At 37.8% G+C, this 59,195-nt stretch overlaps 2 protein-coding genes across 9 annotated transcripts; one reads left to right on the top strand and one right to left on the bottom strand.

Annotated features, from left to right (window-relative positions):
• Nucleotides 1–12,023: 12,023 nt before the first annotated feature.
• KDM4D (lysine demethylase 4D) lies at nucleotides 12,024–46,823 on the bottom strand. Of its 4 annotated transcripts, XM_077867478.1 has the most exons (4): nucleotides 46,379–46,771; nucleotides 45,027–45,086; nucleotides 44,679–44,772; nucleotides 12,024–14,515 (listed from the first exon to the last, which is right to left on the bottom strand). In XM_077867478.1, exon 4 carries the CDS (start codon nucleotides 14,169–14,171, stop codon nucleotides 12,597–12,599), a length of 1,575 nt encoding a protein of 524 aa, XP_077723604.1. In that variant the 5' UTR covers nucleotides 14,172–14,515; nucleotides 44,679–44,772; nucleotides 45,027–45,086; nucleotides 46,379–46,771; the 3' UTR covers nucleotides 12,024–12,596. The 4 variants fall into 4 exon arrangements, with proteins under 4 accessions (XP_077723604.1, XP_077723605.1, XP_077723603.1 ...); XM_077867479.1 differs by lacking the exons at nucleotides 45,027–45,086; nucleotides 46,379–46,771 and adding an exon at nucleotides 46,778–46,823; XM_077867477.1 differs by lacking the exon at nucleotides 45,027–45,086.
• CWC15 (CWC15 spliceosome associated protein) lies at nucleotides 46,768–58,611 on the top strand. 5 transcript variants are annotated; one of them, XR_013362476.1, is made up of 8 exons: nucleotides 46,846–46,981; nucleotides 48,352–48,490; nucleotides 49,035–49,147; nucleotides 49,968–50,056; nucleotides 52,423–52,536; nucleotides 52,794–52,926; nucleotides 56,633–56,751; nucleotides 57,722–57,897. XR_013362476.1 is itself a non-coding variant. In XM_077867483.1 (7 exons), the coding sequence occupies exons 2-7, from the start codon at nucleotides 48,360–48,362 to the stop codon at nucleotides 57,849–57,851; spliced, it is 696 nt and encodes a 231-aa protein (XP_077723609.1). In that variant the 5' UTR covers nucleotides 46,768–46,898; nucleotides 48,352–48,359; the 3' UTR covers nucleotides 57,852–58,611. The 5 variants fall into 5 exon arrangements, 4 of the variants coding, with proteins under 4 accessions (XP_077723609.1, XP_077723608.1, XP_077723610.1 ...); XM_077867483.1 differs by lacking the exon at nucleotides 52,794–52,926 and having other exon boundaries at nucleotides 46,768–46,898; nucleotides 57,722–58,611; XM_077867482.1 differs by lacking the exon at nucleotides 52,794–52,926 and having other exon boundaries at nucleotides 46,847–46,981; nucleotides 57,722–58,611.
• The last annotated feature ends 584 nt before the right edge of the window (nucleotides 58,612–59,195 follow it).

Here is a 59,195-nt window from a genome sequence, read left to right as displayed (position 1 = left end):
CTTAAAAAACAAATACATAAAACTGGATTTACTATCATCCCCCTTCCCCACTTCCAAAAAAAAAAAAAAAAGTGATACACACACACACACACAATCGGGAATATCATTTACTCATGAGAAAGATGAAAATCTATGGAAATCCTATTATTTGGGACCACAGAGACCTTGAGAGCATCATGATAAGTGAGATAAGCCAGATAGAGAAAGACAAATACTACATGGTATCACTTATATATTAATCTTAATTTTTTTTTTTTTTTAAGTCGAGACTTACAGAAACAGTGGAAAAAGTGGTTGGGAGGGCCTGGGGACTGAGGGTCATAGGGAATGGTTGGTAAAAGGCTACAAAATTTCAGCTATAAGATGAATAAGTTCTGAGAGGATCTATGGTAAAAAATGGTGACTATCCTTGATAAAACTGTGCTAATTGAAGTTTTATGAGAGTAGAACTCAAATGTTCTCACTGAAATATAAAAAATAAAAAGTTAATACATGAGATGATTGTTGTATTAATTACCTAGATGGGGGAATCATTTTACAATGTGTACATCCAACAAATCACCACAATGTTCACTTTCAAAATTTTACAATTCTTTAATGTCAGTGATACCTTAGTAAAGTTAAAATTTTTAAAAAAAGAATTTTAGGGCAAATCATAAGACAGAAAAGGAACAACATCTAACTGAACTAAGAGAAAAATTAAGCAAGTTTGTAAATCATTGAGTGAAGCACTCAACTCAATAAACTGGATGAATTAACCTCAAAGGTAAATTAAGGAAAGGAAAACAAAGATATAAACTAAAATAATTGCAAACGAAATATAACACCCAACAGAAATGATTACTGAAACCAAAACTTAATCCCTTTTTAAAAAAGATTTGATTTATTTATTTGACAGAGAGAGCACATTCAGGTAGAGGGAGAAGCAGGCTTCCCGCTGAGTAGGGAACCCAAGGCAGGGCTCGATCCCAGGACTCTGGAATCACTGATCTGAGCCAAAGGCAGAAGACACCCAACTGACAGGCCCCCCAGGGGCCCTGCAAAACCTGATTCTTATAAAAGACCATTAGAAGTGAAAAGACAGGGGTGCCTGGGTGGCACAGTCAGTTAAGTGTCAGACTCTTGGTTTCAGCTCAGGTCATGATCTCAAGATTCTGAAATTGAGCCCTGCCTCCCGCCTCCCACTCAGCATCCAGCTTCCCACTCAGCACCAAGTCTGATTGAGATTCTCTCTCCCTCCCCTTCCACCCTTCCCAACCCCACACTCAGTCTCTCTCCCAAAAAATATAGAAATAAAATCTTAAAAAAAAAATGAGAAGACTTAGGCATGAAAAACACAAATAGACCACATTATGATCAAATAGGAGATATAGCTAAACATCTAGCAGAGAATTTTTTAAATTATAATTGAATTTTATAAATAACTTGGTGTTACTAATTTTGAAAACTAAAGTGGACAATTTTCTCAAAGTACAAATATCCCAAAGTGGTCCAAGAAAAAAAGGAGAATACTTATATATACTAATAAACTTAATAGAATATAATATCTGTTTAAGTATGACCCATAAAAACCTAAAATATCATTTTATAAGTGGACTCTATACAAACTTTTCTAGGGTATGATATTCAGTTTCTTTTCTTTAAGATTTTTTTTTCACTTATTTATTTGACAGAGAGAGAGAGCACAAGCAAGGGGAGCAGCAGAGGGAGGAGAAGCAGGCCCCTCAACCAGCAGGGACCCCAAGTCCGGGCTCGATCCCAGGACCCCGGGATCATGACCCAAGCTGAAGCCAGACACTTAACTGACTGAGCCACCCAGGTGCCCCTCAGTCTGTTTTCTGAGGCTACAAGCATAACCTTGAAACTAAACCCAGAAGGGCCAGTACTGAATAAAAACTCTATAGGGTCAACGTTAGCTACGGGAAAAGTTGCACAAACCTAAGATAAAATTTTATCAAATTTTTACCACAACAGGGCATTGAAAGAATAACATGTCATGATAAATTATTGCAAGGACGGTTTGAAAACTAGCATTGTTGGGACACCTGAGTGGCTCAGTCGGTTAAGCAACAGACTCTTGATTTCGGCTCAGGTCATGATCTCAGGGTCCTGGGATTGAACCCTGCTTCAGTCTCACTCCTTGCTCAGTTGCAGAGTCTGCTAATCCTTCTCCCTCCCTGGATTGTGCTCTCTCTCTCTCTCAAATAAATAAAATAAAATCTTAAAAAAAAAAAAAAGAAACTTCTAGAAGTTCTAGAGGTTCATAACCTCTAGAATGAAATGGAAAATTCATCATCTTAAGCTATGCAGAAAAATACTTGAAATAACTCAACATCTATTTAATTATTTTAATACATGTTTTTTAAAAAAGAGGAAAGAAGTCTCAGAAAAAAGTGTTATGTAAACAAAAAGGAGGCAAAAATACAGAATATAAATGTCCATATTAATTATGCACTTAATGTACACACCCGTTATTCTTAATGGGTAAACACTTGAAGCAATCTATTTAAAACCTAACCATATCACATTAAAAGACAAGTTATTAGACATAATAGTGTTCAGCAAAGTTTCTGGACACAGATTAGCATCCAGAAATCTGTAGCATTCTGTTTGAATCCAGTTAATAACCACCTGGACAGTAGTCTCCACTGATCTTCCGGGGATACATTCCAAGACTTCCCACGGATGTCTGAGACTAAGGATGGTACTGAACCCTATATGTACTGTGTTTTTCCTATGCATGTGTATCTCTGCTAAAGTTTAATGTAAAAATTAGGCACAGTAAGAGATAAACAACTGTAATTATAAAATAGAACAAGTATAACAATACGGTGAAGTAGAAGTTATGTGAATGTTATCTCTTCTTCTCTCCCAAAAGATCTTATTGTTTGTACACATCTTTCTTATGAGATGATAAAACGCCTATGTGACCAGTGAAGTGAGGGGAGTGACAATGCACTAGGATGTAGCATTAGGCTACTATTGACTTTCTGACCAAGCATCAGAAGGAGGACCCTCTGCTTCTGGACCCTGGTGACCACAAGTCCCTGGAGCTGAGGAAAGCGACACTGTGGATTAAGACTACTATAATGTGGGATCCCTGGGTGGCGCAGCGGTTTGGCGCCTGCCTTTGGCCCAGGGCGCGATCCTGGAGACCCGGGATCGAATCCCACGTCGGGCTCCCGGTGCATGGAGCCTGCTTCTCCCTCTGCCTGTGTCTCTGCCTCTCTCTCTCTCTCTGTGACTATCATAAGTAAATAAAAAAAAAAAAAAAAAAAAAGACTACTATAATGTGAGATAGCAAAAAGATTTCAATCCCTTTCAGCAGCAGAAATACAAGATTTCAGGGAAGAAATCTAAGAATGATATGCACATAATATTTGTACTTTGAAGGCATAAGTAAAGAAGAATTTTGGGGCACCTGGGTGGGTCAGTCGGTTAAGTATCTGCCTTCAGCTCAAGTCATGATCCTGGAGTCCCAGGATCGAGGCCTGCATCGGGCTCCCTGCTCAGCAGGGAGTCTGCTTCTCCCTCTGCTCCTCACCCTGCTCGTGCTCTCTCTCCCCCCTGCTCCCAAATAAATGAATAAAATCTTTTTTAAAAATAGGAATTTTACCAGGAAAAAGTTGCTCCCTGATATAAAATGTCATTGTTTCATTTGTTTTATGCTTTAAAGGAAAAACCCAAAGCAAAACCAAAACAAATGCTTGCTTACTACTAATTTAAGATCTTGATTCCAAATGATGATCCACTAGGACCTAGGAAATGGTCCCCTTTAAGGATTCAGCCTCTAAATGAAACAGGTTTTGCTTAAACTCCAGCTCAGTATGTCCCACTCTAATTCTAATCCAATTAGCACCACCCAATTCTGCTACTCCCATATCCAATCCGGGTCTCTAATTTAGTCTCACAAATTTCCCAGTTCCCTTTCAATTGGCTCACTCCTTGGCCGGTTCTAGAAACCTCTCTTGATTCTGTTGGATACCAGCCTGCTACATGCAGTGCTTTCTCCTGAAAATCTGTGTTCTTTACCAAGAAGATATTAAGAAAAAAGCTAACTCTGCAAGTCTGAAAACAAGTTTAAAAATTAAAAAACTCTTTTAACTCAAGGAAATGATAATCCCAATGCATATTTCTCAATTGTAAATATAGATATAAAACTAGTCACTTACTGAAACTTGTAACAGAAAAATAACTCTTTTGCAAGCAAGCACAAATAAAAGAAAGTGACCTACCTTCCACCAACAAAATCCTGATTCCAGTTGAAGGTACTCCAGGACCCAGAGAGGCAGTTGCCCTCTTGGTAGCCAGACTCCAAATGTAGCCGCCAAGTCCTTATGGCTCTGGTTTTATACCTGAGCTGCAGCCTAGTTTGATTCAATCACTGCCCATATAATGTAATCATGGGGCTAGGGTCTTGAGTAGTCATCCTACTTCCTCTAAGCTCTTTCATTTTTGGAAATTAATCTTTAAACAAAGCAAACTAAGAGATTAAAAATAAAGGAGTGGGAAAGTCAAACCCTGCAAATAGCAAAAGATAGTGATTAACAATAAATGTATGTATAGGATAAAAGAAAGACATTTTATCGTTATCAAGTCGAAAAGCTCACTAGGAATTATTACAGTGATGCACTTCATGTACCTAACCACATAGCACTGAGACATAGAAGGCAAAGATGGGAGAATTCTATGGGAAATGATTTTCAATACATATAAAATATTTATAAAATTGACTGATATAAGACCACAAAATAGGGACACCTGGGTGGCTCAGGGGTTGAGCATCTTCTTTCGGCTCAGATTGTGATCTGGGATTCCAGGATCGAGTCCCACATCGGGCTCCCCACAGGGAGCCTGTTTCTCCTTCTGCCCCTGTCTCTGCCTATTTCTGTGTCTCTCATGAATAAATAAATAAAATCTTATTTTAAAAAAAGACCACAAAATAAATAACAATGAAAATTCCATAGAATCAACCCATTGAGCAAAATCTGGGCCACAATGAAATAAAATTGCAAGTCAACAATAAAAAAAAAAAAGACTGCACACAACTGTATTTATTTGAAAGTTAATATCCACATCATATCTACAATAATATCCATATAAAAATCTATTGATTTTTGTGTTCAACTGCATCAATTGGTTAAAAAAAAAAAAAAAAAAAAAAAACAGTATTATGCAAAAGAAAAGGAAAAAATCAAAATAATGATAATGTGACAAAGAAACAGAAGGGAAAATGAACATTGCAAAAGTAGCATTGATTAATAAAACAGAAAACTGATACTTTTAAAGAAAAATAAAATAAAGAACTGGCACCACCATGAAGGAAAGGAAGTTTCTAGGACTGGGGCAGGAAATAGATAACATGACCCTGGGGCTTCTTGCTATGCTTGAAATTAAGGACACACTAAACATTGATGGGGGCATCACAAAGGAGCAGAGGAGCCAGAAGAGACAACTCCTATTGGCCAGAACTCAAACAATATGGGCAGCAGAATATTAAAGTACTATTGAATTGTAACTCAAATTATAAGATGAAAATCTGAGTCACATTAATATAAATGATTAACAAATTGAGGGAAATAAATCTGTCCTGCAGAAGATTCCAGATAAACTGCACATACCTCGCCCTAAAGGAAGAGAATATGACACCCTGATCCCTGAGTGTGGGCTGGGAATACTGGCTGCCCTCAGGAGTACAGAATGGCCCGTGGGGGTGGGGGCAGTAACTGGACAATGGAGAGCCTTGACAAACTATTTCAGTCAAGTCAACCTCAAGAGCCATAAATTATGCTGATAGTATATGGCCTGATAAGATGTGATAAAAATGGCACTGTACCTCTGTAATCTTCCTCCAAAGAACACATAAACCAGAGGGTAATCATAAGAAAAACAAATTTTTACAGAGGACATCCTATAGTATAGCTGAGCAGTACTTCCCCATGTTGTCAAGTTTCTATATACGCATTTTTGTGAAAAATAAAGACTGAGAATTGGTTACAGTCAAGAGAAACCTAAGGAGATATTTAAAAACTAAATGTAATATGGTAGCTTGGATGGGATCTTGGAACAGAAAAAGAACATTGGGTAAAACCTGAGGAAATCCAAATATACCATGGCCTTCAGTAAATAATAATAACATTGATGTTCATTCATTAATTGTAACAAATGGATCATAAAAATTAAGATGTTAGGGGGAAAGAGGTCATGATCCCGGGGTCCCGGAATTGAGCCCCACATCAGGCTCCCTGCTCAGCAGGAGTCTGCTTCTCCCTTTCCTTCTGATCCTCCCCCCACTGCTCCTGCTCTCACTTGTACTCTCTTTCTCTCTCTCTCTCTCACGAATGAAAAAAATTATTTAAAAAAAATACTAGGGAAAACGGTGTGTGGGAGGGGTTGGGAGATATGGGAACTCTTTGAATTAATTACCTTCTTAATTTTTCATAAATCTAAAACTGTTCTAAAAAATAAAGTATTACTAAATATAGTAAACCACAAATAAGAGAAACCATCCATAAATGATATTAGAATGAAAAATATTAAAAATATAATCTAGATTTTTAACAGTCTACAAAAGAATACAAAACAATATAAATCAAATGATTTTACGAGCCACTGAATGACTTAATTTTTTTAGAGTAGATTTTGTTAAACACTTTAAAATTATGAAATATAGAGTGCTTACAGAAATTTATAAAGTATATATGTACTGTTTAACAAACAACTATAGAGTAAGCAAAAATAGAACTACTGAGCAGGTCAAGAAAAGAAAACGTCACCAGGTACCTGGGAACCTGACTTGTGTTCCTCCTCTGGGATTACGGCCTCCACTGCCTTCTAGACTAATCTTATCCTAACAATAGGCATATTGATTTTGGTAAGCACATACAATTAAAATTCTGTCCATTTTTGAAAACTTTATATAAACATATCAATAGAATCCTACTTTGTGTAGCTAAATGTACTCTTCTACTTTAGGGGTCATTTTTTATGTTACTGCATGTAGCTGGACTTTGTTCTGCTTCAGGGCTGTCAAGTGTTCAGCTATATAAACATTTATGCTGTTGGCGTTCCTGCAAGTTGCCTCCACTTCTGGTCTCTTACAAACATCGTTGCACTGAAAATCCTCCAACAAGTCTGTTGGAGCACACACATGCATTCATACCGAAAAATGGATTTCTTGATCATAGAATGTGAATTCACACTTTATCATGCCCAACTGTTTTTTGGTCGTTTTCACCAATTTATACACTCACTAGCAGCGTATGAGGATGCTAGCTGTTCTTCACTCATGCAAACCTTTGATGATTTATCAGCCTTTTAAGTTTTAGCCAATTGGATAATGGTGTAGGAGTATCCCATTATGCTCTGTATTTCCCTGACCACTAATGAGGGTGAGCGATTTTTTCATATGTTTGTAAGTCACTTGGGTTTGCCCCTTTGTTAAGGACTTAACCAAGTATTTTATCCATGTTTCTGCTGGGTTGCCCATCTTTCTGTGCTGTTCTTTATTCTAGATACTAGCTCTTTATTGTATATGAGTAATGCAATGTCTGTTTCCTCTCCATGATTTGTCTTTCACTTTCTTTTTCATATTTTTTTTGAGAGAGAGAGAGAGAGAGAGAAAGAGAGAGTTCTGGGGGTAGGGGCAGAGGAAGATGGAAAGAGAGAATCTTAAGCAGTCTCCATGCCTGCACAGGGCCTCATCTTACGTCCCTGAGATCATGACCTGAGCCAAAATCAAGTCAGCTGCTTGACAAACTGGGCTACCCAGGTGCCCCTCTTTTCCATATTTTTGATGAACAGAAGTCCCTCTTTACCTCTAATAGTACATATATTATTAAAAGTAGCTAATACATATGGTGACTATCAAATGCTAGACACTGTTCAAAATAGGCTGCATAGATAATTCATTGAGTCTTCATAATGACCCTGTCAGGAAAATTCTATTAATCATCAGCTTTCTCATGTAAGGAAATTGAGTCAAGGTGACACTAAGCAATTTGCTCAAGGTGACAGATCTAGTAAGTGGTGGAGTCAGATATTCAGACAAGAATCTCCAAGATTATTCTTTATAAGGAGGACAGAGAAGGGTTACTTCTCCACTATCAGACTGTGATAGTTGAGTTGCAATGGACAAATACATCTATGTACAAGACAGAGAGACCAGACACAGATACCTTGTAAGCGGAAATCTATATATAATGGAGGTGGTGCACCAAACTGGTTGGGGGGAAATGGACTATTTTTAAGAGGGAAAAAATAGAGCTCTACCTTACACCACTTCCAAAGATTTGAGGTGGATTTCAGACTAAGATTCAAAACAGAGCTTTAAGACTAATAGAGAAAATATTCAAGAATGTCTTTTTGACCTCAGGGTGAAAAAAAATATCTTAAAGAACCAACAGCACCATGATAGAAATATCTGGTATATTCAGCTGATTCCAATGTCATGACTCTGATGGTTAATTTTATATGTCAACTCAATTGGGCTAAGAGATATCCTGGCAGCTGGTAAAGAAATTATTTCTGGTGTGTCTGCATAGGTGTCTCAGGAAGAGATTAGCATTTGTGGTCAGCAAACTGCGTAAAGACCACCTTTACCAACATGGGTGGGATGATCCAAGCCATCAAGAGCCATAATAGAAAAAAAGAGCAGAGAAAAGGTAAATTCAGTCTCTCTGCTTGAGCTGACACATTGTCTTTGCTGGTCCTGGAGCATCAGACATAGGTCCCTCTGGTTCCCAGGCTATTGGACTGTGAAAATTAGCAATGGGAAACCTCAGTAAAATGGAGTTGGTAAGTTTTGGCAGGGGGAGATCTCATGCCCTACCACTCATAGTTAATGGCAGATTCAACAGGAAGAAACAGACTTGACCTTATAGTCTGTCTTGCAGGTGAATACTACTGTACTCTAGCTGGAGGAAGAGACGCTTTCCTCATCTCAGGCCAAACCCAGCCAATGAAAAACCACCACACTTGAAACTTTGTTTACTCCAGTGGACTTAATTTATAACATCTTTCCCAACTTACCTTTCTTCTTAAAAAGCAGGTCTCCTTTGTTCCCTGGACTTGCCTACAGTTTTGCCTTGGCTTGCTTGTCCCAAACTGCAGTCCTCTTTCATTCCCAAATCAACCTATCTTTTGCTAGTAAAATAACTGTTTTTTGTTTTTAAGGTTGATGGGACCCAGACCCAGACTTAGACCACTGGCTCCCACATTCTCAGGTCTATGGACTTATGCTGAATTTCACATTTCTGGTTCTCCAACTTGCAGAACATCAGTCCCGCAGATTATGGGATTTCTTGGCCTCTGTGAATCAATTCCTATAACAAAAGCTCCTCTAATGTGTATCTAGATACCCTATTGGTTCTGTTTCTCTACAGAACCCTAATTCAATTACATAAAAAAATTAAAAGATATTACAGTCTAGAAGTTTTTCATCATATAAAAAACAATGAATTAGTATCCTGAATATCACAAAACTTCTACAGATTAAAAAAAAAAGTCAACTCCCAAAAAGTAGGCAAAGCCTGAGAATAGGCAATATACAAAAGAAAAAAAAATCCAAATGGCCAATAAATATTAAAAGATGTTGCAGGATCAATAACAATGAGACAAATACAATGAAATACTAATTTTTATTCATTTACATTAGGAATAATAAAAGTATGTGATAATTTTTTAAATGGGCCAAGATATGGAGAAACCAGAACTCTCCCACAATGCCAGTGGAGATATAAATTGGAGGCCAATATTGACTGTTCTAAGAAAGTTGAAAATGAACATAAATACAACTCAGTCATCCAATGTCTTTGTACAAAGCTGTTCAGTAAAGCATTGTTTGAATTATGAAATATTTGGAAATAATCTGGCTGTTCATCAGCAGAAGATGAATAAAATAAAAATTGACACCAGATGATTTCTTTTTGGATTAAGATCTATATATAGCAATGTCTTTAGAGCTTGTGAATGTCATATTTTTAAAAAAGGTAATGGGATAAAAGTGATAAAACCACACATGCCATATTACCTTTGGCTGCATATATTTTTGTCTGTAAACTTGAATATACACTGAATATTTCTCAGAACTGAAGAGAGGCCTAGGAAAGAGCATGGCATGAAAACAAAGGTGGCACTCTCCTGGCCTTCGTACAACTGTTATACCTCTTGCTTTTCCAAGATTGAGTATAGGAAAAACTTATTGGACAAAGAGAAACAGCAAGAGATGAGTGTCTTTTACTGAGAAGAGAAGTCCAAACTGAAGGTCCAAATTGAGTGTGTTGACACAAAGTAAAATAGGATTTTGAATAAAATTACTTGAAGAAGCCCCTTCAATACCACCCCACCTCCGGTCATTTCAAGAATACTAGTTTAGAAAACAGTGTATCGATACAGCTAAACTATATTCTTAATATTGTTTGTCCCTACTGAGCCAAAGAAATAGAAAATCACATTCAATACATAGAGGAGGGGACACCTGGGTGGCTCAGTGGTTGAGGGTCTGCCTTCGGCTCAGGGCGTGATCCTTAAGTTCCAGGATCGAGTCCCACATTGGGCTCCCTGCATGGAGTCTGCTTCTCCCTCTGCCTATGTCTCTGCTTCCCTCTTTGTGTCTCTCATGAATAAATAAAACCTTAAAAAAAATAGGAGTGCAATGAGAAAAATATTTTCTGAAAATTGTTTTTTCCCCCTTTAATCCTTCCCTCGACCCTATTTTAATGCCAGACTTTCCAGGGCATCTATCTGCCGGGGAAGAAGAGATTGTGATATTACTGACATATAATGAGAATTTCAATTTCTAAAATGGAAAATAGGAATATGTCTGCTACCAAGTAGACTTCCACCTCCCATTAGGAAAGACAAAGCTGCCTAGCTGCGTAGTGTAGAAATGAGACACAGGTTTTGGCTGCCCCACAATCAGCACTTCAGACCAGCACTACCTTTCATTACTCTTGCCTTCAGGTTTATATGGGGCTTCCAATTCCAGAGCTTTGCTGAATTTCTGTGGGGGAGAGCTGGAGGGAGGGGAGGGGTGGTTTGCTTCTCTGAACTGTTTCCTTCTGTAGCCAAACCATCATTTTCGATTTCCAAGGTTTATTCTGAGTTTTTCCACTTCTGTGCATTTTCAATACTAACATTGAAATAACCATCAATTCTCCCTAGTGTTACTTAGACCTTCTAAGTACTTCTTCTGCCCCCCCAATTGTCACAGAAAAACTGCTTGTTTAAAAATGTAAATCACAGCATGTCGAGGGCTGCTTCAAACTTCCATGCCTTCTCATTTCAAGGTGAAAAAGAGTTCAAATACTTTACATGAGCCACAAGAGCCTGCTCCCTGTACCCTGTCTCTCTCTTCCTCTCCATGCCTCAAATGAGCTTTCTAATTCTTCCTGAGAAAACATAAGTTCCATGTTCAGTCTATTACAATGCTTGTTTCCTCTAAGGGGAAATCAGCTGTAGACCTTCCTGTTAGGTCTTGGAAAGGGTCTCCTGCTCAATGAAACCTCCCCCTGACTACTGGAACCCTGACCAGCCTCTGCCCATTCTGCTCTAGCATCCCATCCCCTTTTAGTTTCTTCACAGCACATATTATCAGGTGAAGTTATCTTGTTCATTTATTTGTGCACATGTTTACTGGGATGAATTGATGAACTTGCTACGTGAAATATGCAGACAGCATTGAAAAGGCAGTGCACACTCGGGGAGATGATATTCAGATGATGGTACGTTAGCCTTCTGCACGCTCACCCCCCAGCAGCTTCAGTGCTTCTGCCCAGCAAAGTACCAGGGGATTCTTGCCAAGTCATCCTTAAGGCAGAGTTGCAAATCAAACCCCCTCACCCCACCAGGCAGCTAGTACCCAATAACCATCCACCAAACTCATTCATCAGTGAATGAATGCAGAGATGATTGCATACACAGTGCAGCCAGCCAATAAAAATCAGTCTTGTTTTGATGAATCAGAAATGTTTTGATACAATTATCCAAAAAAAGTACAGAAAAGAACAACCTTCATCCCTCAATTGGTTGAATGGACAATATTTATTAGAAACAGTCAGATTTGAACATTTTGGTTACCTTTAATATGTTTGTGAACAAATACTGATGAGAACACAGTTTGAATAACATCTAAGACTCAGAAAGATGATGAATTATTTTCCGAGTCTCTACTGACCATTTGGTCAAAAGGCCCTAGTTTTTTCAAGAAAATGGGAAAGGGGAGGGGGGAGTGGACAGGGAAGGAGATTGAGGAGAACCAAACCCAGCAGCATTTATAGTTGACCCAGAGGATAGGAGATGAGGCTCTGGTGACCTTGGCAGGACCCAGTTCACAGAGACACAAGAGTGCCTAGTGGATGAAACCTGCTGGCAACATGGGAAATCAGCATGTCCAAAGACATCCTAGGGTCTGGCAGGAAGAACAACTATGGCAAACTTGGTAAAGAACATGGACTCAAGGTCTCAGTGGCAACATCAAAGGACTCTCAAGCAAGACCTGTGACTTGCAAGCTCACCCAAAGATCTGTTGTTAATGTGGCCAGTCTCCAGCAGCCTCCACACACAAGAGCAGTGGGTTACAAAGGTGCCCCCTGGGTTTAAGGAACAGGGGCACAGGCAGACCAGGAAGCCTCAGCGGGTTGCTGGAGCCCGGGACTCAGCGGTGCAGGGCTGTGCATCCAGCCTCCACCCACAGGCGGGGGCTGAGCCTCCGAGTGCTGAGCCGTGTGCCCGGTTCCCACCGAGAGGCGCCTCTTGGCCCGGGCCTGGGTGCCAGATCCCTGAGCCCCCTGTTCCCGGGGACGACGACCAGGACCACACCTACCGGTCGAGGGCTGCAGATCTGGGGCAGAGGGAGTGAGGGTCGGTGGCCGGGTGGGGCCGGGGCCCCGGGAGGTGCGGCCGGCCACAGCACCAGCCCGGCCGTCAGAGGAGCTCTGGGTGGGCGAGGGGCGCGGAGAGGCCGGGCGCAGAGGGGCGCGGCGGCGGGTGCCCTGACCTGCCGGCACCGGGCGAGGGGCACGCGGGGCGCGGCGCGGTGGGAGGTGCCTCAGGCCCAGCGCGGCCCTCCCCGGGGCTCGCACCCCCCGCCAGGCGCTCAGCTCCCGGCTGTCCGGGGCCGTGGGCTCCGTGTGGTCCACAGCAGCCCGGTCCTGCCCGCGCTTCCACAGCTCATAGCGCTCAGGCTGCAGGATGCGCACGAAGGCGTCCATGGAGAAGGTGACCCTGGCCTCCCCGCAGCTGCACTGAGAGGCCACTTTGCCGTAGTCGATCCAGCGCGCGGTGGCGAAGTTGATGGCCTCTGCGCAGTTGAAGCCGTGGTTGAAGCCAGAGTGGTAGCCGTAGGGAAACGTCACCATGAACTCGCCAGCCTCCTGGGTGACCCGACTGAAGGGGATCCCGCTGTCCCTGAGGACCGTGGGCGAGATGAGAGCCACCTTGTGCCTCAGGAAGGCCTCGCAGGTGCGGGCGCTGCCCGGGAAGAGCTCCCTGGCCAGGCGTTCCAGGCGCTGGCCGTGCTCGGGGGGCACGGCGTACCAAGTCTTGGGCTGCCCGAAGTGCAGGTAGTTGATGCTGTACAGGTCCATGTCCTCCGTGTGCCAGGCGAAGGCGGTCTTCCACATGCCGAAGTACAGGTAGGGGGTGTTGACGCCCTCGATGACCACGCCGCACTCCTGCTCCAGCAGGTCTTGAATGGTTCCCAGGTGCCCAAGGTTCCACTCCTTCGTGTTTTCATCAAACAAGGAGCCGCTGATGTCAGCACCATAGATCGGAGAATCATAGAGACGGGTTTTCCAGTATTTTCGCTCCAGATCCTCAAAATCCAGGTGTGGTGGAGTCCGGTATTTTATGCTGTTTGCCAGTTGGCGATACTCCCCCACTGTCGTGGCTCTCTTCTTCTTATGGTATTGAGTAAACACACCTGCCTGCCCGGAGACCACCTGCTGGAGGGGAGTTGCTATTAAGATGTCACTGATATCATCGTAGTTCTGTCTGGCTTTCCATTCCTTGGGTGGAATCACCTTGGCGAGGCCCGCTCGGTGTGCACCTTGGGACTCCATGTAAGCAATATACTTATCAAAATCATTAAACTCTTCTTTGGTTGGATGAAAAATCATTATGGTACAACTTGCATTCTGAGCACAGTTGGCCTTGGATTTCATAGCTTCCATTATAAGCACCAAACTCCAAAGTTTTCAGGTATGTTCTGGATAGTTGATGATGCTGGAAAATGCTACTTTTTCAAAAATGGATTTGAGTGCCTGAGTCAGCAGGAACCACCAGTGGACTTTTATGCCAAAGAAGTGATAACGTTTATTAGGCTTGCTGATTCATCAGGGAACAACACTCTCAACAGAAGAGTTGCCCAGAATTAATGGTGGCTAAGCCTGTGATGCTCCTCAGTCAGATCCAGCTCTGTTCTCTGAGGTCTGTTGAATCACTGAGTCTGTTGAATCACCCACTGTTGAGTGGGTATCCTTAAGGATATATCTTCGGGGCAGTGTTTAGAGAAAGCCTATAAAGAATACAAAAAGGTTGACAATCAATGTTGGAAAAGTTATTAAAGACTTAAAAATAAAATACCACCATGGAATATTATTGCATATTCAAAGAAAGGCTAAAATGTTATAAGATTGACAAAACAAGAGGTGGTATGGATGTGGAACAATGGGAATTGTCATACTCTGGTAAAGAGACTGGAAATCATTACATGTACCTTGGAGAACTTATTGGATAGTATATACTAACATTGAGCATCTGTACATGTAAAGCTAACATATGCATGTGCTATGATTGAACTGTTACCACATGCCTAGGTAACATACATGGCTCTGCACTGAAAGCCACCTCCAAGAATGTTCATAACATTATTTCTAGTAGCCAAATACTGGAAACAACCTAAATGCCCATCAATGGACAAATACATTCTGGTATATTCATACAATGGTATATAATGCAGCAATGAGAATAAACAAAAACACACAGAAATATAAAAATAATTGTATAAACATTATACTGAGCAAAATCATCCAGACTCAAAAGATCTATTCCATGATTCCATTTTTATAAAGATAAAAATGAGGCAAAGTAATCTATACTAGAAGTCAGAGTAGTGGTTACCTTTGGGAAAGAGAAAGATTATCAGTGGGGGCATAAGGGAGCCTCTGGAGCAATGTTAATATTCTAGTTCTGAACCGAGGTGCTAGTTACACAGCTATTAGTAGAGCTAATGTGATAATTCATCAAGGTATGATGATTTTTACAAATTTCCATATATTTATCTAAAAGTAGAGTTTAGGTGCAGCTCAGCCACAACAGTAGGGTGTACACAGCACACATAGTAGACATCTCTGAAGTGCCTGGTTCTGGTAAAGAGGGGGCATTATGCTAAAGGGTGCCACAGGACTTCTTCCTTATAGGGCCACCATTTGCCAAGAAAGGAGACATAGCTGACTTTCCTAATACATAGAAACAGACACAGAGTTTGAAAAAATGAGGAGACAGAGAAATATGTCCCAAACGAAAGAACAGGACAAAACTAAGCAAGAGCTAAATGAAATGGAGATAAGCAAAATGCCTGATGGAGAATTCAAAGTAGTGACCATAAAGATACATAAAGACTTGAGAAGAGAGTGAATGATCTCAGTAAGACATTCGACAAAGAGATAGAAAATATAAAAAGGAACCAATCAGAGATAAAATAATTCAACTGAAATAAAAAAAATAATACACTGGAGGGAATCAGTAGCAGATTACAGGAGGCAGAAGAGCAGATCAGCAATCTGGAAGACAGGGTAATGGAAAGCAACAAAGCTGCACAGCAAAAAGAAAAAAAGAAAAAGAAAATGAGAATAAGTTTAAGGAACTCCATGACATCATCAAGAGTAATAACATTGCATCATAGGGGCCCCAGAAGAAGAGAGAAGTGGGTAGAAAATTTATTTGAGGAAATAACTCAAAACTTCCCTAATCTGGGAAAGGAAACAGACATCTAGGATTCAGGAAGCACAGAGAGTCCCCCAAAAGATTAACCTAAAGAAAAAAAAGAAAGAAAGAAAAAAAAATTAACCTAAAGAGGTCCACACCAAGAATGTAATAATTAAGGTGGCAAAAATTAATAATAAAGAGAGAATTTTAAAAGCAGAAAGAGAAAATAGTTACATATGAAGAAAATCTCATAAAGCTATCAGCTAATTTTTCAATCGAAACTTTCAGGCCAGAGAGAGTGGCATGATATATTCAAAGTAAAGAAAGAAAGAAATCTGCAACCAAAAATACTCTAACTAGCACCATTATCATTCAGAATAAAAGAAAAGACAAAGAGTTTCCCAGACAAACAAAAGTTAAATGAGTTCATCACCCCTAAAACAGGCTTATGAGAAACACTAAAGGGAATTATTTGAGTATAGGAAAAAGGCTATAAGAAAATTATGAAAGGAAAAAATTTCACAGGCAAATGCAAATGTAGATTAATCACTTATAAAATCAGTATGGAAGTTAAATCACAAAAGTGGGAAAATCAACTAAATCTAAAAAATATCAGTCAAGGGACTCATAAAATAAAAGTATATAAAGTAAGGCATCATATACATAAAACATGGGAAGGAGAAGTAAAAATTTAGTGCTTTTAGAATGTGTTCAAACTTAAGTAACCATTAACTTAATATATAGACTGCTATATGTAGAATATATTCTATATAAACCTAATAGTAACCAAAAATCAAAAACCTATAATACATATACATAAAAAATAAAGAGAAAGGAATCCAAACATACCACTATAAAAAGCCATCAAACCACAACGGAACAGAGTAAAGGAAGAAAAAAGCAAAAACAAATGACAAAAACAAATGTAGATGTGAAACAAGTAGCAAAATGGCAATAAGTACATACCTATCAATAATGACCTTTTTTTTTCCCAATTACTTTAAATGTCCATGGACTAAATGCTCTAATCAAAAGACATAGGATGACTGAATGGATAAAAAAGCAAGACCTATCTATATGCTGCCTGTAAGAGACTCATTTCAGATCTAGACACATGCAGATTGAAAAGGATGGAAAAACATTTACCATGCAGATAGAATTTGAAAGAAAGCTATGGTAGCAATACTTACATTAGACAAAATAGACTTTAAAACAAAGGCTATAATAAGAGACAGAGAAGGATACTACATAATGATAAAGGGAACAATCCAACAAGAGGATATAACAATTGCATATATGCACCAAATATGGGAGCACATAAATACATAAAGCAACTATTGACTGACATAAAGGAAGAAATTGATAGTAATACAATAATAGTAGGGGACTTTAACTCCCATTTACATCACTGGATAGATCATGCAGTTGGAAAATCATAAGGAAACAGTGGCTTTAGATGACACATTGGACCAGATAGATAGACCTAACAGATATTGAAAATATTCCATTCCCAAAGAGTGGAATACACTTTCTTTTCAAGGGCTCAAGGACCGTTCTCCAAAATAGATCACATTAGGCCACAAAACAAGTCTCCGTAAGTTCAAAAAGACTGAAATCATACCATGTATCTTTTCTGACCACAACAGTATGAAACTAGAAATCAAGAAAAAATCTGGAAAGAACTAAAATATAGATACTAAATAATATATTATTAAACAATAAATGGGTTAACCAAGAAATCAAAGAGGACATAAAAAAAATACATGGAGAAAAATAAAAATGAAAAAAAAAAAACTGTGCAAGAACTTTGGGATGCAGCAAAAGCTGTCCTAAGAGGGAAGTTTATAGCAATACAGATCTACCTCAAGAAACAAGAAATATCTTACGTAAACAACCCAGGCTTTCACCTAAAGGAAATAGAAAAAGAACAAACAAAACTCAAAGCTAGTAAAAAAAGAAAGAAAGAAAGAAAGAAAGAAAGAAAGAAAGAAAGAAAGAAAGAAAGAGAAATAAAAAGGATTAGAACAGAAATCAATGAAATAGAAACTAGAAAAACCAATAGAACAACCCAGTGAAATGAGGATAAGATAAACAAAATTGATAAACCTTTAGCCAGACTTATCAAGAAAAAAGAGAGAGGACTCCCAATAAGTAAAATCAGAAACAAAGGAGAATAACTGACACCCCAGAAATAAAAAGGATTATAAGATAATATTATGAAAAATTATATGCCAACAAATTAGACAACCTAGAAGAAATAAATTCTTAGAAATATATAATCTTCCAAAACTGAATCAGAAAGAAACAGAAAATTTGAACAGACCAATTAATAGCAATGGAATTAAACCCATAATCAAAAAGCTTCCAAAACACAAACGTCCAGAACCAGATGGCTTTACAGGTGAATTCTCCCAAGCATTTATTTATTTTTTTTTCTACCAAGCATTTAAAGAAGAGTTAATATGTATTATTTTTTTAAAAAGATTTGATTTGTTTATTCATGAGACACACAGAGAGAGGCAGAGACATAAGGTAAAGGGAGAAGCAGGCTGCCTGCGAGTAGCCCGATGTGGGACTTGATCCCAGTACTACGGGACCACGAACTGCGCCAAAGGCAGATACTTAACCACTAAGCAACCCAGGTGCCTGAGTTAATACCTAGTTTTGCCAAACTATTCCAAAAAAATAGAAGAGGAAGGAAAATTTCTAAATTCATTCTATGAGGCCAGCATTACCCTGATATCAAAACCATATAAAAACACCACAAAAAAAGAGAACTAGAAGCCAATATCTCTAATGAACATACATGCAAAAATTGTCAATAAAATATTAGCAAACTGAATCCAACAATATTATTTAAAAAATCATTCACCATCAAGTGGAATTTATTCCTGGAATGTAAGGGTAATTAGAAATTCACAAATGAAGCAACATGATACATCACATCAATAAGAGAAAAGATAAAAACCATATGATCATCTCAATAGATGCAGAAAAAGCATCTGACAAAGTGCAACATCCATTCATGATAGATTCAAAATAGGTTTATTTTTGCCATAGTAAAGGCCATATATGAAAAACTTGTAACTAACATACTCAATGGTGAAAAATTGAGAGCTTTTCCTCTAAGATTAGGAACAAGATAGGGACATCCATTCTCATCACTTTTATTCAACACAGTACTGGAAGTCCTAGCCACGGCATCAGATAAGAAAAAGAAATAAACGACATTCAAATTGGCAAGGGAGAAGTAAAACACTATTTGCATATAACATGAAACTATATTAACAAAATCCTAAAGACTCCACCAAAAAATCACAAGAACTAATAAATGAATTCAGTAAGGTCTTAGGATACAAAATCAATGTACAGAAATCCATTACATTTCTATACACAAATAATGAAGCAGCAGAAAGAGAAGTTCAAGATAACAATCCCATGTACAATTGCACTAAAAGTTATAAAATAGCTAGGAATAAACTTAACCAAGGAGGTGAAAGACCTATACTCTGAAAAACTATAAACACTGATAAAAGAAACTGAAGAAGTCACAAACAAATGAACAGATAATTCATGCTCATGGACGGAAAGAACCAACATTGTTAAAATCTCATACTATTCACAGCAATCTGGAGATTTAATGCACTCCCTATCAAAATATCAACATTTTTCACAGAACTAGAACAAATAATCCTAAAATTTGTATGGAACCACAAAAGACTGAATATCCAAAGCAATCTTGAAAAACAAAGTTGGAGGTATCACAATATCAGATTTCAAGATATAGTACAAAGCTGTAGTAATCAAAATAGTATGGTACAGGCACAAAAATAGGCTCATAGGTCATTTGAACAGTAAAGAGAGCCCATTAGTAAAACCATGCTTCTACGGTAAATTAATCTATGACAAAAGAGGCAAGAATATGCAATGGGAAAAAGACAATCTCTTCAACAGATAGTGCTGGGAAAACTGGACAGCTACATAAAAAAGAATGAAACCAAACCACTTTCTTTTTTTTTTTTTCCAAACCACTTTCTTATGCCATACACAAAATAAATTCAAAATATTAAGGACCTAAATGAGGAGACCTGAAATCTTAAAATTCCTAGAAGAAAACATAGGCAGTAATTTCTCTGACATCAGTCCTAGAAATATTTTTCTAGATACGTCTCCGCAGGTAAGGGAAACAAAAGCAAAAATAAATGATTGGGGGTAGATCAAAATAAAACTTTTTGCAAAGCCAAGGAAATCATCAACAAAACAAAAAAGCAACCTATAAATGGGAGAAGATATTTGCAAATGATATATCTGATAAGGAGTTATATCCAAAATATATAAGAAGCTTACACAACTCAACACCAAATACAAACAGACAAAACCACACACCAATCTGATTTAAAAATGGGCAAAGGAACTGTTGGGGATTTACCCCAAAGATACAAATGCAATGAAACGCCGGGACACCTGCACCCCGAGGTTTATAGCAGCAATGGCCACGATAGCCAAACTGTGGAAGGAGCCTCGGTGTCCAACGAAAGATGAGTGGATAAAGAAGATGTGGTTTATGTATACAATGGAATATTACTCAGCTATTAGAAATGACAAATACCCACCATTTGCTTCGACATGGATGGAACTGGAGGGTATTATGCTGAGTGAAGTAAGTCAGTCGGAGAAGGACAAACATTATATGTTCTCATTCCTTTGGGGAATATAAATAATAGTGAAAGGGAATATAAGGGAAGGGAGAAGAAATGTGTGGGAAATATCAGAAAGGGAGACAGAACGTAAAGACTGCTAACTCTGGGAAACGAACTAGGGGTGGTAGAAGGGGAGGAGGGCGGGGGGTGGGAGTGAATGGGTGACGGGCACTGGGTGTTATTCTGTATGTTAGTAAATTGAACACCAATAAAAAATAAATTTAAAAAAAAATGGGCAAAGGACCTGAATAGACATTTTTCCAAATACCAGCATACAGATGACCAAAAGACACATGAAAAGATACTCAACATCACTAATTATCAGGGAAATGCAAGTTAAAACCACAATGAAATATCATTTTAAATATGTCAGAATGGCTAAAATAAAAAGAAATAACAAGTATTGGCAAGATGTGGAGCAAAAGGAACCCTCGCATACTGTTTGTTGGTAGGTATGCATATTGGTGCAACCACTGTAGAAAACAGTATACAGTTTCCTCACGAAATTAAAAATAGAATTATATGATCCACTAACTCCACTACTGGGTACTTACCCAAAGAATATGAAAACACTTATTTTCAAAGACATATGCACTCCTATGTTTACTGAAGCATTATTTACAACAGCCAAGATATGGAAGTAACTCAAGTTCTAGCAATAGATGAATGGATAAAGAAGAAATGGAGTTATTACTAAGCCATAAAAAAGAATAAGACCTTGCCACATGTAACGACACGGATGGACCTAGACTTATAATGCTAAATAAAATAAATCAGATAGAGAAAGACAAATGATTCCACTCATATGTGGAATTTAAAAAACAAATGAACCAATAAAAAGAAACAAAAAACATTTAAATTTTTTTTAACTTTTAAAATTTTAGTTCCAATATACTTAACATACAGTTTTGTATTAGTATACAGGTATAGTGTTTCAACAACTCAACACATTATCATGCTTAGTACTGGGTAATATATAGAATTGTTGAATCATTACATACCTGAATCTAATGTAACATTGCCTGTTAATTATACCTCAATAAAAAAAGAAAAATAATAAAAGAAAAGAAAAATAGAGTTTAGGTATTAAGCTAGCACTAAAGAAGACTAAGAGACATATTTCATTGTATTAAAAGGAGAGTGAAAATAAATAAATAAATGCATACATACATACATAAAAGAGTGGTTGAGAACAAATGAACTAAGCATTGAATTGAAGGAATTAGAAAATTGGCAGAAGGAGGAGGAATAAAGATGACATTAATGAAATATATGCAAAACAGGGATGAAGACCAAAAATGTTCTGTGAAGAGACTAATAAAAGCAACACACCAGTGTACAACTGATCATAAGAGAGAAGATAAAAAGCAATACTAGGAACTAAACAGTACACAAATCTAATAATATGATAGAAAAAAAAAACTTAAATTTCTAAAGAAAAGCTTATCAGCATCTTGACACCAATATTTTCAAAAGGGAACAATTTTCTACAGAGGAAATATATCCAAAATGGACCCAAAAAACCTAGAAAGCATAAACACAAAAATATAAGAATCCAGTTCAAAGTATGACCCCTAAAGGCCCAAAAGATACATTATATTATAGGCAAATCTGGCAAATTTCTAAGAAACAGGTAACTCTTAGTAATGCAAATTCTCTCAGAGTATAGAAAAAGTTAGAATGCTACTCAGATGCAGTTATTATGTCTGATAACAAAATCAGAAGAGGACAACAGAAAATTAAGCTATAGGTCATCTTTAGTTATAAACATAGATGAAAGCTACATAGGATGTTATCTAACCAAATAAAGCAATATATTAAAAGAATAATACCTTATGACCAAATGGAACGTATCCCAGAATGCAAGGATGTTTCAACATCCAAAAATCTAATGATATAATTCAGAATATTGACAAAGAAAATGAAAAATATAATCTTGTAGGTACCAAAACACCATTTGATGAAATTTAACAGTCATGACTTTAAAATTCCTTACTTGTAAAGAACTAAGAAATATTTCTATAGTAAGATAAAAGGATTTCAATGTAGGGGGCACCTGGGTGGCTCAGCGTTAAGCGTCTGCCTTTGGCTCATGTCATGATCCCGGGGTCCTGGGATTTAAATAAAAATCTTTTTTTTAAAAATTTTTTAAAATTTTTATTTATTTATGATAGTCACAGAGAGAGAGAGAGAGAGAGAGAGGCAGAGAAACAGGCAGAGGGAGAAGCAGGCTCCATGCCCCGGGAGCCCGATGTGGGACTCGATCCTGGGTCTCCAGGATCGCGCCCTGGGCCAAAGGCAGGCGCTAAACCGCTGCGCCACCCAGGGATCCCTAAAAATCTTTTTAAAAAAGATTTCAATGTAAAAAATAGCAAATATCATTATTTACAGTGAAACAAAAGAAACATTCTTTAACAAGAAAAAAAGATGCACCAGCTACTTCATTAACGTAATCACAGAGGTCCATTAATACTGCTTGCTAATCCTTTTATACTCCCTTTTTCTTTAAAGATATTATTTATTTATTCATGAGAGACAGAGAGAGGCAGAGACACAGGCAGAGGGAGAGGCAGGCCTCCTGCAGGGAGCTTGATGCGGATTCAATCCCATTTGGGCATGCCTACTCCATCTCACTTAGAATCCTTCAAATGTACTAAAAGTCTGTACCTACATGATCTGGCCCACCATTACCTCTTTTTTTTTCTCTCTCTCTCTCTCTCTTTTAAGATTTTATTTATCTGAGAGAGAGAGGGAGGGAGGGAGCAATGAGGGGGGTGCAGAAGGACGGGCAGAGGGAGATGGACAAGCAGACTCTTTGATGAGCAGGGAGCCTGATGTGTCAGGCTCCATCCCAGGACCCTGGGATCAGGACCTGAGCCCTGAGCCGAAGGCAGCCACTTAACTTGCTGAGCCAACCAAGTGTCCCCCACCATTACCCTTGATGCTCAACATCACCACTTTCTACTCTACCCCTTGCTCCCTCAGTTCCAACCACATTCCGGTGTCTCAAAAAAGCCTGGAGTACTCCTGCCTGATTATCTTGCACACAGGCAACTTTCTTACCTTTCTCAGTCTCAGCTCAAATACCACCTTCTCTTGATAGTTCTGTTTTGGATAAAATTTGAGATGGTTTTCTCTCACGAAAACATATACTCTCTCAAAAAAGCACCTCAACTCCAAATGAAACATGAACTGATGATGATCAGTACTTATACATCTCTTCAAAATTCTAATTGGCCCCACCCCAACTTCTTCATCCCTAGTCCAATCACAATCTAATCCAATTTGCTATCCAACCATCTCTTCCGATTGAACCACTATTCCTTGTTCTAATAAATAGAACATTTATTATCATTTTCAATGTTACCAGCCCACAAAGCACAGGTGTTTTGCCTGAATTTTTTTTCTTGGAGATTTCTTTTTTCTTTTTCTTTTTCTTTTTTTAAGATTTAATTAATTAATTTATTTATTTGAGAGAGAAAGAGGGAATGAGCAGAGGGAGGGGCAGAAGGAGGGGCAAAGGAAGAGGGACAAGCAGACTCCCTGCTGAGTCGGGGAAGCCTCTGCTTTCAATTTGGAGGATCTTGATCCCAGGGTCCTGGGATCAAGCCCAGCTGCAGGCTCCCAGCTAAGCAGGGAGTCTGCTTCTCCCTCTCCCTCTGACCCTTGTTCATTCTCTCTCTCTCTCTCTCTCTCTCCTCTGCTCTCTCTCTCTCATGCTCTCTTTCTCTCTCTCAAGTAAATAAATAAAATCTTTTAAATAAATAAATAAAATTAAAACAATTTGTAAGCTCAAACAGAGCTGCTGTGGCTGGAGAAACTGATAAGACAACATGTAACTGAGTAAGGAGGAATGGCTGGGAGACGATATGGAGGGGTTAATGTTGCCCCTCTACTACAAGATAGATTACCTAGTCTTACCTATCAAGGGGAACAAATAAGCCTACTCTTATCTTAAGTTGGTGTGTGAAATCAGAGCAGACCTACTAGAGATTCTCAATCCACTTGGAGTCACATTACAAAATTATTGGAAACTTGTGAGTGGCTGTTTCTGGACAAAATCCCTGGAAGATTGCAGAAACCAAGAGCACATGCACATTCTGTGGGGTCTGGAGGTTATACAAATGTTAGGGCCCTCCCAGGAACAGAAAGATTTCCCTGGGAACACTGTCAGGATGGGAGGGGTAGTAGTATTATAGGAAAGCTAGCACAGTTGTTAGGGCATAAAACACCATTAGTATTTGGATCTGCATAAGAACCATGAGGAAGAATAGAAAACCTTGCAAAAGAAATGGGGTGAGGAGGAGTTCCTGGGGAGGAGTTAACCACATTATGGCTAGAGATCAAAGCATTTAATCTTACCCTACAGTCTTCCCAGTAAGACTACTAGGGATCACCTTACCTGCCACTGCTCAAAAATAATAGAAACCACCCACATCTTCTATGGTTACCAAGAGTCTTGGCACCAGAAGTCCCTCCACCTTATTTGAGGTATATTCAGACAAGAAGAAGCTGGGGCTAGGGCCCCATCCTCTCCCATTGCCATTTTCCTGCGTTTCTTTCTTATGAAACACAAATCCTTTTTCCTTTGGGTCTGGGGTCTGAGGCAAAAAAAAAAAAGCCAAGGAAGGGCTTGTTCTCTGTGACCTGATGGCTTTTGTAAAAGTGTACCAAACAAATATTTGCTGCTGATTCAAATGCCAATGGTAGGGGCACTTTGGGTTAGCAGTGGTAGCTCTCAGCACTTCTGCTTTAGATGGACCCTAAGTCACTAAAGAATCTGCAGAGGTGGCATAAGGAGGATCTCCTTTTCCAACTTTAGTGTCTAATGACAAAAGGAGGGTTACAGCTGCCAAAACAATCTTTAGGGCTCTATAGAACTTATTGAGTAAGGGGAGTAGATGACAATCTGGCTCATCCTTGAGGGAGCATGACAAAGATTGAGTGGAAGTCAAATAATATCTCCCTCTTCCTATTCCAGATATAACTGATGAGCCCTCAAGAGTCTTGGGGATGGATGGTTATGAAGGAGAAGCAATGTCCAAAAATGACCCCAGATGATCACCCTAGAATGCCTGAACCATAGGCTTAGGCCAGATCCCTTCCCTTAGCTGAATAAGAAGTGCTCATGGTCAGCTTCCTATGGGGATAATGGCTTGCTTCCCATGGCTAGAGAAAAATACCATCCAAAAGGACTCAATGTCCCCAGATGTCTCCTTAAGTGCAGGGCCCAGAAAATAGGATAATTGGCTGGTATGACATCTAGACAGCTTGATTCACCAAGCAGTCTCTACGTATCTCTCCTGAAAAAGTTGCTGTCATTGAAGACCTATATGAAGCAAGAGCAGTGGGTGAAGGAGCCCTTCCACAAGAACAAAACCAAAGTTGTATCCAGCCTGCCTCCTGAACATGAGACGCCTCTCTGGAGAGATGCTAAAGAAATAGGGAGACTGTGTGTGCCTTGGTCTTTATGTGTTTCCTTAACTCAGCTGTATAACTTTGAAGTCTTGTCCCAAGCCTTGTCCAACTGGTGACCACCCCACAAAGACCTATCTAGCATGACAAAATTTTTTCCCATAAAGAAGGAGAAAATTTCAAAAGATAAGGAGAAAGCAAACAGTAAGGTGTCATCAGGGTTAATGTTTTCCCAGGCAAGTATATCTCAAGCAAAGAGGGACACTGATGCATTAGGTGGAGGTACAAGAAAGTGATGGTAATCACAGGCTGTTAAATCTATCCTGGGTTAAGAAAAGAAATGAGAACATGTGGGTGGTGATGGAGAATGAAACAGTATTTGATTTGTGGGCTGAGTTTCTCAAATAATCTTGTTAGAGCACTAGGAAATGGCAGCTAAGAAGAGAACGGGTGAAACAATTTTTTTTTAGGTTGGGCATTTTTGAACTGAATGTCCATCCTTTGATGTCTCGAAAACTTCCTTTTTATTTTACACTATTAAACCTCAAACTGTCTGCCTCTACTCACATTCTCTCAATCATTAAATTCTACCCCTTTTTAAGTGCATAAACATGACCCTTTTTCTTCCTTTACTGCCCCAACAAAACACCATCTGTTCTCTCACCTCCTACAGTTCTTTCTTAGCATGTATCCCTCAAACTTTATATAATGTGAGCAGCAAGAGTTACCTTTGAGATGGCATCTCAAAATTAGAGTTACCATCTCATTTTGCCAGGCCTTTTATTAAGCATTTCCTAATGTCTCTTTCAAACCTTACGACTAGTCTATGAAGTTGGTACCATCATTATCCTCATCTTATGGAGGAGAAACCAAGGTATAGAAAAATTTATACTTAACTCAATAGCTTGTGGTCCCAGTCTCTAGAGTGATTTCTGTATTTGTCTTACCTTCCATATAAACACATTTTGGAAGCATGATCTATGTCCTGTTCATTAGTGTATTTTCCAAGTGATCTTGGTACTTTATATAGTGTGCACTCCAAAAAAAAACTTTTTGCACTCCAAAAACTTACTGAAGAAATAATTAAGTGAGGCCATTTGGTATATACTCGGCAGCCCCTCTCCTCCTGGTCACATGCCATGCCATCTTCCTTCTTCATGCCCTCCTTTCTGAAGAGGATATACTCTTCATGGCTAATCTCATTTAAACTCCTCCAATCATCACCTGTCACTTGTTCCAGGACAGTCAATTAAATAATCACTATCTTCCTTGTCTTTTTTAAATTATCAGTCATCCACCTTTTTCCTAATTTAAGTTACTCTCCTTTCTCTCCCTTTCCTTTCGGTGCTTAATCTCTCAAAAGCTGAACTGAAAATAGTCTTTGTTCGCCACCCATTTCCTGATCTCTCTCTCTCACCCTCTGGTTCTGCTCTCACTCCTCCACTGAAATTGACCTGTCAATCATCAGATTGCCTCCTCCCAAAGGCAGTGCCAGGAGTTCCCCCTCCACCTTCCTCCTAAAATTCTGACCTCTGGGTGCTGTTCTTCTTCCTCCTCAAGCTGGTTCTTCTCTTAATCCCTGCTTCCACTTCCTCTTCCTACACACCAGTGCAAACTTACTTTGAAGCTCAAGTCTCTTAACTCTGTATTTCCTTCTCTCTTTACATTTCCCATTTATGCGCTCTCTCTCTTCAAAGATATTTCTTGTCATAATTTTCTATAATACCGACCTACCCCTAACTTTATTTTTCTTCCTTATCTTGGGTCAGCTCACTGAGCCCTAGTTAATCGCGTCTTTAGTACAAACTGGTCATCTTTCTCCTAAAACTAATTTTTAATTAGACACTCTTTTAAAGATATCCTTTAAAAAGACATCCTTTAGATGTCTTTATTTTTATTTATTTATTTTTAAAGTAGGCTCCATGCTGGGTTTGAACTCACAACCCTGAGATCAAGACTTAAGCTGAGATCAAGAGTCCAACCCTTCACCGACTGAACCATCGAGGTGCCCTTTCCTAGATGTCTTCATTTCTGCAGTTAATAGTTATCCTAGTCACTATCTGCCTCAGATATTAACCACTGTTTCTGCTGATAATATTGAAGTTCTGTGTTAAATAATAAAAGTTCCTTCTTGAGGTAGAACATCTATTTATCATTCATTGAAAATTATAACCATGGGATTTAGTGGCTGAATAAACTCTATTCTATAATCGACTCAAACTTCTCCCTATTATTGAAGTTACTTAATTTACATTTTCCTAACAATCATTACTTATAAATATGTATCCTATATTTCAGTACCTCAAACAGTATATATGGTAAAATACTGTTGAAATTAATGAAATTCCTTAGGTATGTGGCAATAAAATTACTGCATTGTAGGATTTAAATATCTTAAGATCTTCAACAAGTATTTCCAAAACTCTTCAGAAGGAATGCATCTTTTCACATCCTTACCACTGAGCAACTTTGGGGATGGGGGAAGGAAAAAGAAATGACGAATTTGGTAAGTGAAAAAGCGTAGCTCAAGTTTTCATTTACATTTCTTGGAGTACCATGAAGGTTGATTTTTTTTTTAATTTTTATTTTTTTTTTCTTTCCTATGAGCCATTTTCATTTCATCACATTCATTGGTTCATATTCTTTTCTATCTTTCTCTAATAGGGCCCTAGTGTTTTTTTCTCATCTGCCTATTATGAACACTTTACCTATTGCTCATATGAAAATTTTACATATTAAACCTTGTTAGATACATTCATAGGTTTTTCCCAGTTTCCCATTTCTTCATCTCTCTTTAATTTTACTTAACCTAAAATGCTTTTGACATATATTTCAGTGTTTTATGCTGTCAAGTCTCTTTTGCTTTGTAATGTCTCTTACATCTCTTTAGAAAGCTACTTCCCCATTCAGAGGGAGATAAGTATTATCTTACTTTTTTCCTTTTTATAAATTTTAATTTTCCCTCTAATTCTAATTTTAATTCTACCTTTGTTTTTGTTTTTGTTGTTGTTACATTGTGTTATTGTTTTGTGGGGATGAGTAAGGAATAGATGTAAATCTGATGCCTGGTCCTTTAAATATGTTCTGTTTGTTGTATGTTTTCCCTCTTTCTCCCACATTTTTAAGGGCTTTTCTTTATCCCAGTGGTCTTAATTTCATTCCAATCTCAAAATTTAGGTTCTTTAGTTTAAGGAAAGTTTTTAAGTTATTTCTTTGATGACTTCCCCTACTTTTTTTCCTCTGTAACATGAACTGCTGTTATTTGGATATCAGATCTCATGGACTGGACCTTTAATTTTTGGCACTTTTCTCTCCCAGTTTTCTATCCTTTTATCCCTATGCTCTCTCTTCTGAAGAACATCCTCATCTTTACCTTCCCAAACTCTTTCTGTGGTCTTTTCCATCTCTCTCAAAATTTTAATCTCCAATAGGTCATTTTTTATCCCTTTCTTGTGTATATGGAGCTTCCTTTTGTCCCCCCCCCCCTTCATGTCTTATTGCCCTGTTCTTATTTCATAGGTACAGTTCTTCTATCTTCCTGAAAATATTAAAACATCAATGGCTTTTGAAGGTTTTTCTCCCCCTGCGTGGTATGCTTCTTCGAAATTTCCTTTAATTAATATTTTTGTTTCAGTTTCTATCTTTCAGTTTAAGACTTTCCTCAAATGTCTGGTGATCCTTAGTTGGCTCACATAGGAGAATAACACAAAAAACTGTTTAGAAGCTCAGGGTGCATGGTGATTATGTTTCCCTTTATGGCCATCTGTCTAGGCTGTTTCTTGGGAAAGTCTCTGATGCTGGTATCTGTGAGGCTGGTCATATTCAACAGTGATGAATCTTCCAATCTTCCTCTTAGAAGGGACAGGCCTGGCTTCCCTACCACATGGAAAAGGGGTCCTGAAATTTCTAATATCCAACTTGTAAATTTCACTAAGTCAGCTTGTTTTCCTTGTGACAACCGCACTCAACTGGAAATTTCCAGTCCAGAGTCCATCTTTTTTACCTACTCTAGAAAATGAAGCTTGGTCTTCATCAGGGTGAGAATGGAGCAGTTTAGGAAGGGAGGGGATCTGAGGCTCTCACTGCTTCTTAGACACACTTTCAAGAAATCCTAAGCCTTTGGGTTCTGTAGAGACAATTGTATTGCTCCTTGGCTTTTCTCACTGCCAATTTAGGATTCAGCTTTACAGGGTGTGGTAAATCAGTTTCTATTTGTCTGTCTTTAAATTTTGCTACTATCTTATCTCCTTCACCATTTTTCTTGCTTTGTAAATTATTCCATAAACCAAAAATCTTGTTACTGTTACTTCAGGGGAGTTTTAGAGGGAGCAAAGTAAATGACTGTACTTAAACCACTATCTTTATATATCTTTTTGTTTCCCCAAATATACTTCTCAAAAATACCTAACCCTGGGCTCAAATTCTTTTTCATTGTCCCTCTATGCTCTCCATCCCTCACTTTGCTAAACTATAACCCCTGCCTTCCAAACAAACCTCTTCCTTGAGAGACCCCCACCAACCCTAGGCCTCCCCACCAATTATTTGTCTGGGCCATTCATTTGGTGCTTAATACAAACTGTTGAAGTGGGAGCTCTCCAGAATGCTCTACTTGACAGCTTTCACCTCTAATGGATACTTGTCTAAAGTAATAAATCCTTTCTGTGAGATGTGCTTGCTTCTATTTCCAATATATCTGTATGTTTATGACCCATAAATTTCAAAATTCTCTTCTTGGTAAACTGCATGGAAAAGAGAAGATAAGAAGGTGATTTTTCCTGTGTACACTTTGTGCCTCAAATGCCAATATCTGACATCTATTTCCTATTTAGGAACATCCAGGAGTTTGGATATAGAGAAGACAGATGGTAGGGAAGTGTCAGGCATGAACAGGATAGATTAAGTTGTGACAGATTGGGACTTGGACTTTATTTGGTGGGGAGGACTTGGCCTTTAAATCAATTTAAATGTCACATTGTGGGAAAAAAAAGTCACATTATGATTTCATTGTGACATAATAAATTGAGCATGAAAATATTAATCTCATTAGAATCTTTTCTGTTTACTTTCCTCTTGTTACATGGATACTGGAGCAGTCACAGTGGTATCTAATAATAGAGAGAGGAAGGAGCCATGTCTTTTTTGAACCCCATTATCTCCAAGACATAGCCACTCTATGGAGCTTTGAGGCAACTTCTAACAGGCTTCTTTAAACTATCAATACATTTTAAATACTTTTTTTTGAGAGAGAGAGAGAGTCCGCACGTGCACGTGCCGTGAGTGGGGGCTGGGGAGGGGCAGAAGTTGAGGAGAGAATCTCAAGCAGACTCTGCACTGAGCATAGAGCCTGATGCAGGGCTCTATCCCATGACCTTGAGATTATGACCTGAGGTGAAACCAAGAATCAGACACTTAACCAACTGAGCAACCCAGGCTCCCCCAAATACACTTCTTGAGTAGCATGGAAGTCTGGTTCTTGGACTTCCCCAGAGATTCTAAACTACTTAATGTTTGGGGAAAAAATTGCAAAAACGAAACAAAACAAAAACCAAAAAAAAACCTTTTCCCTTAAATTTCTATAGTATGCACCTAAAGAACCCTGACAGGTATGCTTCCTATTCTCACTCCTCAAAAACAATCACTCTTTTTTTTAGCTGTTTCTTGTGTTTTCTTTTTCCAATATTTCTAGGCTTTTCAGTTTTAGATATTGTGGACAGTCATACTATAAAAGACAAATTTAATTCTCTTATGCGCCATCCCAACACAGACCTTCCCTACCCCATCATGTCATATAGCTATATCAATTTTTTTGGTTACATCAAGTCTATATTTTTACCATGCAAAACTAGTTACAGCTGATGATTGAATTTCCACGTACAAAATTGTATTTATTGGGGAGTTAATAACTGCCTCATTGTTTCATTTGCTTGGTTTCATAAATATTCATTCATTCCCAAATTCATTTCCAGTAGTGTAAATACATAAAACACATCAGGTACTAAGTCAGATTTCTCTCTTCAGAAATATTCTTCCTGGAGCCCTCCATATGCTTACTTGAATCTGACTGCTTAGTCTTTAGGTCACTGCATAGTCTGCAGCCTGGGGTTTCTGTTTATCATAATCCTGGGGATTCTCCTTCCCTTCTATGTTAGATCCCTGATTCTTCCCATCTCAGTCTTCTTTCCTGGTTTACCCCCTCATGTTGATGGAGCATATTCATTAGGAGCATTCTTGGAGGTCATATTAGAGATTATTAAGTAGCTCACAGAATCTCCAGAAGGACCAGAGAACAGGTTTTGGAGACTATGCATCTAGGAACGATACCCAAAGTATCCAACAATCTATATTAAGGTATTTCTATAACTTCTTTGGTCCAAGGTACTAAAGACCATGACCAATGGACCTTACTAACTAGAGCCTACGCCACTGCTGCCTCTGAAAGCTCACTGTCTCTCACCACCTCCTCCAGGAACAGATCCTATGCAAAACTGACCTTCTCACAGTTCTTCAAAGTGAGGTCTTTCATGGAAGTTTCTGATGGGAAAAGGCTAGGTCATATGCCTTACGTCTTTGCTGAAACAGATGCTGGATAATTGAGTTCTGGCTTCAATTTTGGAAAGGCAGGGGTCCTAATATGGGAATTTCCCCAAATATAAAAAGGGAATTCAAAGTTGGTCACAAATATAACAACTGTCTACTAAAGTTTGCCTGCCTGAAATGCCTTTTATTTCTACCTTTATGCTTTTCTTACAGGATTCTGAAGAAATTGTTCCATTGAATTTTAACTTCTAGAAATCCAAAAACCAATGTGTTTTCTGATCCTTTTTGTGCAACCTGCTTTTACTCTCTTGACATTTTTAGGATATTCCTTTGCTCGTTATTTTCAGAGATTTCATTAAGATATGATTTGTAAGTCTTTTTGTTAACTATTGAGCTAGACTCTCTCACATAGAAACTCATGTGCTTCATTGCTGTGAAACTTTCTGATAACCGATTTTTTTTTTAATATATATTCCTTCCCACCATATTTTCAGTTCACTCTCTCTGGAAATACAATTAGTTGGTTATTAAACCTCTTGGTCTGATCCTCTAATTTTCTTATCTTTGTTCTCCTATTTTCCATCTTTTTGTTCTTATATTTTATTTTCAAAATCTTTTAGCAGTTATTTTTAATTTCCAGAAATTCTTTTTTGCTCTCTGAATATTCCTTTTATTATAGATTTTTGATATTTTCCATGGCTGAGGATTTTCTCTTCTCTCTCTAGAAGTATTAATTCTAGTGATTCTTTTTAAAGTTTCATTTGCTTTCTATATTGTGTCTGTTTCCCCTTAATTGACCCTTCCAGGATGTTTTGGTTTTGGTCTTTCATGTTAAGTGCTTTCCTCATAGTTATTCTTGGCTTATGTTTAAGAGCCAAGCACTGAAGACTTGCATTTGCTATGTATGGTTGGTAAGCTTCACTGAGAGTGCTCTGACAAAGATCTAGTCATTTCCTTTGAGGAATGGGGCAACTGTCAGTACCCAAAGTTAAGAGAATAATGAAAAAACTTTAAATTTATGTATCTTATTCATTTGAAATTAGGGACCAGGAATTTATAGTGTTTTAATTTACTGTTTTTGAGAAACATTAAATAATAGGGAAAATTGCACAAATAACAAAAGCCTGCATTCCAGTCAGAATTGACATTCTTAATATTGTGTCATATTTGCTTCAAGTGGCTTTTTTAAAAACAGCTTTATTGAGATATAATTTACAGAACAAAAATTTCACCCATGTCAAGTGTACAATTCAATAATTTTTGGTATATTTACAAAGCTGTGCAACCATCACCATAATCTAGTTTTAGAACATTTCCATCACTTGAAAAAGAAATCTCATGCCCATTTTCAGTCACAACCCATTTCCACCCTCAGCTCTAGGCAACCACTAATCTGTCTATAGATTTGCCTATTCTGGACATTTCATATAAATAGGATCATATCATATGAGGTTTTATGTGTCCGGCTTGTTTCACTCCACGTTTTTGAGGTTCATCCTTGTTGTAATATGTATCAGTATTTTGTTTCTTCTTATGGTTGAATAATATTCCATTGTTACGAATGAATTGTTCATAGTAGTTTTTTTATCCATTCATCTGTTGATAACATTTAGGTTGTCTTCATTTTTTGCTATTATGAATAACACTGTTATGCATATTCAAGTACAAGTCTGTGTGGACATGTGTTTTTATTTTTCTTGCGTACATACCTAGGAGTGGGATTGCTGGATCATATGGTAACTCCTGTGTTTAATGTTTTGAGCTGCTGCTACATTGTTTTTCTGAAGCCTGCAACATTTTAATTTCCACCAGCAACATAGAAGCATTCTTAAGTCTCAACATTCTCACCAAAACTTTTGGTCTTTTTTTTAAAATGGTACTTCTAGTTGGTGTGAAGTATCTTGTGGTTTTGTCTTTCCTTAACAACTTATTTGACACTGAACATTTGTTCCTATATTTGTTGCCCATTCATATGTCTTTCCTGAAGAAATTTCTATTCAAATTCTTTGCTCATTTTTCCAGTTGTCTTATTATGGAATTGCAAGAGGTCTTTAACATGTCCTGGTTTTAAGTCCCTTGTTGAGTATATCATTTGCAAATATTTTCTCCCAGTCTGTGGATTATCATTTCACTTTCTTGATTTTATCTTTTGAAGTGGACAAGTTTTGAATTTTGATGAAGTGCAACTTATCAATTCTCTATTGCTTGTGCTTTTGCTGTTGTTAAGAAATCATTGCCTAACCCAAGGTCATGCAGATATAGTCCTGTTTTCTTCTAAGACTTTTTTTAAAATTTTTATTTATTTATGATAGTCACACACAGAGAGAGAGAGAGGCAGAGACACAGGCAGAGGGAGAAGCAGGCTCCATGCATCGGGAGCCGGACGTGGGATTCAATCCCGGGTCTCCAGGATCGCGCCCTGGGCCAAAGGCAGGCGCTAAACCTGGGTTCCCTTCTTCCAAGACTTTTATAGTTTTGCTTACATTCTAGATCAATTTTGACTTAATTTTTGTATATGGGATCCAAACTCATTCTTTAAAAGTATGTGGATATCCATTGTTCCAGGAACATTTATTGAAAAAAACTATTCTTCCACTGTTGAATTGTCTTGAAACCTTTATCAAAATCAACTGGCCATATATCTAAGGGTTTATTTCAGGCTCTCAATTCTTATTAAATATATATATATATATGTATATGTATATGTATACATATATATATACACACATATACACACATACATATATATTGATATGAGTATATGTAAGCAAACCAATGTCTTCTTATAACTTTGTATTAAGTTTCAAGGTCAGGTAGTCCTCCGAATTTTTTCTTCTTTTTCAAGATTGTTTTGGTGATTCCAGGTCCTTTGTGTTTAAATATCAACTTTAGGATGAAATTTTAACTTCTGGAGGGAAAAAAAGCCAGGAGCAATTACAATAGGATTGCACAGAAACCATAGATCAATTTGGGGAGTATTGCCATCTTAACAAAATTAGGTCTTCTGACCATGAATATGGAATGACTTTTCATTTATTTAGTTCTTCTTTAACAATGTTGTGTAGTTTCCAGTGTGGAGGTCTAGCATTTCTTTTGTTAAATTTATTCCTAAGCATTTTATTCTTGTTGATGCTATTGCAAATTGAATTATTTTCTTAATTTCATTTTCAATTCAGATTGCTCACTGCTAATGTACAGAAATCTGGTCTTGTATCCTGAAATCTTGCTGAACTTACTAGTTCTAGTAGTCCTTTACTGATTCGTTAAGATTTTCTCCATATTAAATCACGCCATATGTCAATAAAGATAGTTTTATTTCTTTCTTTCCAATTTAGATGCCTCTTTTTCTTGCCTAGCTGCCCTGATTAGAATCTTTGGTGTAATGTTGAAAAGAAGTAGTAAGAATAGACATCATAAAGGGTTTCATTCCTACTTTGAATTCTTTTAAATAGAAGAAATAAATGTTTCAGATGATGTAAACCCCAAATCCTAATCTCCTTTTCCTCCAAAGCCCCATAAACAACTATTATGAATTTGGTGAATTTTTTATTGGTAGATGTCTTTTCATTTGTACGTGTGTATGTATTGTGGATCCACTAATAATATGGAGTATTGTTTTATGTATCTATTTTATTTTATATAAAATGATTTAGTAACAAATATGCTTATTTTTTTCAATTTTTATGTCTCAATTCATATATACAAAAATAGTTTGTCATAAGAATACATTTAATCCATTTCCCTATTAGTATTTAGATTACTTTCAGTGTTTTTTTATTACAAACAACACTGCACTAAAAACCTTGTACATGTGTTTTTGTAATTATATGTGAGAATTTACCTAGGGTAGATATTTTTTAGGAGATACAGAAACTACATTTTGTATTTTATTAGCAAGGTCAAGCTCCTAATTAACATATGCACTAGCAGAGTAGGAGAGTTTCTTTCTCCACACACTCAAATGCACTTGGTGATGTCCAATTTTTAATTATCTGATTGGCAAAATAATTTATTTCCTTTTATATTATTGTGTGGCTTGTTTCCTGATGAGGTGACATAATTTTTCATTGATTACTGACCTTCTGTGGGTTTCAGTTTTAGGAGTTAGCAGTTACATCCTTTGCTCATTTTTTCAGTTACTTTTCTTTTTCTACTGATTTGTAGGAGTTCTTTAAATGTTTGTGATACTAATTGTGTCTATTGTAATAAGTATCTTACCTCATCCCACCACCTCCATCTAAATTTGCTTATCACATATTTTAGTTGTTTTGAAAAATTAAATGTAATCAAACTCACTAATCTTTTCTATTATGATTTGTTTCCTTATCTCCTGTTTTAGTAACCCACTGTTCTCAAAGTCACAAAGATTTAATTTTCTTTTGTTTCCTTTGTGTTTTATCTTTATCTGTTTCATCCATTCAGAACATCATCTCGTTGTTGGGAGGTAGGGATCTATATTGTTGTTTCAGGTTTGTTTGTTGTAGAAATCTAATTGTCTACCACCATTTTCCCACTGAGTTGGAATCCTCCACTCTCATATACCAAGTTCCAACATAAGTATGGATTTCTTTCTAAATTCTCAATTCAGGGATCCCTGGGTGGCGCAGCGGTTTAGCGCCTGCCTTTGGCCCAGGGCACGATCCTGGAGACCTGGGATCGAATCCCACGTTGGGCTCCTGGTGCATGGAGCCTGCTTCTCCCTCTGCCTATGTCTCTGCCTCCCTTTCTCTCTCTATCTCTCTCTCTCTGTGACTATCATAAATAAAAATTTTTAAAAAAAGTAAATTCTCAATTCAAGTCCACTGATTTGCCCATTTCTGTGCCGAGTCTATACCGTTTTAATTACAATAGCTTCAAAAAATAATAATAATAATAATTACAATAGCTTCATACTTAGTATTGATAATTGATGAGGCAAGTTCCTATGTGCTTATTCATCTTGTCCAGAATTAATTTGGGTATACTGGTAGAGTTAAACTTCAGTATTAACTTTAGGACACATTTTTCAACTTCCACAAAAGTCCCGTTGATTTGAATTGAAATTATATGAGGTAGAAAAAATTTGAGATAGACATAGTTCCCATATTGGGCATTCTCATTTCCTAATTGGTATTCCCCCATTTATTCAGATCTTGTATGTATTTCAAAAAATTTCAGAATTTTATCAATAAAGATAATGCATCCATTGCCTTAGATATATTCTTAGGATCTTCTTAATTTTTTGAGTGTATTGTAATGACATTTTTTCTATTAATTTTCATTATGTATTGCTCTAAGTATCTTTTCAAATGTTGTACCTCTTTATCCTATTATAGTAGCCTGACCATTGATTCTAGAGTTTTCCAAATAGATGATCATATTTTCTGAAAAAAATGCAAAAATTATATTTCATCTTTTCCAATAGTCATAGTTTTTTTTCTTTTCTTTCCTTCTTTCTTTTTTCTTTTTTTTGAGCTGGGCAAGAATGGAAGTCTTATATAATTAGATATAATCTCTAGTAAAATATCAAATGTTGACTGATTTAGTAGAAATTCTACACTCATTTCAGATTTTATTAAGAGTGATTCTAAACTTTAAGTTACATCATATCATTTATCACCTAATATGACACATTTTTGAGTGACAGGGACCCAAGATAGATAGACATAAACCAGGACTCTACTAAATTGACCAAGTATTTGAATATTTGAACAATGTAATCTAAAAATTGACCTAATAGGCATATGTTGAATGAAGTTTGTACTCCCAAACCACAGAATGTAATTTTTTCAAGTATTATGCAAACTTTACAAAATTGACCATAAAACTGTGGCCATAAACCAAATCTTCACAAATGTCATAGGGTAAAATTAAAAGCAGGCAGGATATAATTAGAAACAATAAAGTTAGAAATTAATATTTAAAAAAACACCTAGAAAACCCTCAATTTTATAAAATTGAAAATAAATTTCTATACAAACCTTTAATCAGAAAGAAACAGAAATGAAAATTAGGAAATACTTTTAATTAGAGTGGGTATTCTATATTTCAAATCTTGTGGGATGCTGGTAAAGGGTATTAAAAGGAAGATCTACAGACTTAAGTAAATATCTAAGAAAGGAAATAAAAGAAGTTTGAAAAATTCCATCTCAGAAAGTTAGAAAAAAAGCAAAGAAAGTAGAAAAAAGAGAATAATAATAAAAATACAAACAGAAATTGATGAAATATTAAACCAATATAAATTAGGGAGGACAAACAAAACCCCAGAAGTTCGTTTTTTGAAGTCAAATAACATTGACAAACCTCTGTTGAAAATAGTAAAGACCAAAAATAGAAGGCACAAATAACCAATGTCAGGAAAGATAAAAAGATCATCACAATAACTGCTATAGACATTAAAGAAGATATGATAGTATAAACCACTTTAAGCCAATATATTTTAAAATTCAGATGAAACACATTCTTAGAAAAACATAATAGCAAAATGGACAGAAGAAATAGAACAGCATATATCTATAACCATCAAGAAAAGTGAAACAGTAACCAAAACTCTCTTCACAAAGAAAATTCTAAGCCCAGATGACCTAACCTGCAAATTTTACCAAACATTCAAAGAATAATGCCAACCTTAGACAAATTTCCCCAGAGAGCAGAAAAAGAATATTTTCCAACACATTTTACGATATAAATGTCATGATACAAGTCTCCAATGAGGACACTATGAGAAAGGAACATAATGGGCTAATCTCACTTATGAACATAGATGTGAAAGTCCTAAATAGAATCTGAGTAAACTGATTCCAGCAATAGACTCATCATGATCAAGATGGGTTTATTTCAAGAATGAAAGACTGGTAGTTAAATTAATTAATACATAACACACTAATAGACTAAAAGAACCTCACTAGATGTAGAAAAGTGTTTGATAAAATTTACCATCCATTTAGTAAACTAAAAATTTTATGGAAATTTTATCAAATAAAGTGCATCTACCCCAAAGCTTCAGGCCACATAATACTGAATAGTGAAAGTTAAAAGCTTTCCCTTTCTGATCAAGAAAAAGACAAGATGCCTGTGATTTCTTTAATCAACATTGTGCTGGATGTCCTATCCAACATAAAGCCGCAAGGAAAAAAAGAGAGGAGGGGATAAATTGGAAAGGAAGAGAAAAAGCTGTCATTATTCACAGGTATCACTGTATATGTGAAAAACCTAAAAGATCTACAAATAAGCTATTTTAACTAATAAAATGGGTCTCTGAATTTAAAATAGCAATATATAAAAAAACAATTTATATATACCAGCAACAATTAAACAATAAAAATTTAAGAGACCATTTACAATAGTATTAAAAATTAAGTGGCACCCTAACGCTTACCCTAACAAAATCTTGCAAGTCTTCTATAAAGACAATAATATAAGTTTACTTAGAAGCAATTAAAGTAGACCAAAACAAATGGAAAGATATAACCCGTTAGTAGGTTTAAAGATTCAATATTGTAGAATTGCCAATTCTTATGGTAAACAATAGATTTGCTGTTATTCTAATCAAAATCTTAAAAGTATTTTTGTAGAAAATCTTACATTTTATATTGAGGCATGAAGGGCCAAGAATAATAAAGCACTCATAAAAGAGGAACAATAGAAGACTTGCTTTACCAGACTTCAAGACCCCTCTACACACTATGCATAAAAAGGAATTACTGGTAGAACTGTGAAACATAGAACTACAAAACTTTCAGAAAATAATATCCAAGAATATCTATATATATATAACTTCAAAGGAGGAAGACCCTCTTAATAAATACCATATACTAAGCAGAAAAGGAAAAGATTCATCAACTGAACTACCCAAAATACTACAACTTTTTGTATATCAAAATATACCAAAAGGAGGAGCCAAGAAATGGAAAATCCACATGTAGCACAAGTAAGTAACAGAAATGGTACCTAAAGTATTAAGAACTCATAAGAATCAATAGGAAAAAAGACTTGATACCTCACAAAAGAAGAAATCCAAATGGACATAAAACATATGCGAGGTGATTAGCAATCAAGAAAATGCAAATTCAGACCTCAATAAGATATTACTATCAGCCACCAGGTGACCTAAAATTGAAAAGCTGGACAATATCAAATGTGGTGAGACTATGGAACAAAAACCCTCATCCTGCTGATAAGGATATATATAAACGAAACGTACACACCTCCATCTCTGCACATTTATAAGAATGTTTATACTGGCATCATTTGTAATACCCATACCAGAAAACATAATTATTAGAATAAACAACATATATTGTATACGTTTACACAATGAAATTCTACATAATATACTACAGCTACACAATATACACATTAAGTAGAAAGGGAAAAACAAACACAATCAACACATATGATTCATTTATATAAACATTTTGGACATCTAAATAAAGTTTAAAAATTGGCAAGACTAAATATCATTTAGAAATAAATACATATGGGATCCCCGGGTGGTGCAGCGATTTGGTGCCTGCCTTTGGCCCAGGGCGTGATCCTGGAGACCCGGGATCGAATCCCACATCGGGCTCCCGGTGCATGGAGCCTGCTTCTCCCTCTGCCTATGTCTCTGCCTCTCTCTCTCTCTCTCTCTCTCTGTGACTATCATAAATAAATAAATATTAAAAAAAAAAAGAAATAAATACATAGCATTTATTGAAACTTATTTGGGAGCTTTATATTTGATTAAATTTTGTAAATCTTCAATGTTTATAAAAAATAATGTGTATTCTCTTAAAAGGATTTTATATACATATAAATGCAATATACAAATACATATGCATATATAAGTGCAATAAGCATATGTATCTATGCACACAATGCATCACTGCTGTTAATTTGTCTGCCTGAGCAATCTGAGAGAAAATGTTTAAAAAAATGCCCATTGATTGTGGATGTCAGTTTTACCTTTTAATTCTTATTTTTGCTTTATATTTTTCCACCAAACTATGTACTTAGTTGCATACATTTTTAGGATTGTAGTATTTTCCTAGTAGATTTTCTTTATGATTCAGTAAGATGGCCCTATTCATGTCCTTGTTAATGTTATTCTATTTAAAGAAAACTTTTGATAATTCGTGTTGCTACACAGTTTTTTTGTTGGTATTGCTTAGAATTGCCTGGTATGCCTGTCTCTTTATTTTCCCCATTTTAGTTGTTTAGTTTTAACTGTTTTTTAAGATGTTTGTTTTTAACTGTCTTAGTAACTATGGGCTGGCCAGCTAATGAGATAGCCATGTACTCAGATTACGTAAGAGGTGGTTAAATTATACTATTATCCAGTAATCTAGCCTGGACCATCAGCAAATTTCATTTTGAAGCTGTCTCCAGAAAAGTCCTCTCTCTGGGCCTCAGAGCATCATCATTTAAAATCGGGATTTTGTTGGTGTAAGGCAGGGTATTATTCTTATCAAAGCAAAGGACCAGTTTGTTTGTTTTTTTCCCTTAGAAAATTTGTCATTTTCAGGTTAAAAATTTTAAATGGATGTCATTATTTATGTTTATTTTTAAATGTGATTTCTGACTTGTGATCATTGGGAGTTTTCTCTCAATTTTCTTATTAAAAGCCTCAAAGAAACATTTTCAAGCAAAATTTTAACATTTTGTGGGTTGGTAGCTTTGTAAAAGAGGTTTACAAGAATTGGGGGAAATGATTCAATTGAAAAATGAGGCAGGTTGGGTTAAATTAGAATTGTGATTGGATTGGGGGTGAGGCTGATTGAATTAGAATTTTGATGATACATGTAGAGCCTGATAGTCACATGACTTTTCATTTAGTGATTCTTTCCTGAAAAGAAATCATGTTTCTGGGTCTTGGCGTATCTTCATGTCAAACCTGGATTTCAGACTAGTAGAATGAAAGTTATTTTTTTTCTCCTTTAAAATATAAAAGAGATTAAAGCAATGACTTTTTCCATCAAAATGTGACTTTTTTCCTGTTAAATTCATTCACTCACTCACTCATTCGGCCATTCATTCACTCATTCACTCATTTGGAAAAAAATGGGTGGGCACTCTTGGTACCAGGCACTGTTTTCAGTGCTTGGACTACTTTACTGGGATAAACAAAGATGCTGCTCTTTGGGTTAGGTAGAAAAAGAAATACTAAACGTAACTAAATTATATAGGCTTATGGAAGATGATAAATGCTATGTAAAAAAGAAAAGTATAGCAGGATAAGCGAGATAAGGAGTACACAATGTTGCAGGACCCACGTGGAAGATGGTACAACTTTAAATAGGGCTGTCATCGTTGGGTGACCTCATTTAAACACAGACCTGCATAAGACAAGTAAGAGTGTTCTGAACAAGGAAATAGCTATGGCAGGAGCTATGATCAGATAACACCAGGAAGGCATGTAGCCTAGAGAAGCAGAAGCAAGACAGGAAATGGATTAGGTAGGAAAGAGCCTTGTAGGTCATTGGGAGCACCTTTAATTTTCCATGAGACAGACAGGGATCCAATGCCTATTGTCTAACTAGATCTCCTTTTCTCCAACCCTATCCAATTGTATTGCTAATTTTTAAAAATTAATGCCAGTCTGATACTACAGTATAATTCATCATTGGTTTACTTTCATTTTCCTAATAGGGAGGTTTTGTGTCTTTTATATTTACTGTTTCTTTGGAAGTGCTTTTTCTGGATGGCCCGTTTATGTTCTTTGCTCATTTTTTTACCGGGTTGTTTGTATTTTGTTATGTGTAGTAGTAGTTGTAGTAGTAGTAGTAGTAGTAGTAGTAGTAGAAACATTTTATATGTCCTAGGTATTACAAAATTTACCTGTTCATCTAACATTTATCTTTTGAGTTTGTTTTCAGCATATTCTGCAACAAAATTAAAATTTTATATAGATAAATTTTTACAATTGCTTCTTTTACAGGTCTTAGGTGTTGTGTCTTGCTCAAAGGATAAAGTTCCTAGGTTATACAAATAGCCTCTGAAGTTTTCTTAGATTTTTATGGTTTCTTTTTTCCTTTTGGATATTCAACAGGATGCAGTGCCTGTGGCAGCAGCTTTGAAGCTAGAACTCCTGCATTGCATGGTGCCACAAGAATAGTCAGTTTTGAAATCATAGTTATTTTATAAAACATCCTTTTCACATTGAATTAAAATCCTACCTTTGTCATATGAAAATGAAGGAGCATTTTAAAAGTTATGATATATTAGATCATATCCAATACCTGGTAAGAATGATCTAAAAGGGACAGATTCATAGATTATGAGAGAGAAGAAATATAACAGGATGCCAGTTACTATGAAGGCTGAAGGGATTGAGACTCAGACCACAAAGGAGAGGGCTGAGATTACCTCAGCTCTACTAAACCATTGAAAGCTGAGGGTATGGGTATAGTCATAGGCAGCTTGCTAGAACTGCTGGAAGGCACATGAGAAATCCTTATTTAAGAACTTTAATTTTCTGAGAAAAGTCATATCACTCACTCCTGGGAAAGAGTATGAGAAGAGAAAAGAGGTTGGAAGAGGTGTGTAGATTTGAAGAAAGAGGGGAAGTGTGGGAAATCCTATCACTGCAGAGTGAGAAAATAAACAATCAGAAGAGTCTAAGAGCTTTGGTAGGCAGAATTTAGGGCGTAGCTGGATTTCTGTGGTAATGAGAATTCCTGGGAGATTATCTAAGATTTTTGCCAGTAAAGATAGCTGATGGGGTGAATTTTAAGTTTTTAGTAAACTTTTAGTTTCTTTTACTAATACCTTCAAATCATTTAAGTGAAAAGCTTTTAGTTTCTTTTATTAGTACCTTAAAATCACCTAAGGAAAAACTTTTTAGTTTCATTTTTTAATAAATAGTTTCAGATCATTTAAGTCAAAGCTTATAATTTTGTAGGCTGATTGTGTTGTATGTTGGTGTCAATAAAATTACAGGGATGATTACTTAATCACAGTGATCCAAAGATTAGGTGATGGGCTAAGAGATAAATGAATCAGGGTGACTGACTCAGGGCTGATAAGGGCAGATGGAACATAAAAACCAGGGGTATGTTCTATAATTGTGTTTCCCACTTTGTTACTTCATTCCTCCACTCCATAGTACATCAATCATTCATTCATTCAACAAATACTTACTCAGCACCTATTATGTGCCAGGCACTGTTCTATATGCAGAGGATACACCAGTGAACAAGAGAGACAAGGTTCCTGCTTTCCTGGAACTTACATTCTAATACAGGAAGATAGACAATAATAATAAAAATAATATTAATAATAATAATAATAGCTAACATTAATTTAGCTAGTACTGTTTGCTGAGATTGTTTTAAGTACTTTACAAGTATTCATTCACTTAATCCTTATCAGAACAATAAGAGGTAAAGACTAGAATTATCCCCATTTTATGTAGTGGGCACTGACAACATAAAAAAGGGAAAATAACTCCTTTTAAAGCAAAGGTTAAATAACTAAGAAAAGGCACACCTGGAATTTAGCACCAAGAAAGGCTACAGATCTCTTTCCCTTAATGACTTTGCTGTGCTCCTTCTCAGACAAGAAACAAGGAGAGAAACAATAAATAGAATAACTTTGGTAGTATTCGGGACTACAAAAAAAATAAATAAATAAAGGAGGGCGACACGATGGTATTTGAATGTTGGGGGTGTGGGGAAGAAAATGAAGATGTCAGGGAAAGCCTCACTGATGCAGTGACATTTGAGCTGAGGCTTGAAGGAGGTTAACACGGTTATCTTGAGGCACAGGCAAGAGAAAACCCAGTGCAAAGGAAATCTTATCCTTTGTGAAACAGAAATGCCCTGTTGGCTGTGGCTGGAGTTCAATATGTAAAAGAACGTCTGATTAAAAGTGAAGTCAGGCAGATAGGCGGGAACCAGACCCCTTGGGTTCTCAGGTCACATTAAAGAATTTGACCTTTATTCTAAGTGCAGTGGGGTTTTTAGGCAGAAGAGTAACACTACCTGATCCATAACTTTCAAAGATCACTCTCACTGCTATCTGCAAAATTAACCGTATGTAGGGCCAGAGTGGAAGCAGGAAGGTCCATTAGGGAGCAATTATAATGCAGGTGAAAAATCCCAGTGGCTTGAACTAGGGTAGTGGCAGGGGAATGAAATTTTGGGTATCATACTTTAAAAGTAAAATGGACAAGTCTTGGAAATAAACTATATGTGAGGAGTCAAGTAAAAGAGATTTAATCAGGAGCCTTGAGGTTTTGGTTTAATAAGTGGTACCTGGCAGTGTCCTTTACTGAGACGTACAAAACTAGGGGAGAAACACCATCCCTAAGAAAAAAATTTTTTATCTTGACCTTCAGAAAGGAAGGGGCTGCTTCTACTTTTTAAAAGACTTTACAGGTTTCAAAGGAAGAGTTCTGGAAATAAAGCTTTTTAATGCTCGATTTTATGAGCTGTTTATATTTGACACCAAGTTGGAGATGCTGAATTTTCATCTGTCTAATATTTATTGAGCATCTACTGTGGCCAAAGACCATGTGATGAGATACCAAGATGGACTAAACAAACGAGCTCCCTGCTCCCAGTGCTTTTTGGAAAAGGGAGAACGGACGACTGGCGTTCGTTGTCTCATTAAAAGTTCCCCCAACGCCCGAGTAGCCATCTTCCAGGAACTGCATCTCGCGCTCCTGGCAGTTGGGCCCAGCGTTCCAAACGCTCATCATCGGGCTAATAAGTGAATCTCTAATAGTGACATCTCCCCTCCCGCTAGAACTCAGGCTTTTTTTTTAAAAATGGAAATGTTAACAAACAATACGAATACAACCTTTGCCTTGAAGACTAGTATTTTTGCAGGAATGGTACCTTTATAAAGATCGTGGTTGCCCCCGTACATATTTGTTCTTTCTTCATATCCAATTAAATGAAAACACTAGTTTTTCCGCAGCCCACTCTAGGCTGGCTGGGTCTAGCTCAGGAGAGAGGAAGCCGGAGCCGCTGGCTTTAAACACTTGGGTGTAATCCTTCTCTACGCTCCCTCCCGCTAGCCGGGGACTCGCGGTCCGCTACCCGGGGCTTTCCGTCCACGCAGCGGCGGAACGAAGGAGGCTGGGAGGGGGTCGGGGAAGGGAAGGACGCGAGAGACATTAAGTAATTGGCTCTTGAAGGTATAAAACGATGTTTCGGGTCTACTCGAAAGCACGGATTTCAAACGCCCGCCCCCTGGGCCGTTTCGGCCCCGCCCCCCGCCGTCATCACGCCGACCTCCACCCCGCCTGCTGCCGATTGGTCTCCGCCTCGGCCTCGGAAGTGCGGCTGAAGAGCCGGGGTTTGCTTCCGGGTCGTGGGGCTCGGGCCCGGTCCTGGGCGCGGAGGCTGCTGGGAGGTGAGAGTCGTCATGGTGTCTGTGTGACTTGCGGAGGCTGTCGCGTTAGACCTTGGTCGACGTGTGCCGCGGGAGGGTAGCAGGTTGTCCGTCCCGCGCGGGTGGGGCGGGGAAGGCCGGCAGCGGCCGGAGTCGGCGGTAGCGGGCCGGGCGTGGGCGCAGGGGCCGCGGCGGGGGCGGGGGCGGGCGGCGGCCGCGGAGCGCGCGGCGTGAAGGCAGTAGGCGGGCGGCGGTAGCGGGGTCCACACCCCTTCCTCCCCCGAACCCCCTGCGAGTCGGGCCTCGGGGTGAAGAGCCAGCGAGCCTCTGGTAACAGCCCGAAGGCCAGCCCCCGGGAGGCGGGAGTGACCGAAATCCGGGAGTGTGCGGGCGGCGGCGGCGCCCCCAGCGGCAGGAAACCCGGGCTCTCTCGGCGCAGATCCCTTTTCCCTTTTTAAAAAATCGAGGGACGTACACTCAGTGCCCGCCTCCCCCACCCCGGTTCCCCGCACCTGGCTTTTCGGACGCTCGACGGGACTTGAGTAGCCACGTCTGCTAGGCACCCCTCTTGGCAGCCCCAAGCCAAAAGTAACGGAAGGGGTCCCCGAGTTTTGTTTATCGGAATCCTTTGGTGGTGACTTTCCTTTCATGAGCATCGTCACCTACAAAAATCTGCTTTGTATTCTAATGGTTGCTATAGAAGAAAGTTGGACCGACAAAAGGTTGTTGGAGAATCCTGCCCGTGTAACTGTCCTTGAAGTTTAGCCTACTTTACTCCAGGACACTCCGTAACCTTGTCGGTGATTTTAAAACAACCTGGTTTTGTAGTTAGTAGCCTGTTTTCTGTTGTATGAGGTTAAGTGCAAACCTTAGGGCATCTGGTGGACTAGGGTTAAGCTGAGAATTTTTTTTTTAAGATTTTATTTATTTATTCATGACAGAGAGAGAGAGACACAGAGGCAGACAGGCAGAGGGAGAAGCAGGCTCCATGGATCAGGCCCTGGGCGGAAGGCGGCACTAAACCACTGAGCCACCTGGGCTGCCCATAAAGCTGAGAATTTTTAAAACTCAGTGTTGGCAGTACTAAATTTTGCAAGGCTTTGACATTTCAATTCTTTTTTTTTTTTTTTTTTTGACATTTCAATTCTAATAATAACCCTGTGGGGGACATTGCCCATTCCTCAGAACTTGGAGCTGGATGACTTGCCCAGGGCCCCAGATACAGAAGGAGAACAGGAACACCAACTCCCATCTTCATGAGAGAATTTTTTGCCCTAAATAAGAGTTGCCTAAGAAGCTATATTCCTTATATACCCTGAGCTTCATTATGTGTTTTCTTGAGAACTTTTGTTTGAGATTATTAATTTTGGAGAATGAATTCTGGAAATTATTTCACAAGGATGAATATTATTAATATCTTATGAAATGAGAATATATCATATTGGAAATAACTTGATACAGTTTTTCTTTAAAGCATAAAAGATGACAACAGCAGCTAGGCCAACTTTTGAACCTGCAAGAGGTGGGAGAGGAAAAGGAGAAGGTGATTTGAGCCAACTCTCAAAGCAGTATTCAAGTAGAGACCTACCTTCTCATACAAAGATAAAATATAGGTAATGAAGACTTTTTATTTTCTTGTTCAGAAGACAAGACTAAATCTGTTAAATGGCATGCTCGTGTTTGGGGTATATCACTAACCTATTTTCATAGGGATAGAATGCAATAGAGTGTTTAACATTAAAACTGTGCTCTGATTATTAAAACACTACCATGTACTACTTATGCAGAAATCCCTATTAATTGGGAATTTCCGTATGTAGATGGCTCAATAGCAGTGACCTCAGGGCCCATCCACTATCAGCACTACTCAATGTGAGGTGAAAAGTGTCAGACTAATGAGCCCTGAATTGATGTACTAACAAAAAGTAAAGACATTTTAATTACTCCCCAGCCTTATGGGAAAATATGTGACTCAGTTTGGGCTTTCTGAAACGTTGGAAACATTACAAGAATGCCTGTTAGTGACCTTCAGATTAGGGTAATGATCTCATTTAGTTCCTTGAACTTGAGGACAAAGTGGCTTTTTGCGAACTGTCTTCCCCTGCTACAGCCATGTATCTTTTTAGTAATATTTTCACCAAATTGTTTCTGCTTTAGACAAACTACTCAGGATGCCCCTGAAGAGGTTCGCAACCGTGACTTCAGGAGGGAGCTGGAAGAGAGAGAGAGAGCTGCTGCAAGAGAAAAAAACAGAGACCGTCCAACAAGAGGTACCAACACTGCCCCCAGATATTTGTCATCATGAAATTATGTTGACAATGGTTTTTCTTTCATGACTAATTGGAGCTGATTAATATTTTTTGTTTGCTTGCTTTAAAATGTTGGCGTAAACAATATAAAGTATTGTTTGCTTTAAGATTGGTAACACTTTCTTAAGTGATTAGATTAGAGTTGACTCCAGTTCCATCTCTTTGTGCTTCCTTAGCAGAAGGAACAGGATGATCTGGGGATATCTGGCAGTTCTTGTTTCAGTTTACGTAAAGGTTTTTGTCTTAAGATTTATTTGAGAGAGAGCACATGTGCATGAGCAGGGGGAAGGGCAGAGGGAGAGATAATCTCAAGCAGGTGGGCCTCAATCCCAGGACCCCAAGATCATGATCTGAGCCAAAATCAACAGTCAGATGCTCTACAGACTGAGCCACGTAGGCACTCCTAAAGGTTTTGACTGTTTACAGCAACGAGACTTTTTAAGGCTTCGTGTTTTCTCTATGTGAGGGTCTCCTGTTTTTGTCACTGGGTTTTGGAAGGCATCTAGGGGCATAAGTTATAATGTCTTTTTTGTATTTTCAACATATGTAAAGTATTCCCTAAATTCCCTGAGAGAGACTACAGTTCCCATATTAAAATCAATACTTTCATTAATTCGTTCAACAAATGGCATGTGACCAAGGGCACATGCCAGGCACTGTGGTCCCTGTCCATGCTATCTTGATACTTATAATCTAAGCTCATTATGCCCACAGATCCGTAAAGTGTTAAAAGAAACACAGTGTTTATTTTAGTAAGCTAAATGATGTTTGTTTTCCCCAGAACATACAACCTCCTCGTCGGTGTCAAAGAAGCCTCGGTTAGACCAGATTCCTGCTGCCAACCTTGATGCAGATGATCCTCTAACAGATGTATGTTTTATTTCCTCCATTGATTTCCACATAGTAATTCATTTATTATGCTTTCTGAAATGCTTGTTTTACTTTTTGGCTTTAAGAAGTGGCCTATATTTGTTTTTACTTACTGTTACTCAAATGTAGTCCTGACTTCAATGTTAAGCTTTATGGTTGATTTTTTAAACAAAAAAGTAGTATTACAATAGTAATTAAACTTTCAGAGCAAGTTTGATTTTTGGAAAACCAAAAAAGAAAGTAGTCTATTAAAAGGATAAGCTTCCCCCAAAAATAATTCTCCATACTAAGCCCTGGAGGTTGACCATGTTCTATACCTCCATAGGGCATTCTTCATTCTAGGGTCTCTATCAGTAGTAGAACCCCAATAATTGAACTCAGAGGCCTTTCCACAGTAGGTACCAAAGGTGCCCCCTCTAGATGTGCTATTCAACTTAATGGCTGAATAGCCATTGGCTTTTTTTTTAGAAAGGGACATGATCTAGGTGAAAGCGTTTTTAGGATTAGTGCTTCAGTTAACATTCAATTAAAATTCAGTGGCCCTAAGTCTATAATCAACTTGCAGTTTTGTGCATACAGTCGAAAAACATGAGTGGCCTTTCATGGGTCACATCTAATTATTTTTTTTAATTTATTTTTTATTGGTGTTCAATTTGCCAACATACAGAATAACACCCAGTGCTCATCCCATTAAGTGTCCCCCTGAGTGCCTGTCACCCAGTCACCCCCACCCCCCGCCCACCTCCCTTTCCACCACCCCTTGTTCGTTTCCCAGAATTAGGAGTCCCTCATGTTCTGTCTCCCTTTCTGATGTTTCCCACCCATTTCCTCTCCCCTCCCTTTTATTCCCTTTCACTATTTTTTATATTCCCCAAATGAATGAGACCATATAATGTTTCTCCTCCGATTGACTTATTTCACTCAGCATAATACCCTCCAGTTCCATCCATGTCGAAGCAAATGGTGGGCATTTGTCGTTTCTATTGGCTGAGGAATAGTCCATTGTATACATAGACCACATCTTCTTATCCGTTCATCTTTCAATGGACACCGAGGCTCCTTCCACAGTTTGGCTATTGTGGCCATTGCTGCTAGAAACATCGGGGTGCAGGTGTCCCGGCGTTTCACTGCATCTGTATCTTTGGGGTAAATCCCCAGCAGTGCAATTGCTGGGTTGTAGGGCAGATCTATTCTTAACTCTTTGAGGAACCTCCACACAGTTTTCCAGAGTGGCTGCACCAGCTCACATTCCCACCAACAGTGCAAGAGGGTTCCCCTTTCTCTACATCCTCTCCAACATTTGTTGTTTCCTGCCTTGTTAATTTTCCCCATTCTCACTGGTGTGAGGTGGTATCTCATTGTGGTTTTGATTCGTATTTCCCTGATGGCAAGTGATGTGGAGCATGGTCACATCTAATTAAATACACATATCAGCAATTAATTCCGTAGTTGACAGATTGAGTTAAATAATGAACTCAGTAATTAAATAAAGAGAACCTAATATTAAATGGGATTTAATAATCATTTGGGGCAGCCGGGGTGGCTCAGCGGTTTAGCGCCGGCTTCAGCCCAGGTCATGGTCCTGGAGACCCGGGATTGAGTCCCACGTCGGGCTCCCTGCATGGAGCCTGCTTCTCCCTCTGCCTGTGTCTCTGCCTCTCTCTCTCTCTCTGTATCTCTCATGAATAAATAAATGAAATTAAAAAAAAAAATCATTTGTTTGAAATTATTCTTTTTTTTTTTTTAATTTATTTATGATAGGGAGAGAGAGAGAGGCAGAAACATAGGCAGAGGGAGAAGCAGGCTCCATGCACCAGGAGCCCGATGTGGGATTCGATCCCGGGTCTCCAGGATCTCGCCCTGGGCCAAAGGCAGGCGCTAAACCGCAGGCGCGCCACCCAGGGATCCCTGTTTGAAATTATTCTGAGAGTGTAGCACAATTTTTTTGTACTTTTGATTATCCTTCTAGCTTAAAAGTTGTTTTAAGCTAGTAAAACTATTTGACTCTTGGGGTGACAATGTGTACATATGTATTGTGTGTATCAGTGTAAAGTATTCCTTGTCTGATTTTACAATATTTTCATATGTAAATTCCCTTTTGACCATGTAAATTTGAAGGATACTTTGTTACACTTTTTGCTGTTACAATCTCTCAAGCATATCAGGGACATTTTAGTAAGTGTTATGTAAACTTGTTTGTGGGGTTTCATTTTATGTTTTGGTTGATTATTGATTTTAATCATATTTAGGTGCACTTATCTTTCTCAATAGGAAAATTAATCCTGCCCCAAAGATTTGATAAGTAATTTTTATGGGAAAAATAAAGAATAACGTACAGTTTCTCATGGACTGTCATTCTTTTTTAGGAGGAAGACGAGGATGAAGATTTTGAAGAGGAGAGTGATGATGATGACACTGCAGCTCTTCTTGCAGAACTAGAAAAAATTAAAAAAGAAAGAGCTGAAGAGCAGGCCAGGAAGGTAAAAGCAAAATATTAAAATGTGCATCTTCTCATCTATACTAAACTAGGAATATTCTTTAGTTTAAGCAATACTATCATGTTAGAAGTCATCCTTGCCATGTGTAAATATTAAAGCACCTATAGATCTAGAAACCCGATTATTTTTGCGACATCCTAACTTTCCTTGTTATGTTAGAAATTCTCTCCAAATAGTTCAGGCATGCCTCATGATACTCATCAATTTTTTTTTCATTCACTTGTTCATTTTTTCAACAGACATTTAGTCATTGTCCACTAAGTGGCAGAAGAATTAAAGATGAATACGATACAATCATGGTCTACAAAGAACCCATGGATAGAATGAAGCCATCTTTATCCCTTTGTCTCCTGCTTCCAGCCTTCTTTCCAGGCATTTGTTGATGCAGTCTGTCAATAGATTTTATATAACCTAGGGCAATTTACCTAACTTCTCTGGGTCTCCATAGTCTCTCCATGTATATAATGGAAGAAAAAAATGTCTGTCTCATAAAGAGTTACAAGGATTACATAGAATTCACAGTATATACCTTTAAACTTCAGATGAATTTGCCATAGTAGTAACAATAAGAGATGAAAAGGTGAGCAAGAGCAGGTCAGAAAAGTAGAGGTTCATTAGCCAATGCTAAAGGGGTTTGGACTTTGTCTTATTCTTTTTTCTTTTTTTTTTTAAGATATTTATTTATTCATGAGAGAGGCAGAGACATAGGTAGAGGGAGAAGCAGGCTCCCTGCAGGAAGCCTGATACAAGACTCGATCCCAGGACCCCAAGATCACGACCTGAGTGGAAGGTAGACAGCCCCTGAGCCACCGAGGTGCCCCTGGACTCTGTCTTGAAGGCCATGAAGAGCTAGTTGATTTTAGCAGGAGACAAGATTTGATATGCATTTTATTTTTTTATTATGAAATATTTCAGTAACATAGAAAAATATAAATAATAAATTTAATAGTCATCTACTTGGCTATGCATTTTAGAAGGATAACCCTGGCAGAAGTATAGAGGATTGGGAAAACTGATTGAGGAAGCTGTTCCAATAATCCTCATATGCAATTAAGATAATTTTGCATAGTAGAATTGGAATTGAGAGAAGTAAATAGATGCTGAGAGAGTTGTCAAGGAGGTAAAATTGACCAGATAAAGTGACTGGTTAGCTATGGCAACAAAGATGACCCTCAGTTCCTGGGTAGATGTTGTTGACATTAACTAATACAGGGGATGGCAGAAGGATGCACACGTTTAGGTGGAGAGAAAAGAGATGATGAGCTCTGGAACGTGTTGAATTTGACACATTATGAGATACTTAGATGGAGATGTCTGTCTCCACTTTCAAACAGAACAGCTCAGCTTTTTTTTATGAGCTTCTGTGTAAATTTTCATTTGAACCAAGAATTACTCTGTTTAAAGAGGGGGGAAAGACTGACATGGGTTCATGTGAGGAATCCAGAGAAGTAGAAGATTGCTGGAATTCAAATTGGAAGAATATTTTATTTATTTATTTTTCAAAGAATTTATTTGTCCATTCATGAGAGAAACAGAGAGAGAGGCAGAAACACAGGCAGAGGGAGAAGCAGGCTCCACGCAGAGAGCCCGATGCGGGACTCCATCCTAGGTCTCCAGGATCACACCCTGGGCTGACCCGGCGCCAAACCGCTGAGCCACCCAGGCTGCCCAAGAAGAATATTTTAAATACAATTTCCATCAAAGTTTGGCATTGGATAGCGTGATTCCCATAATAGCTTATAATTGTCACATTTAATTTTTAAAAATCAAAGAATTATAAGAACTTTCCTGATAGTAGATATTACTTGCCCACCACTAGAGGGCAGTTGTATTCCATATTCTTTTGACTTGCCTAACAGCTCTGGATACATAGAGACAAGAAATATAGGTGCATTTGGTTGACCCTTAAAAAGGATAAATATTTTAGACAGAAGGTCTTGGAATTTTGTAAGATTCCTCTACTCTCTTTGTACAAAAATATATTGGTGTTCCTAGGGGTTGAAGGACAGTTTTACTTTGGTTCCTGTTTCCCTGGCTGGTTTTCTAGCGGCTGATTTTTGAAGTGTCCCAATATAACATTTTCAAACCAATTAGCCTGTGTCAGGGGCTAGGAAGCTTTCTGTAAAGGGGGCCAGATGGTAAATATTTCAGGATATTTCTAGCTTGCAGACCATGCAATCTCTAGTGTGGTTCTTTAGTTCTGCTCACTGAAGTGTGGAAGCAACTATAGACAATGCAGAAATGAATGAGTTTTCTGTGTTCCAGTAAAATTTTGTTAACAACAATGGGGTGGTTTGGATTTCATCTGCAAGCTGATTATAGCCTGTGTTTGTGAACCATAATGTTTCTGGGACTTGAATATGGAAAGAGTTGGCACCTTTTTTTCCCAGTGGTTTATGTGGCAGCCAGCCAGGACTCTAAAGGAAGTAATATTCCAAATATAAAATGGCCAGAACTTTATTATATCACATACATTATTATAAGATGGATACGTTGTATGTTTGAGCTCTTATTTTTTTAGAATCTCAGAGAAATGTCTTTTCACTTTCAATATCAATATAATTTGCAAAAAAATACATTGTTTTTAGAAAGCTATCTGTTCTTAATCTGTGATGGAACACATGTGCCTGATTTTGTTTGCTTAAGGTCTGAGTAGTGACCTAAAGGAATTTACCTGTTTATTTCCCTGATTATTGCATCTTCTCACTTTCCAGTCATTTGGCCTCTTAAAAATGAAATCTGTTGTTCACATTTGGATATTAAAATGAAACATCATTAACCTGTATGGAAAATTTTGAACTTTCTTAGGCTTTGTTTTTTTTCTTTAAGATTTACTTATTTGAGAGAGTGTGTGTGTGAGCAGGGGATGGAGAGAATCCCAAGCAGATTTCCCTCTGAGGGTGGGGCCTGATGCAGGGCTAGATTTCACTGCCCTGAGATCATGACCTGAGCTGAAATCAAGAGTCAGATGCTTAACCAACTTAGCTACCCAGATGCCCCTGTTAGGTTCGTTTTAAATTGGAAGTCCCTGGGGGTGCATGGGTGGCTCAGTCAGGTAAGCATCTACCTTCAACTCCAGTCATGAGGCTAGAGTCCTGGGATCAAGCCCCATGTCAGGCTCCTGGCTCAGCGAGAAGCCTGCTTCTCCCTCTCCCTGCTGCTTTGCACACATGCTCTCTCTCTCAAATAAATAAAATCTTTAAAAAAAAATAAATTGAAGGTCTCTTTTTCCTTGATCTATTAAGTCATCAGTTTTCCCCTTCCTAAAATACAATAAAGTGGGATTTATTTTTGGTTTAAGAGAGCATGAACAGGTAGATCTAGCAGTTGCTATGGCTAAGAATTGTAGGCATTTTATGTTTCTAATTCTAAGAATGAAACTGAGGCTGATTTGAGTTTAAAGAAATTAATGCTAAATTAAAAGTAAAGAAAGACAAGCTCATAACTGATGAAGGATGAGAGGTATGAAAATGGAAAGTTAGTAACAAATCATAAGAACAAAATGGATAAACGTGGGGTAGATTAGTAGAAATGCATGTTAACTGAATATAATATTTTACATGATAGTTTTAGCTACTTATGGGCTAATAATAACTTATCACTAGTCCTGGAAGTGCAAATTTACACTGTTAATAATTCAAAATAAAATTATTTTTAATCATAGTTCTATATAGCCCATCTTTAAAAATCAAAGTAATAGCTTTGCTAAATGTGTTTCTTTGATGTTTAACATACCCTTAAATGACTAGAATGTATTATTGATGGACTCTTAAAATAAGCAATTAATTTTGGATGTACTTCAAGAAAGAAAACATTTAAATAGGCATTCATAGAATTTCAGAGTCAGACTAATGAATGTAGACAAGCATGAACTATTTATTATAAGGCCAAATTATTTTGGTAAGTGAAACTTTTCTGGTATTTCTTATATCTTAAAAAACAAAACAATAAACAACCTACCTTGATGCTTATTCCTTCTCCATCATAAAATCCTAACAATCTTTTAAAATTTGAGTTATGAAAGAAGATTGACCCCAGAATTAATGTAAGTAAATGAGTCCTCCTCTGTCATTGACAGGAACAAGAACAGAAAGCTGAAGAAGAAAGAATACGTATGGAAAACATTTTGAGTGGAAACCCTCTCCTTAATCTCACTGGTCCATCCCAGCCACAGGCCAACTTCAAAGTTAAAAGAAGGTACTTTACACAACCCAGTTGGATGTATATTGCAGATTGTGCATTTTATGCCAAACTATTATATAAAGCCTCTAAAAAACCCCTTTTTATTGATAATAATTCTCCAGCAGATACGAGAATAATGGAAGAAGCAGAATGAAAGAAAATGTACTTACTTTCAGTAGATATTTATGATAACCAGCTTTGTGGCAGATACTGTCCTAAGCACTAGGGATGGAATAGTACATTGAGCTCTTGGCCCTACAGAGCTTACATTGTAGATGTATGTATGAAGAGCCCCCAGGATCATATTCAGAAACTAGCAGGACGCAGAGGACTCCATGTAGAGTTGTACTTGTGACTAACATAGTAAAGATACAAAGATCCACGTAAGGGAGAAAGCTACTGGAGGAATCCATTTGCACACTTATGCTCTGTCCCCTCCTACGAGCGGTCACCCAGCACATTCTTTCCCCTAGGACTGAATTGTAGATCGGGGCAAGTCTGGGAGCCTTACTGGTTATACCCCAGTTTCTTCTCCTTTTTGTTGCCATAAATGCTAATACTACAGTGGATGATTACTAGTGGTAACTGATGAAAGAGGATAAAATCCATAAAACTGTGTAATCTAAACTATACTAAGTTATTATCTAGAACTATCTATGCTAATCAGGGTGCTGCCTCTTTGTTTTAGACCTGAAAACATTAAATATTTATGTAATTAAGCCAATGTATTCCTGCTTTTTAACTCAAAGTTCCTATACAGGGGAAATAATGAGAATGTTTGTGTTAGATAGGAATTACCCTTCCTGCTGTAATAAAGCAGGGTTACAACCTAGTAAGAATTACTTTATTCTTTTGGGTGTAATTGCTGTATTAGGTGATGTACATGTTCAGCATCTTTCTGGGTAATAACCAAGCTTTGCAGTTCACTTGTTCTTGTCTCCTGATACAGACATAGAAGACATTCTGTTTTCTTTTTCCTCTTTAGGTGGGATGATGATGTTGTTTTCAAGAACTGTGCAAAAGGTGTAGATGATCAGAAGAAAGACAAAAGATTTGTAAATGATACACTGCGATCTGAATTTCACAAAAAGTTCATGGAGAAATATATTAAATAGTACAGTTTTATGTGCTTAATTAAAGACTGTAAGGTGTAAACGATCATTCTCACTTTGTTCTGTTTTTCTCTTTCCCCATCTAAATTGTGTATAGGCCTCCCTAATTTTAAGTTCCAAACTATCTTTTCCTTTATTGATAACTTTATTTGATGAGGACTTGGGAATTGGTTTAACCTAGTTTCCATCCTCTGAATATTTCCAGTAATATGCTTTCCTTTTAATATGGGAAAGGGAATCTTCTTGTAATAAATATTTTCAAAACTCGAAATATCTAAATCTGTGCCCCCAACTTTTTTTGTTGAAATGTATACAGCTTATAAAACGTTGCACATTTTCTTTTGTGAATTGTATTTCTTTATGCATCAACTTCTTGTTTCTTTGACATTGATTTAAGGTCAGTTAATGTGTGATACTTTCTCTGTGTTTTTGCCGATGGTGTTTTAAGAGTGTGATGGAGGATGAAAGGCATTCTATTTTGGCCTACATGTTGGTATGGAAGAGGATCATCGAGCTCTCAGCATCCTGAGTGCATGTCTGAGGGTGCATGGAGCATCTTTCCCTTCCGCAGGCGCTCCATTTTTTCCTCTTGGCCCAAAACTGCTCCGTAAGCATGCCCAGGGAACATGTGGCTCTCCTGCGTTCTCCTGGATACTCAACGGCCATGTGCCTTGAATGAGGTAGTTTGCCACTGGCACACTTGAGATGCAGAGAGCCTAGGGAAGTTTAACCTCAAACCAAAATAAAACTTTGGGAAATAGGATTTTGTTTGTTCGTTTGTTATCTTGGAGGATATATATGTGGGAGGTGGGGCTGTCTCTATACAGCTGGGAAATGAAGCTTTTCTGAGCCTGGACTGGGATTGGAGGATGCCACTTTGGTAGGGAAATTGGGACCAGGAATTGAGCCACTTACAGAGACTTAATCATAGGATCCCTCAGTTGTAATGGTTACAGATAAAACTTTTAAAGCAATAACATGCTGTTATCAGTGGCTCTTTAAGCCCTTCTCTCTAAGAGCTCATTCACTGCTCCATCATTTCCATACGTAGCCTGAGTCAGGAGTAAAGCTGGACGTGGTGCCCAAGTCTTGACTCCACTGTCACATTCTCTGTATTTTTTCCAGTTGATCCATTTACACAAAATTTTGAATCCTTCAATTAGTGTTTCTTAAAAGCCTTTAATAATATTTAAACCTAATCTTTAAAATATCTCCTTGGGTGGCTCAGTCAGTTAAGTGTCTGACTCTTGATCTCAGCTCAGGGTTTGATCTCAGGGTGGTAAATTGAAGCCTTGCATTGGGCTCCATGCTGGGCACTAAGTTGATTGATTAAATGACCTCCAGCTT

Source organism: Canis aureus, chromosome 23 (genome assembly GCF_053574225.1).
Source record: "Canis aureus isolate CA01 chromosome 23, VMU_Caureus_v.1.0, whole genome shotgun sequence".
Classification (NCBI taxonomy): Eukaryota; Metazoa; Chordata; class Mammalia; order Carnivora; family Canidae; genus Canis; species Canis aureus.
The sequence above is the reverse complement of the archived record's forward strand: the minus strand, read 5'-3'. Positions and strand labels throughout refer to the sequence as shown.

Bases quoted from the DNA above. Each gene is read 5' to 3' on its own strand.
- CWC15 (XM_077867483.1), top strand. From the start codon at position 48,360: ATGACAACAGCAGCTAGGCCAACTTTTGAACCTGCAAGAGGTGGGAGA. The intron at 48,491-49,034 runs GTAATGAAGACT...TTTCTGCTTTAG, and splicing joins CATACAAAGATAAAATATAG to ACAAACTACTCAGGATGCCC. The intron at 56,752-57,721 runs GTACTTTACACA...TTTCCTCTTTAG, and splicing joins AACTTCAAAGTTAAAAGAAG to GTGGGATGATGATGTTGTTT.
- KDM4D (XM_077867479.1), bottom strand. From the start codon at position 14,171: ATGGAAGCTATGAAATCCAAGGCCAACTGTGCTCAGAATGCAAGTTGT.